We start from the raw sequence: 67,089 nt of genomic DNA, 5'->3' as shown, positions 1-67,089 counted from the left end.
TCACATGTATTGGTTGGTCAACGAAAACAGCTGTTTGGAACTCTTTTAAGGAGAGAGAGCTAAAGATGTCATAGTCTTCTTTAAGGATATGGTCTGTACAATAAAACAACTTATCATTCATTCATCATTCATTCAATGCCCCTTCAAATTGATCCATCTTCTGAAGATCACATTTGAACTCTTCTATGTATACATCCTTTCATGATCTAGAATTGAAATCAATTCCATTTGGATTTCATGCATTGCATTCGCAGCTATTTCGAGTTACTTCCTTGTATTTACCATTCATTATGATTTGCTCTGTTTAGGTTTGTTAGAAATGAGTTTATTAATATATCTATTTTTAACAAAATGGGAAGCAAATTTAATTGTAGCTGATGACATAAAAGTTTATTGCCAAGATTATAATATACTTCCTCAATAAAACACAAATATTTTGGTGTAGCAGACGCCACGTAAATGATTAAACATTACCAGAGTATCGTATCATAAGCATCAAAATAAATAATAGTTAAGTCATCACATCAATGATGAAGTTCTTTTGCTCAAAGCATGAACAAGATTTTAAAATTAAAATTAGATATTTGAAAAACAAGGCCTCACCTCAATGCCTTCAACCGATAACTATTTTTTTCGCTAATCTAGTCTCTTCATTCTTCCGCATCAACAAGAGTAGCATGAACATACTAAAAAAAAAAACGCTGATTCGAAACTATTCAAGCGTATACTTCAATTACATGACCTCGGATTATATTTTTATCACGTGATTCAATCATCCATGAATTCATGCCTATATAAAAAAAAAAAAAAAATGGTTGCAATTAGTATTAAACCAAAAAAAAACAGCTAGCTAGTAAATAAAAAAAGCTAATTATTAATGAAATAAATGTAATTTCCATTCTCTTAAATTTTAGAATCTTTATCTCAAATACACTACATCTATCAAATATATATATATATATATACGAAGAGATAGCTTTTGAATGGAGTTTGGCCTTAGCCAAACCATATCTCCCAAGCAAAGCATCAACAACCCTCTTCACATGGAGTGGTAGGGCATTAGACATTACTATAGATTGTTGGAAAACCCATTCATTCCAACTCAAATCCATTACACATATATATTATTATTATTATTATTATTATTTACTTGTTTTTAATGGCTGTATACTCTAACAAATATGGGTAAAATACTAAAAGCCTTTCTCTCAGTAGAATTTTTTTAAAATATATAATTAAGTCGCTTGTTTATGTGACCTATGCCCCTATTAATCTTTGAACCAACTGATTCCATTTATATTATTATTATTATATAATTTTTATTAATGTTGATGACTTTTTATTTAAGAGATCATTAAAAAGACAAACAGATTATTATATAATTTTATATATTTTATAATTAATTATTTTATATTATTTTTATATAATATAAACCTTAAAAAATTAGTTGCATGTTGAAAGCTAGTATTACAATATATTTAGTTTTGGTAGAGGCAACATCGTATACAAATGCAGAACGTCTTTGATTGTACTAAATATTTAATTTTAAGAGTAACTTTTTTTTATTTCCAAAATTTCAAAATATATTTATGATTATTTTAGTTTTGTCTTTTGTTACGTTTTTCATAGCATTTAACGTTAGATCAAATCGAAACACAAAGCTATATATAGTCATTGTCATCAAACCACTAATTTTCTTTGATCTTTGTCACTGGTTAGATATTAACTTGCATATATCCTTATGATTTTGTAGAGATTAAAAATATCTGTGGCTTAGTCACCATGATCTCTTTTACGAGGAGGAACTAATTTTCTCAAAGTTTTATATACTTAAATAAATAAATAAAAATTATAAGAAAATAATATCTTGAGTGAATATTTATTAAATAGTCATAATATTCGAATTTTTTCTCCTCAATAAATTCACCAATAAAAAAGGTGTTATATAATTAACTCTCACAGTACACATACTATCATATGAGAAAATTTAATATATTTCCTACACATTTACTATTAATTCCCTTGATATTTGTTTGGTTGTCAAAAAGGAGGCCACAAAAGTCAAATTATTTAATGTACAAACATTAGAGCCTAATCACATGATGTCATATGGCACTTTAGAATTTTCATTAATAATCATACATTATTCAATAATCTAGCCAAATGTTTAACCAATATTTATATTAATTTTTCTTCTTTTGACCAGTATAAATCCTTAGGTAGTTGCATTTATCTCCTTTCTCTTCCCAAATTCAGAGTTGTCAGAATAAAAATATAAAAAAAAACATATATATATATATATACACACCCCTGACTAAACATGTAATTCCTGATATACCCTTAAAAAATTAGAGAAATGTAAATATGGCCCTATAAACATTGTACATGTATATCTATAAGCCCTTGAAATTTTTAGATTATTGCAAATCTGCCAGTGGGTCTAGCGTTTACACGGTGTAATATGCAACAAAAATATGAGAAAAAAATTGTGAGAGTTCACGAATATACTTTTATAAAAATATGAACACTTTAATAATATATATATATATATATCAAAAATAGGTATGTTGGTTTTGTAGACATTTGTTTTGAAAATGATAATTTTTTTGTTTTGATTTTTGAGTGAAGATTTAACTAATGTTAATATATATATGACAATACATCAACGGTGGACATCACAGAAATAGATTTTGATGATTATGATTTGTTGAGGTACTGTGCTAAAATTAATTGAATGATTTAGATCAAAATACTGCACACCCCACTTTTCATTGTTCTTCAGTTTATAAGCACAATAATACTCTTTAGTTAAACAGTGGTTACCGTTGAATTTCAATTCAACAATAGAAGATAAATATTCGTAGATATGAAATCTACGCATATTGGTAGAAAACTTGGTTTGTATATATATATATATATATAGCTGTGTAAAAATTATAATTTTATACACAGCTATATATATATATATATGCAATTCCGTACTTTTGTAAGAGTATACACAAATATATATTCTAGTTATTGGTGAACTAGAATATATACCATTTAATCAAAATTTTAGGTTAAACAGGGGTATGAATAAAACAATACTGAAATATAAGGGTATATAAGTAATTCTTCCGCAAGAATAAGAAAATACTAATATTAAAAAAAAACAATTTTGGTCACGTTGACAATAGTTTATTGCCTTTTGAAGGATAACAACGTTTTAGAAACATGATATTTTTAAATATATTTATTTATATATTTATGAACACTTATTTAACCATTTTTTTTTTTGTTACCAAGTTTGACATATTCACAGTAGAATCACAGGACAACGTGGGACATATTCATGCATCCATGCAAAGATGGTCATTTGATTCATCACGTACGAATAATAAATTTTTATCTTGAGATGTGACTTTTGAATTTATTTCTACGATATGTCAATAAATATTTATAAATTTATATATATTTATAAATAGTCATGAAATATTTATAGTATGTATATTTCATTTTAATCACATAATCATTTGACTTTTTAATTTATTTTTCAGTCTTTATTTTTAAATATTTTTTTTGCTGATCCCGTATTATCAATATTTTAAAAGAATGCCAAAAAATAATTTTATTACTAGGGTTTCACCTCTAAATTAATGCAAGTGTAATGGTGCAGGCACAAATGCGCTTAAAAAATAAAATAGGGGGTATTTCATAATTTTATATTGATTTTGATTTAAAAATAAAAATTTTAAAAACAAGGGGATGTTCTAGAGATTTAATAAATATAACACATGTTTTTTAAAGAATTGAAATAGTTGAACGTACATGTTGTTATTTTTTTCTTTTAAAAATAAAACAATTAATGCTTAGAAGTAACAAACAATTTATAAGACTAATTTGGGCACACACGGGATTACTTTTTTAATAGTAATATTATTATTTTTTCAAGGCCATGTTATTTCTCAGCAACTTCCAAAGATGTTATCAGTGAATAAATATTAATTTGAATGTGTGTATTTGGTCAATAAATATTTAATTAGTAGGACATGGCAACCTTATCCCAAACCTCAGGGTGAAAATTTGGAAAATTCCACAAGTCAATCATTTTCATGGTGTCAAAGTTTTTTCCTAAAAAAAAAACTTTTGAAAAAAAAAAATATTTTATAAGTTTTTAGTTTTCTTCCTTCCTATGTCCATGTTAATGTGGTTATTATACTTTGTTACTTATAAAGGCCTCACAAATTTATGGAATAATAGAAAATTTTAAATGTATATATTTTTTTAAATATAGATAAGTTATGTGTCAATGGCGAGCTCACACGTATAATTAATATCTTAATGTGTTTATATCCTTATTTTACATGAGTTCAAGTTTGAACCCATTTCATTGACAGGATACAAATATTATATGTGGGGGATTGTTGCAAATAGACCAATAAGTCAATTGGCATAGAAATTTAAAACTCAAAAATATATATTTGAAATTTGAATGATGTGCACGGGAGGGTAATTTTATATTTAAATAAATATAAATAAAAATATACTAAAATAGAAACAAAGTACATTTTCACTTCTATCAAATTCTCAAACATTTTGTATTTAAATATAAAAAACAATATTTAAAAATATATTTTAAAAAAATGCATTTGTTTCACTTACAAGAAATAAAAAAACACGCTAACATTAAGAAAATAATATACAATATTTAAAAAAATAATTTGGATTTTTTAAAATTATTTTCACATTTTTTTAACCAAATAACTAGATGTATTGATATCATGTTTTTTTATAGTAAATGTTTGTATTTTTACGGAAGAAATGGGTTCAAACATGACAAGATTACGGGTGGATTGAGATAACACTTTGTTTGTATAATTATTCTTAAAAAAATTTATATATATATATATATTAAAAAATTTATTAAAATTTATATATATAAGTTAAGTAATTAATCCATATTTCTTAAACAGGGTGATCCAACAATATATATATATATATATATATTAAAAAATTTATTAAAATTTTAATTTAATTTCATAAATTATTGAACATTTATTAGGGTTGTGCCTAAAAAAATCATCCAAATATTCAGAACGGCGCACGATAGCAGTGACCACAACTGTATTAACTTTTTGTCGCATAGTACACGTGTACGTTAGAGAGTGGAGGCCGGCTGGATTCGAAGCCGGATTCGTGCATCGAGATGAGAACTTTGATCCGAGAAAAACACTAATCTCGAGATAGAATGGACGGTGGATACACGAGGACTGAACAGGGTATAAACGTAAATAGCGACGTAGCCAATCTTATCCGACACGGCTCCTTGGACGGACCGTTGGGGCGTGACACGAAACGTGAATGAGGGGCTAACTTTTTTTTCACTTAAACCCTTAGTTTTATTTATTTTTTCATTAAATTTTTGACAAGTCCTTGAGAAGATGAGAACTATGAAAAAGTCCTACTGAAAGCCTGTATATATTTTATTAGTTAAACAATTGTTGCACTAGTGTTATAATTGAGATGGTTTGGTCAATAAAAAAACAGTGATTAATCCGATTTTAGATTTTATTATTTTATTTTATCAATATAAATTCTGTTTAATAAGTGGTTTTATGATTTGATAAAGTAATAGACCTACAACTATAAATATATTTATTGGAACAAGATAAATATTAAAATTTTTTTAGTAAAAAAATTAAAATTACTGGAATAGTTGTGAACTGAGGGTAAATTTTAGGGTAAATTTACAAGGGCTTAAAGATATTTTTGTCTCTTCCTTCATTGTTCTAAAAAAAAAATATGTAATTTTATACTTATTTTTTAAAATAAATATTTTGTATATCTAGAGGGTTATACAACATTAAATCCTATATTTTCATGCTTATAATAATATATATTTATATTCAAGTATTAAATTATTTATTTTATTTCCCATATGAGTGATTTATCAATTTTTTTAAAAATTATTTCTTCACAATACATATGATTTACAATATCACCTCAATATTTACCTCTTAATAAAAGTAAAATAAATCATGTGAAAATTAATTTCAATTTCTTCATGACTTGCAAAGAAAAAAAATCAATAATTTCTTATTGAAAAAAAATTATAAATCCATGACAATTTCAAAATATTTCAAAACATTTGAATTTCCCATACAGAACCTGATTTTTCAATACACTTTTTTTTTGTCACTATATTTTATCTCCTCAATTTATTTTATTTTATAACATATACTCCTTGTTTAATATTTATAGGTTTCACTTAATATGTTATATTTTCCTATTTAACATTATGAGTTTTCGCTTAAAATTTGATGTTCCCTTATAAAATTATGTGTTTTCGCTTAAAAATTAAAAGTCAATTCTGTCAACATCAGCTACTTTTATATCAACGTCGGTTATTTTTTATGTTCAAAGGTACAAAAAAGAAGGACCCTCTAAGAATATTGAAAATTATGGGTTTTTTGTTTGTGTGAATATCTAAACTTTAGAGAGATTATTTGTTCAATGCAAGTTTCATATTTACCAATGAGTCCTCGATAGAAATCAATTGGGAGTATAGAACATTCCACAGGGGTGAAGATCAAAAACAAAAAAATAACAGGGATCTAAATGAAAAACGGTTGAAAATTCCACTATAAATATAAATATAAATATAAATATATATACACCCTGGATCTCTCTCCTCAATCTCATCTCCCACGGCCGAGTCCCAGATCCTTCCCGATCTACCCCTCCTTCTCCCTCCCAAACTCTTCTCTCCGTTCTCTCTCTTCTCTCTCTCTCTCTCAAGCACGTGCGAGAGGAGGGCGTGGTGGTGGACCCCATCGCTGGCCTCTGCTTGGCTGGCCCTGAGCTCGCGTTGTTTGGTTTTATATAGCTTTTTCTCCCGGGGGCCTTGAACAGAAGAGTATCTCCCAACCAGAGAACCGACGAGGTACCAGAGAGCTTCTTCTCTCCGGTGGCATCACGAATTGATGACATTTGGGCGGTGTTTCTGAGAAATTTCCATCAAATTGGTGTCTTTTTGAGTGCCCTTTGTTGGATTTGATGGATCTCTAGATCTGAGGCCTTTGCTTGCTGATTAACTGGGGTTCTCGTTGATTTCAATCGGTTGGACTCCAATTTGAAGAAAAAGGTTGGTTTTTTATTGTTTCTTGGGTCTTTAATGGTGGAAATAGGGTTTGGTGTTTCTTGTTTGACATTAGAATAGGGGATTGGTCTTTTGGATTTGGTTTTTTGATTTCGGGGTGTTGTCGGCGTGCATAGATTGATTGATTGGGATTTGTTTTTTTTCTCTTTTTTTTGTTTCAAGGGCTTGAGCGAGCTGGGGTTTCGATCTTTGTTGTGGAATCTACTGGATTTCGCCGATTGGAATTGGTTGCTAGGTAAGGAATGGATGCCGATCTTTGGTTTGTGTGTTGAAATCGTACGATTGGCATCATAAGATTTTCTAGGAATCACCTTTGACCGGATAAACAATAAAAGATTCAATCTTTACTAAGGTTTTTATTCTTTTCTATATAGGAAAGGAGGAAAGGAAAGCTAGTTCCTTTTTTTGTCATTTCGGACGCCATTGTAGAGGTTGGGATAGATGTTGAGAACTCGGAGGCGGGTGTGGGTGAGATGAGGGATGTTATCGGGGTTGATGAACTTCCTGCGGGCCTGCTTTTGGCCGTCATCCGAACGCTATGTCCACACAGGCTCCGATGCTTCCGGGCGGCAGGACGGGCTGCTTTGGTACAAGGACTCGGGACAGCACTTGAATGGTGAGTTCTCCATGGCTGTCGTTCAGGCAAACAACTTGCTTGAGGACCAGAGCCAGATCGAATCCGGCCCATTGAGTACCCTTGAGTCTGGACCTTATGGAACTTTTGTTGGGGTCTATGACGGGCATGGTGGACCGGAGACGTCCAGATACATCAATGATCATCTCTTCTATCACCTTAAAAGTAAGTTTGCAATGATTGTTCCTGGTTAGAATTGATGTATCTTTCCATTAGTTTGGCTGTGTTCATTGAATTGTGAACATGCATGAGATATTGGATAGTACACTGCAACTTTTCTGGTGGAGCAATCATTAGTCTTTTCCAGCTATTAGTTCATGGAACTTATACAAGGCTGATGTGGTTCTTTTCCTTATGTTGTTTGGTGCTGTTGAGATTTTAGTTATGTTGTGATTTATGGTTGCCAGTGTCTCTTTGTACTGAAGTTTGTTTTCCTGGTTGCATTTGGTTTTGGCTTCATGTATCACTGACTCGTGAGGTAGTAACCTATTTTAAGTATCCTCCTTTGTGTTTAAACAAGAGGGCCTGTGCTTGGCAGGATTTGCAGCTGAGAACCAGTCGATGTCAGCTGATGTGATACGGAAAGCATATCAAGCAACTGAAGAGGGTTTCCACACACTGGTTACCAAACAATGGCCCATGAAACCGCAGATTGCAGCTGTGGGTTCTTGCTGTCTAGTTGGGGTAATTAGTGGTGGAACGCTGTATGTTGCTAACCTTGGAGATTCCCGAGTTGTTCTGGGAAGGCTTGTCAAGGCAACTGGGGAAGTTCTGGCTGTCCAGTTGTCAGCAGAACATAATGCAAGTATTGAGTCTGTCAGGCAGGAATTACAATCATTGCACCCAGATGATTCACACATTGTTGTCTTGAAGCATAATGTTTGGCGTGTAAAGGGACTCATTCAGGTACTAGCTCTTCGTCTTTTGTTGTTATTTTTGACTTCCCCATGCTTATACTTAGCTATTTATTTCTCTTGCCATGACCATTTCAGAGGGTAAATGCGCATTCACTACATTGCACTTTCAGTCTGGTTTGTTTGTCATTCTTCTTAAATGAGTTGCCACATCTTGTTGGAAATATATTTTACGCCAAAACAAGATAACTTGCTCATTGTTTACTTGGTTATGTGAAGCATTTTATTTATAGATGAACTTTTTATGTAAGGAAATATCATTATTTGAGAATCTAGATTATCACTTGTGAATTTCATGTGCGCTTTTAATATAATGCTATTACATTTACCTTCTTACTTGTTTATCTTTTATTTCATTCAACTTGTTAATCCTTTACTGGAATATGGGCTTTATAGCTATGATAATTTCTCTCTTTCTTTTCACATTGGCATTTATTTTAAGATTGCCTCTAATTGTTAAGTACAAATGTCTGTTGTTTTCATCTTGCACTGTAGCAAGGTTTTATTCAATGTTGGAAAGTGGAACCGGATCTGATTGTTCATGCTCTTTTAATGCTTTGTTTTCTTTTTATATTTAGTTATTTGTCCACTATTAAGGGAATTGTTAAGCCTTATGGGGAAGTAGGCTGGCTGACTACAGCATTCAATGTCGTAACCTATATTTGTGATGATTTTATGGGATGCGATGTATTATAAGTGTTAAGGTGATAATATAATTGTGAAACCATTTCTGGCCGAGCTTAGTGTTGCAAACCTTAATGGAATCACTTTCATACCTTGTAACTCATCATTTATGAGCCGGATTGGCCAAGTTTTTTGGTGGCTGGGAGTGATGTCATCCAATTCATTTGAGTGGCTTATTCCACATTTATAGACTTTAAGACTTTTGCCTGTATAGATCATATTGCATATATTATTGCTTCTAATTGTTTGCCGAGGTTTGTTGTCCAATGGTGACATACAGTTGAAGCACATTTTCTCTAGTTCATGGTTACCATCCTTATTGGGCTGCTCTTATCACTGTCGGGGGCAAGGTGAAGCAAAATTTGTTTCATCAAACTGCAGCAGCACAATGGAGCTGCTGTTAGTCATGTTTTCAGATATACTTGTGACCTCCATTTTAACGCAAGCCTACCAGATACATTTGTGAGTTCCAAGCTTAATGGATTGATTGTATGTTGTGTTTAGCCAGATTTTGACCCTGTCATCAGGTTGTCATGGATGAATTTCTTCTCTTGGTGCTAGAAAGTGAATATTGTGTGATGATGTCCAAGCTCTAAAGCTGCTATAATTTTTGAAAGGTCAAAATAGTTTGAGAAGTTTGGAATTGCTGATACTAGATCATAGAAACAAGGGTCTCTGCTTTTTTTACCTTCTATGGGTACAACTATGGTATCCTCCCTCTCCTTGTTTTCATGGAACTGTAGAAAACACAATTGTCATTCCTACCATTAATCCTCTTTCCTCTTTCTACTTTGCTTCTCTCTTTGCTTTAGAATCTTTTGCGACCATTCCTCCTATTGCATCCATTTATGACTGGGTGTTTTTGGGGTCTAAATGGTCAATTATCTTGTGTCTTCTCAACTTCTAGTTCACCTTTTATTCAGAAGAATGCCTACAAATGGCAATGTGAAGTGCCAACATCTGTTTTGTACATCTTCTGATTATTATTTTCCGCAGGTTGCTGCTATTATCAGCCAACATCTGCTGCTTATTTGCAAAAATAGCAAGATCCAGAGCTCAATTTGGCCAAGTTTCATATGGTTCTTTCTTCTGCATTTATGTTCTTCATTTCTTGATTATGTTCACCCCTTTTTTCCTTTTGTTATTCATATTATATGGTAATCTTTGAAGTGGACGTGATCTTAGAAATGATAATGGCAGTATTGAAAATGGTTAAGAAAATTTGGTGGCTGGTTCAATAAATTGTATGGATTATTCTTGAGAAAGTTGGGCTTTTAATTTGTATCTTCTTTGTGAAGCAGTGAAGCCTTTCATTAAGGGGAATTCCATAAGTGGATAGCATTTGTAATGTGAAATCTCTCACAAAATGCATTGCGTACCTATGGTTCAGACCTACAACAAAATAAATTTAAAATTTAATAATGTATTAAAATATTTCAAATTGACTAATTGGAAGAAATAAGTTCTTAGAATCAGCATGACAAACCATTAGACTATGCCCTTTTAAATTCAGGTTGATATTAAGTGTTTCTGCCTTTCTCAATCATAAACAGCTGATGTAAATTGTCTATTAACACACGACTGGCTTTTCTGTGATTATACTTGTGTTGTTAGTGGTTTTAGGTGTTTCCGCTATGATTATTGGATAATCATGTGCCCTTTTATAGGCCAGGGAGGAAATTAATGGGCTCTGCTTTTGTAAAAGCCATTTTTTTTGGTCTGAAACTAGAGACGAGATTAAGGAGGCACTAATTTTAAAGCTTGACAAATTTGGCTGTTGAGAGAAGGTGGAAAGAGAAGTTTCTTTAAAATTGCCAAATCAACTTACTCGCAGTTTTGGCAAATGAATGACTAAAATGCGTGAGTTGTTTTTCGCTGCCCAGATATTTCTTGGAATATGCACTGCTCCAAACTTTTAAGGTGATATTTGTAGGTTGCCACACTACAAGGGGGTGATCTTCCTTATAATTCTTTTTTACTCTTTGTTACCCAGGCAGTCCATCTTGATCGGTCAGATATTTGGAATAGCCTTTTATGCTGATAGTGGACTCCATTGCTGAGAACATCCAAGCTTCAGAACTTTGTTGACCATCAAAGTCAAAAGTTAATGTCTGCTGTAATTTGTTGCTAAATGGTTGCCAAACCAGAACCATTAAAAAATATTTATTTTGTTTTTCAATTGATCGTTATTCTTCTTGCATATCAAATTTGCTTGAATTACTCATTCATGATATGACTTTATTTTTAGGCTATGCTCTTGAACAAATGTTATGATCATGCAGGTTACAAGATCAATTGGTGATGTATACCTAAAGAAGACTGAATTTAATCGGGAACCGTTGTTCGCAAAATTTCGTCTACGTGAGCCTTTTAAAAAGCCAATACTTAGTGCTGAACCATCAATTTCTGTGCAAGCACTACAACCTCATGATCAATTTCTTATATTTGCATCTGATGGGCTCTGGGAACACCTGAGCAACCAGGAAGCTGTTGACATTGTTCAAAACAATCCCCGCAATGTAAGTTCCTCATCTTTATTATGTTGGTTACACTATTGGTAGCATGAAATTTTTAATTTTTGCAGATTGATTGCCTCTCATATACACCATCACTTTTCTGTTTTTATATATGTTAAACCTTGAAAATTAATTAGTGGTCCATGAAACAGCCGACTTACTGTTATCTTAACTTCTTTAATACTGATTACTGAATGATCTGGTTTATATATATATATATATATATAGATACCGGTGCCCAGAACATGATTTTTGGAGGAAGAGCATTGTAGTAAAACATCTTGTTTCTAAAATATTTAAATTATATTAAAATTTTAAATTAAAGCAAAATGAGATTTGTAGAATCATGAAAATTAAGATATCTTTCAGAAAAAAAAAGAAGAAAGATATGGAAGAATCAAGATAATGAAAAAAGATTATGGAGTCTAAAAACACAAGGTGAATTCTAAAAGTTGAAGATTATGATTGAAATCAAAGAAAAACTAGAATTGAAAGGAGACAAATCATCATGATGTATCTAGTGCATCTACACCCTAGGATATACATCTGAGTATGGGCAAGGATTTTTGTGTACTTATTTCCTTGAAATGGTGATTTATCTTTGCAATTAAACTGATTGTTGCGCAACGTTCTACCAAAACCTTTTTTATTTTAAGTTGAATACGACATTTTTTTAATGTTTTTTGGGTCAAACCCATTAATTATCAGTTCATATTCCGTGAATATCTAATGTATATATTGTGCTTTGTTGTTGCAATTGCGATACTATGAACTACTGACACTGAAAATAGCCATGGGCAAGTGTCACAAATATTAAACCATTGTTAGTGGCTGCTATCGTTCTTCTAGTTTATGAATCAAATCACAAAAATTCATGGCTCATGATGATCAATTCAGTGAAGCATGGTTATACATAAAATTGCTATAATTCTTTGTTGTTTTTATAGTCAAATGATAAAACTCATTGCCTCCCTTTCCTGCATGCATTTGAATAGTTAGAAGTCACTTATAAATATGCCAAGAAATCCTGCAGGGAAGTGCTCGGAGGCTTGTGAAAGCAGCACTGCAAGAAGCGGCAAAAAAGCGTGAGATGAGATACTCTGATCTCAAGAAGATTGACCGTGGTGTCCGTCGGCATTTCCATGATGACATCACGGTCGTAGTCGTGTTTCTTGATTCGAATCTTATAAGCAAGGCCGGTTCATCCAAGGGCCCGCCACTCTCACTGAGGGGCGGCGGGATCACTCTGCCTGCAAACTCTCTTGCACCATGCACTCCACCCGCAGAACTCGGAACATGATGAAGCTAGCTCATCTCGGCTCGGCTCGGCTCGCCTCCTCTTTTCGCTCTGTTGTACTAAATTAAGTAGTTCGTCAGACAGACTTCCATGACTGTGCTCTCGTCGATGTTTTCAGGGAGCAGCTTTGTATTTGCTTCAATCTACCAAAAGTGTAACATTGGTATGCCGAAAATTATTAGTTTTCTTCATGTTTATGCTGCTTGTGGAAATGCTAGACTGGTGTTTTTAACCCTTTTCTGTTTGTCTTAAGTAGCATGCAGCGAAGAAAAGCTTCATTCAAAAGATAATTCCAGTTTTTATTTCTTCTACTGAGCATTGACTCCATTCACTCTGTAAATTCACTGGAACGCTGAACTTTGCCATGAATGTAATTGTTCTTGTGTTTGGTTTCATTTGATTTGATTTTATGTGGGCTAATCTTGTGTATTGGTGAGCTGGTTTGCCCTGATCTTGTTAATGAAGAGCCTGCAGGATGTGGTTGGAGTAGTTTTTAAAGATGTCAACGGGGCGGGAATTCATCGGGATATATTTGGGATATATTTTCTGGTCATGGTTCAGAAATTATATTTCCATCCCCGAACTTGAATACGGAGAATTTTTTTTCTCATTCCTGTAGGGATTTTTTGGATTTGGAGATTCTCAGACTTTAATTAATAAATTAAAATATTATTATTTAAAATAAAATTTATAAAATATTTACTAAAACTACTATAAAAATTTTTAATAATTGAGAAACTCATTTACAAATACTACCTAACACAAAATACCAACACAAAATACCAACAGACACTCACTAATAAATTATTTGCAAAATTTAATTTTTTTTTTAAAAAATATAATATAGTTAATATAAGTTTAGAATTTTATTTAATTTTTATACTAATTCTCATTTAATTATTAATAATTTACTAAATAAATAAATAAATATATAGTTTTTTTTCAATTTTTATTTAGATATTTTTAACATAAAATTATATATATATATATATATATATATATATATATATATATATATATATAATATTTAAATTAAATATTTAATATCTCGGAGCCGGAGCGAGAAGGGTATTCTCCGACCCTGGCCCCAACTCTAAAAAAATTTCATGACCTCAATTCTAACCGGACAGAGAATCGGGTTCTCTATTGGGACCGGGATCCATTGACACCCCTAGAAGTTTTGAGGGGATGACAAGCACGACCCACAAACACACCTGCCCATAACAATTGGTTTTTTTTTTTTTCAACATCTTGGTAAGTCAACAGAAACAATTTGCACGAACTTTCCTTCTCTGTTACTTTGAAAACTGTTTTACCCGTTTCTCTGAGCTCAGTGTGTCATTATCAAAAAACAAAAAAAATGAGAATGATGACAATAAAAAAAGGTCATCTCCAAAATGAGCAAAAAGTAAACTAAGGATTCACCTTCAACAGATGATATTTTACATCCTAACTTATTCTTTGCTAAATAATACAATTTCCTTTTTTTTAACAAAAACAAGGGAGCGATACCACCAAATGATCGAGGCTGAAGTACAATATATATATATATATATATATATATATAAGGAACTCAGACTTTCCATTCTTCCAAAAATGAGGTGACTCTGAGCACCAAACAATCAAGAACAAGAAAAAAAAAAAAGATGATGAATGTATACTACAGTCAGCCAGCAGGGGATGTTCGCGCAACAGGAGGGAGCTGAACATCGTCCAGATCTCCGGGATAGGGCGACCAAAGACCTAACCCTCCCCGACTCTCCTTTAAACCGCTACTATTCTTTTTGAACTCATCAAGGGATTTAACCCACTCGACGACAGAGGAATGCTCTCTTGTGTGTGCATATAGCATGAATAGCGAGTTATATTCACAGTTAGGGAACATGAAGAATTTGAATGCATCTCCTAACCTATACACAACGTAGCCGAAACTGAGCTGGTCCCTTGGTGTGAAGAGGTTGACCTCGTTAAACCAGAGACAACTGAATAGATTGGTCATTGTTGTGTGCTCCCGTATAAGGACAGCTCCCTCTGGCACATCTGTGTTTTAATTATGCATGTGTAGTTAGAATCATTGATCAAGAAGAATTCGGAAGCTATTTGTGTGTATCTAAGGTATATGCTTTTCTTACCACTGATTGTCCTTTTATTTGGACTCCAAGGCTCCATCCCCTCGTACCGGTAAATTTTCATGTGCAAGTCAATTAAAGGTCGTGCGTATCGCTTCCTTCGTTTGATCGAATCGGCCTCCTCATATATACTTCGGTGATGTTTATGACATGCTACTGCAAATGTGTGCTTCCCTCGCCAAAGATATCTATGAAAATTCAGGCAGGTTAGAAAGTCGTGGCATAACTAAATTAACTCAACATAGTAGACAAAAGAGAAGGCACCTTTCAAGAATAAGCAATGGATCAACGATCAGCTCCATTTTGCCATCGATCCAAATGCTATACCAAGCTTGAGGAAATAATCTATGGGTCAATATCTTAGGAACCTTCCCGTTCCTTCTAGGCTCGTCATATGGAGGGTTATGCAATGCTACAAGGCGCCAGATGCCAACCCATTTCCCCCCATCTGGATCCTCATGCACAGTGACATTTTGTTTGATGAAATCAAGGGATACTTCATCCACCACCATTAGAAAGCAAAATAACTTCCGGGAACGATCACTAATGTTTGATGGTTGATGTGGAACATCATACCCATCAAAAATACCGGACGCAACTACAAACCTGCATCTTTTAACATATTTTACATCTATGGGATCCATATCTGCACCTCCATTTTGCATAAACCCACAATGCACCTGGTAGCAGACCAAGAGAGAAGCCAAGGAGAAAATTATCAATCCTTCGACAAAAGAAAGGAATATAATACCAGAAAGATAAAAGGTCTATAAATTTTGCACTAAAGACAGAAACGGAAGGTTTAACATAAACTTCCAACAAGATTTTTGTTTTCCCAAATCCTATGTATGGCTATACAATTGAAGAAAACTGGTTGACGAAAGAACATGAATAATTCCAAACATCCTCCTTTTACAAGCCCCAGCCATCAACATACATGTAAAAGCACTATAATTCAAAACTAAATAAATAAATAAAAATTGCAACTCACCTTCATTGTCGTGTTAAGTTTAAAGCTATTCTCCCTCTCTGTCCAACTTTGATGTCCACCAAATAGTGGAGGATTTGCTTTCTCATCCACTGTGATATATGACAACCTTTTAGGAATGGTATTAGGAGTTCTCCTTGGGATAACTATGGCCTCAGGATCATCAGCGAGAGGAATTGAGCAACCTACATAAAACAAAAAATGTGAGACCTTTGAGAAAGCTGGAAGTTGGAAAGAAAGAAGCTGTCCAATAATAAACTCACGATGTTGTGGTTTTGGTGACAGCCCGATGCTGTCTAACATATTGAGCACCTTGCTATCTTTTTTACACAAAGCTGCAGATAACACAACTCATTACAAACCATTTGAGATTAGAACAAATTATAAAGCAAATCAAATCTTCAAGTGTTTCAACAATTCAGCTTATTTAAGGAAAGGGGATGCTGTAATCATAAGCAAAGTTTCAAATTCATAAAAAGAGTAAACACTGGAAATGAAATATTGAAAGGCCAACATTTTTATAAGCACAAAACAACCACAGAAATGAATTCATCACTACTGCTATCTACTTTATACCTCCATCATGAATAACAATAAAACTAGATTTACTTGGTGCAAGTTGTTACCATTCAAAAAAGCCAAGCATAATTGATTCTGTTCATCTTCTTGTTAGACTAAATACAATGTAACACTCATACAAAGATCATTAACATCTGAAACAGTCATTAAATCCAAATATCAGTTTATGCACCAACACTCTAAAGCACAAGTGATTTAATGTTCTTTGATAAAAAAAAAAATAGTGATTTGGATTGAGGAAATGACAAGAAGGAAACTAGTTTCTAAAATGTTCATTTCATTTCATATTACTCAGTCCAAACAAGCGCTAAAAGAGGCTAAAATCTGAAGAAAAATAAAAATGAGATTATTCCGAATGGAAATGAAAGCACACCTGATAAGAATCTGATATTGGAACTACACGACCAAACATGAAATAACAGCGCGATAAGAATAAGCATCATCCAAACAATGGCCGACACAAAGACAAGCCGGACAAAGCCTCTCCTCCAGATCATCTTGATAGGGTCCTGTGCCGCCCTCCCCGGAGAAAAATCACCATCCTCCTCCTCCTCCTCTGCATTCAAAAAACACACAAACAAACCAAATCACACAATCTCCACCACCAAATCTAGAAATCCATCCAAAAAGAAGCAATCTTTCATTGTTTTCTAACCTTTATACCGCGATGTCTGGCTACTCCGATCCGTCCTGCGTGCCGCTCGCATAGACAGCGAGCGCTGCGCATCCGCCTCCATTGACACCCCTCGAGCTCAATTGGAAATGAATCTTGGAGATCAAGAACACATCTTTGGATCAAAAATTGAGAAAGTTTCCAGAATGGAAGGGATTTGGGTTTTAGGGATTGACGCTTTGGGGGAGATTGGGAAGAGTGAAGGGAGGGAAAGGGTTGCAGATCTGGGTGAGTGACGAAGCGAAGAGCTAAGGTTTGTTTTTGAGTATTATTTATTTTTTTGAAAGGATTATTAAAGCAATTAATTGTTTGTTTTGGACCTTTGATATGATGGATATTATTTATTTTTGAATTTTTTGGGCTTTTGTGTGAAAGATACAGGTATAATCACCAAAATAGTCCGTGTACTTTTCTCTCTCCCTTTTCCCTCTACTCAGAAATGCTCCCGATCAGTCCCTCTATTTTTAAAAATATACCCACTTAGTTAAAAATGCTCCCAACGAATCTTTCTACTTTTAAAAATATGCCCACTTAGTTAAAAATGCTCCCAACGAATCTTTCTACTTTTAAAAATGTGTACGGGACCAAAAGAGAAGAGAGAGAAAAGTAGAGGGACCAACTAAGATATTATACCAAAGATATATATATATATATATATTGTGACAAGTCCGCAGCCAGTCAAGCACAGAGATGCATCTAGAAATAAATCTTATTTGCTATGTAACTTTGGGAAAAAATATTGTTACTACTATAGGTCAAATAGTTGTTATGAACAATATTGCAGGAGTATAATTTTGAATTTTTACCATTTTACATATTTTATTGTCCTTTTACACGCTTTGTGATAAGTTATCACTGAGGTTGTCGGGACCGACCCGGCGATCGAGCCGCAGCCCTAGGGGTCGAGGGTCGATGGGTTCGACCGGGTTGAGCCAGGGGTTGAACCGGGAGTCAATAATAAAAATATTTAAAAAAATATTTTAATAATTAATAATGATAAAAAAATAATATAACATATATTTTAATAATTAAAAAAACACAATTAATTAAATATGTTTAAAAAGTTTAATTATATAGATTTTGTTTTTTTAAAAATATCTAAAAATACAAATAAATTTAATATTTAGAATTTAATTTAATATAATATCATTATTTTTTAAAAATATAAAATATTTTAAAAAACTAAATGATTCTCTCGGGACTCTCACCCGTTCTTTTCTCATGACTCAAAATTCAAAAAAATAATAAATAAATGAAAATATGGCCACTATCCCTTCTCTCTCTCTCTCTCTCTCTCTCTCTCTCATCCTCTCTGGCCGCACCTCTCTCTCTAACTCCCTCACCTTCTCCGGCAGCACACCATCTCCTCTCACGGTCTCACCATCGTTAGTATTTTTAACCCGTTTGATCCGGCGGGTCACCAGTTTCCGGGTTAACCGGCCGGGTCGTCGAGTTTTTGGCCGAGTTATTATATGGCCGAGTCAATGCATGTAACCGGACCGGCCTCATGGCCGGTTCCCGGTTTTTCCGGTCGAACCGGCCGGGCCGGTCCGGTTTTGACAACCATGGTTATCACTGGAATACCAGTGGTTTGTTAGGGTTTGTATGCATTTTATCAATTTAATTACACAGCATGAATTATTTATTTATTTTTGATAGCTTATGTTAAATCTGATAAAAGAAAAATTATAACAAATGTAAATCTAGCTTATGTATTTTATTATTTTAAAAATATATTTTAAAACTGACTAGTGACAATTGGAAGAAGGGATCTTTTATATTTTATAAAAATAAGGGTTTTTTTCCACTATAACCATTCTTTGTTTTTAAATTATCAAAATAATCTTACCCAAAATATATTCACCAAACTAACCATAAAACCATCACATCAACCCCATTTCATCACCTATGTGTTTTTAAAATATAAAATATTAGGTATTTTTTCAAAAACACACTTTATTTTTGTAAAAAAATACAAAACAAAAATATTTTTTATTTTTTAAACCATTTTCTTAAGTTATTATTAATAAATATTTATTATTTTTTTATAAAAAAACTGAAAAATAAAATTATTTTTTAACAAATGCAAATATCAACCTATATGTGTTGTGCCCTCCTTGGTATACTCTAAGCTCCTACAGGCAGAACCATACTCCATGTTTTCATCCAGTACTGAGTTCACAGTTTTGGTAATATGTTCCTGGACCAAAAATGATTCCATCTGTGGGATGACGGACCGCTGGCCGACCAGAGATCAGACGTAGAAGCATGCACATGTATTTTCTATTTGTACTTGAATGCAATTATTGTTTTTTAAATTATAAATAAGTTATTCGATCAAAATAATAATAATAATAATAATAATAATAATAAAGTTGTAAAAATAAGTTTTTAATAATAATAATTATTACTTAAAAATAAAAAGATATATAAACCAATAATAATAATAATAATGATATATTTTTTAAAATAAATGCCGTTAAAAAAGTTTTGGTGTTTTTAAAAAATAATAATATATATTTTAAAATAATATATCTTTTTAAAATAAATCCAGTTAAAAATTATTTTATTTTATTTTTTGGTTTTTTATAAAAATAATAATAAACATTTAAAATAAAAATATTTTTGTTTTGTATTTTTTTTAAAAAATAAAATGTGTTTTTAAAAAAATACCTAATATTTTATATTTTAAAAACACATGGGTGATGAGATAGGGTTGATATGATGGTTTCATGGTTAGTTTGGTGAATATATTTTAGATAGGATTATTTTCACAATTTTTTTAAAAAAAATGATGGCTATAATGAAAAAAAAAAGCCCTAAAAATAATGTTTGCATATACATAACTCACAGCACCAATATTTGCGCAGGGATATATTTTACGATAAAAATAAAAATAAAATTCATGTTTAAAATATTATTTTACCATGGATTTCTTTTTATTATGGTACATTAAGACAGATATTAGAACAATAGGGTGACAGTGATTACATTTTTTTATTAAAAATAAAAGAAAAGAATCAGCTCAATTCAGAGCTGATGGTTTTACAACTTTACACACAAACATGAGGGGTGTGTCTGCATATGCATTGCATATATATATATATATATATATATATGCCAAGTTCCCTTAATAAAATCAAACCCAGTTACCAACAATGCCCAAATTAAGCAAGAGTTAATCATGATTAAAAGACAATAAATAACAAAACCTAAAAGATAATCCAAACAAATATATATTACAGGTTAAGAGATCAAGCTTTCTCATCACCAGTTTCTAAACACTTGACTTGTCTCAAGCTGAGAGCATTCAGCAACATGAAATTCTAAGCCAAAAAGCCACAATTTAAAGCCTGCAAAAACTCAGCATTCATGATATTAAGAAATCTTCGGACGCATGAAGAAGAACCATCGGCAGCATGATCCACATCAAAGCTACCTTCAATCTATCATTTCTCATCGGTTAGAAATGTTTATTGTCATGTATTCCATCTGTATGTAATTAAGTCAAAATTGTTCAAAAATGTGCGGCCCATTTTCGCAATGGAGCCTTCTCCGTTTAATTGAGTTCTTCCTCTGTTAATGCTACACTTTGCGCGCTTGACTTTCTTGCACAAAATCTGAGAGTAGTCACAAGAAGTTTGCACTAAACATGTATGGGATCACATCATATAAGAAAAGAATGATAAAAAAGGCATTCATGTCAAAGGACTTGAGTAATGTAAAAATAGATAAAACTACTGTAACTCTGATAATTTGCATAAGATGATGGAATGACACCTAAATAGAATTTTGTGTAAGATCTGAAAGTATCACAAGACCATAAAAAAAGTACTGAATTATATTACAACAAGAGTTTGTGGAAGAAGATGTTTTTGTTATGAACATGAGATGTCATGCCAAAGGACTGGATAATAACATGATTTCACACATCACACCTGTATCTAAGCATGAAATTATGAACTTTATTCCTTAGATTGCTGTCTCAAAATACATACAAAGCAAACTTTCAAATTAAATTTGAATACACAAGGAGAAAGTATGTTAAGTATGTTGTTAATAAAATAACTTTGTTCATAACTATATAGGATTTCTAAGGTAAACATCATTATTTATGCATCTATGATACCAATTTCTCCATGAAACAACATTAGATAAATCAAGTTGAAAAAGAAAAAACAATGCAACAATGCAGAGTGAACATTGGTAACATCTAGAGACATACACTGTAACATGACCATCCCTCAAGTTGCCACTGATCTTGCACATAATTGTTCTTTACTATTCTACATTTTGAATTGTGTTGAAAAACACCAAAAACCAAACCAAAAGCGATCTCAGTCCTTTGTTTGACTGAAAACCTAAAGCATTCAAGGCATACAATTTGGATCTTACAAAAGAAAAACTAGTATTTAGAAATCAAAAGAGGGATCAACAAAAGAAACCTCCATTCCTCAGAGAACAGTATTTCTGCAACCAGATTTCAAAAGATAAAAAAACTACTTCCCATAAAGCACAGTTATGAGCAAATCTTTTTGGTAGAAAACAAACTAAGTGAGATTGTTTAACTTTGGCAATGAAATGCATGTAGCGTTTAAAGACTTCATGAACCAATTTTGAAATCTGTACTATCATGGCAATTAATCTTTCAGGCAAATTCATTCAGAGGGATAATTATCTCAGCAAGAAAAATGACAATGACTACATATTATTTGTTATCCCTCACTAATTCTAAATAGAAAGATTTCTGCACAATATCCTTAACTAGTAAAGCTAATCATTAAGCTCATAAGGAATAGTAAATACCAAAATTGTTCCTATAAATAGCGGGAGATGAACCCTCTCTCCACCATCTTCTCCACAAGTTCCTCATGCTTTGTCAGCTGCCCTGCATTCCTCAATAACCCAAACACCATCTCACGCGTCGGCCCGGATGGCTTCAAGCACTTCTGCTCCACCATCTCCTTCATCAACCCATAAGCCCTTTTCCAATGCCCCCTCTCGCAGAAAGCCGAGATCAACACTCCATATGTATTCACATTGGCCTCCACCCCTTCTTCCTCCATCTCTTTCTTCATCCTCAACACCATATCCATAGATTTCGCCTTACTGAACAACCCCATGAGCAAATTATACGTCACCGTATTCGGCTCACACTTGACCTCCCTCATCTTAGTATACAACTTATGCGCCGCATTCACATCGCCGAGCTCCAAAACACACTTGAAGACATGGTTGAAGGTATGTGCATCGGGAGCACAGCCCTTGGCAATCATCTGGTTCAAAACCTTTATAGCGGCATCGAGATTCCTCTGCCTTTTCCGGCAATGAGTCTCAATGAGGAAATTGTAAGTAATGACATCAGGCTCACAGCCAAGCTGCTTCATTTGGTTATGCACCTGCAAGACCTGCTCAGTCCGGCCAGCCTTGACATGAGCACGCATGAAACTATTGAAAGTTGCGGTATTGGGGCTACAACCATCATCAATCATCTGGCAAAGAAGCTCCTGAGCACGAGGAATCTGGCCGGCACGGCACATAGCATCAATAATAGAAGTGAAAGTATAAACATTGGGATTGATACCATTGTCTTTCATCTCACGGAAGACGCGTTCGGCTTCGTCGATGCGGCCGGCGCGGCACCAGGCGTGGACGAGATTGGAGTAGAGGACGACGTCGGGAGGGAACTTGTGCTTGAGGGAATCGAAAAGGGATTGAGCGTGGGAGGCGAAGCGTCCCTTGGAGAGGAAGGAGATGAGGAGGGAGAAGGTGGAAGGGGTAGGCTGGAGGTTGTAGCTGGGGATGCGGAGGAAGGCGGAGATGGCAGCGTCGGGGAGGGAGGCGCGGATGTAACGGCGGATGAGGGAGGAGAAGGCGGAGAGGGGAATGGGGATGGAGTGGGAGTGGAGGAGGTCGAGGAAGTGCCAGGAGATGTGGAAATGGCGGAGCTTGGCGGCGAAATCGAGCATGGGGAGGAAGGGGAGAGGGGAAGGATGGGAAGAAGGGGGGTGAATGGAAAGGTACCAGTTGAAGAAGGAGAGGGTGGGGAGGAAGGGAGGGGAGTGGTTGGGGAGGGAGAGGAGGTGGATGAGGGAGTGGACGAGAGAAGGGGAAGGAGGGGAAGGGAGGAGGGAGGAGAAGGAGGAGGAGAGGGAGGGGGAGAGGAAGGAAGGGGATGGTGGGAGGGAGGAAGAGGATGGTGGGTTGGATTGGTGGTAGGTGATGATGAGGGAGTGGAGATGAGAGAGGAGCTGGGTATCAGATGGAGAGAGGGGTTTGGAGAGAAGGAGCTTGGTGGATTTGGTGGTGAGAGCGGCCATGGATGTGGAGGTGGAGGTCGAGAAGGAGGCGGAGGGGTTGGAGAAGGGTTTGTGATGTGAATAATTAATTTTATGAATGGTTTTTGGAATTAGAGAGAGAATAAAAAAAAATAAAAAATAAAAAGATGAAGGAGTTTTATTTTATTATTTATAAATAGTGGAGTTTGTATTTTATTTTTGGCTTGATTTAAATAACAGAAAAATTGCCAAAAACACCCATTAAGTTTGTAATATGCACAAATTATCTTTCTAAATTTCATTAACTATAAAATCCCCTCCTTTTGAATACAATGAATTTAAAATCCCCAAGCATGTACGGGAGTTAGTTTTGAATTTTTTTTTTTGGACGAAATTGTCTTTTGCATAGGAAGTTGTGACAAGTGAGACATGGTTTGACCATAACGCCTTGGCTGTAATGATTTTTCCGCTTTGAGAGGAAGCGGTTTCTATTTTTTTGGTTAATCAAGAGAGAACACCATTACTGGCGTCGGTTTCTTTATTCTCTCTTTGCATCTTCAGTTTTTTCCTTTTCAAAGTTGTCATTCCCTGGACATCTTCTGTAGGACCGGACCATTATCTCGAAGGAGAACTCCCGCTCAACTCTCCGGCATTTCATTAGTTTGTGCTTCAAAGTATTGAGGCGACACGGATGCCATTGAATATGTTGTGCAATTTCCTTTTGTTTTGACATTCTATGGGTTTTTTCTGGTTTGATTTGTAAAGTATTCTGTTAGAAAGAAAGATTTTTCAATTTTACGGTGTGATTATTGGATGATTTTGTAGTTTGTAGGGGGATTTTTCGGTTAAGGTTTTGTTTTGTTTTTCATTTTCGTTTGTGTACACGATCGAAAACGATAATGCTGTGCTGAAGGAGATTTTTCGATTGTTTTGCAATCGCATTGTGTTGTGTAATGTTTATGGTGTATGTTTCCCCTTTAATTTGATATGGTTACAATATGTACTCTTTAATAGCATCAGTGTAAAAAAAAAACGAGGTTTCCTTTTAAGAATTGAGCTTTCCGTTTAAAAACATAGCTTTATGTTTAATAAATGAGTTTTGCGGTTTAAGTTGTCAGTTTTCTGTTTAAAACATAGCTTTCCGTTTAAGAGTTTTGAATACTGATTAAAGTATTACTATTGTCATAGGCTTGTGATTAAGCTTGTCAACCTAGTTAATGGTCGATGCTACATGACACTGGTAGTGGAGACTATGACTAAATTGAAAGTTCACATGAGTGGACGACACTGGGAGATCATCAAAAGGATACCGTTTGCATCACTCATTGAACTGAAACCTGTATTTCAAGAGAAGGCCCTTCTCACTACAACAAAATTGATGATTAGTGACAATTTTAATTTTGACATATTGGTTTTTTGTCACAAAAAAAATATATAATGTGACGAAATCATTATTTAGTCACTCATTTTACTTGTTTGATAATTTTATGTGACAATACTTTAAATTGTCACATGATATTGTCACAAAAGGATTAGCTCCAAATGTACTCGTACTTTTAGAGACGGTTTAAATATTAAGTGACAAATATAGTACGTCATTAATATAATATTTTTTCGCGACAAATTTTAAAATTTGTTGTTTTTAAACTAAATTTAAATAATGTTACTAATATTAACATATATTATCACTGACAATTTGAATTTTTTTTTATGTACCTTAATTTATTTTTGTGACACATAGGTTTGTCACCAAAATATAAGTAATAATGATATTATAATATTGTTACAAATAAATATCGCATTACTTGATGATATTGAATAATGTCACTATTTGTTACTAAATTTAATGACACTAATTATCTCTCACTAATATTTTTTTTCGTAGTCAAATGCTAAATACTATTGAAAGATAAAATGCTAAATGACGTAAACATTCTTATATGCTTTACAATTAATTTAGGAGAAAAATATAACAAAATTATTTATATAAATTGACATAGATATGAGTAAGATAACAATAATTTTTTTAGGTGGGTCACGCAAAACGTTAATAAACCAAACAACAATTTTTTTTTATAAATATTTTTATAAAATATAATTTTCAATATCATGCTTACCAATTTTTCGAATATAAAAGCAAATAAAAGACTTTTCCAAATATTTTTCTAAAATCATATATTTTTATACAATATAAATAGCTTTTGCAAGTAAAAAAACTTGAGAAAGCAAAACAATATATTTTTTGCAAAAGAATATAAATTTTTTCATGTTATATAAACCAATTTAATATCTAGGGGCAAGGGGATAAAAAAAAAATTTTTTTTGCAAATATTTTTCCTAAAAATATAATTTTTTAAAACTATATTTATCAATTTCTACATTGTTTATTTTCAAAAAAAATTGTGAAGATAGCGTTGTAGCATCCCCATATTCGTTTAATTTCATATTGATTTAGTTTAAATTATTTTTTTATTCAAATAACTCTATTTATCTCTTTTTGAATTTTTTTATATTTAAAGATTTTATTAGAGATATTTTATATTAACACCTTCATATATATTATAATTTATTTTATTAATGAGGACTAAATTATAAAAGACCTTTATATTATTGAAGTAATTTTATATAGATATTAAAGAAGTTTTTATAACTACAGTATTAATTTAAAATTCAAATTTCATTGATTTAAATTTGTTATAAGCTTTTTTTAAAAATTATTGCGAAATATATTTAAACAATAATTTAAAATTCAAGTTTCATTGGTTTAAATTTGTTAATAATTTTTTAAAAAAATTATTGCGAATTTAATTAAAAACATATAAAAATATTTTAGTTTTTATATAGAATTTGAAAAGATTTTCATTCAATAAAAAGATATATCCTATAAAAAGTTTTAAATAATTTTAATTTATCTAAATTTAGTTTAAATTTGTTAATAATTTTTTAAAAAAAATTATTGCGAATTTAATTAAAAAAATATAAAAATATGTTAGTTTTAATATAGACTTTGAATAGATTTTCATTCAATAAAAAGATATATCCTATAAAAATTTCTGAATAATTTTAATTTATCTAAATTTAGTTTAAAGTTTATAAAAATTTTAAAAAAAAATTCTATATTTAAAAACAAAATTCTATATAAATCTCTATCTCAATTTCTATTCTTTCTCAAACTTTCTTTCTCTCTCATCATTACTAAGGTAAATTATATTTCTCTTTCTCAATGTCTATACTACCGTCTATTTTTTATTTTATTGTTGCCTCCATCTTAAGGCACACTTCCACTTTTTTTTAAGTTCTTGATTTTTTTTTATAATGCTTGTGTAAGTTCCTACTTTATCAAAGATATCATGAATCTTTTTAGTATTTGCATTAGTGTTCCAATGCAATTAGTTCATAAATTTTTTATAATTGCTTGATTCGCTTCTAATTTTATGGGTTTTGTAGTGATAATGGTTCCGTTGGAGAAGGGAATATTTGAATGGGAAAGAGATTGACATCGGCTACAATCATTAGATTAAAGTTTTCTTTCCAAAGGGTTGCTAACAATATTGATTCTTGTGTTTTTTTATTAATTTATGTATTTTTTAATTATCATTATTTTATAATGGAATTATTGTTATAATTTCTATAGTTGTTTGATTAGCACTTTGAATTGTTAAAGTTTGTCATTAATCAATTAATTTTTGTTATGACTATCTATTGTGCTTTTTATTAATTTTTTGGATGCATATTAGTATATATGTATATGTATATATGATTATATTTTGAACTTTACTTTTGTTAATTTACTCTTTTTATAAATTAATATTTATTATTTTAAAAATATTTATTTCAGGTTTTAATGAGGCAAGCTCTACATCAACAAAACACCATAAATACGAACGCCACAAGAGTTGCATGAAGAATAGTTATCTATTTTGATATGATTTACTTAAGATTATAAGTTTTTAATGTTATTGAAATTTTACAAAATTGAAATTTGTTAATCCATAAGGTTAACTATAAATTATGATAATTGTGTTATTTTTCTTTTTGCAATAATAATATTGATTTAATTTTATTTATGATATATTATCAAAAATTAAATTTTTGATAATTTATATAACTTATTAAAAATATTCACTAAAATATATCACAAATTACAAATACATCATAAAAACATGATTAATTGTGACAATATAAAAATATTACAAACTATATAATATTTAATTAATTGTGATATTACAAAAAAATTAATTTATGGCAAATTTTTATTAGTGACGCATTTTCATCATCACGAAAATAGACTTTTGTCACTAAATATTATAATTTTTTAACAATATATAGTGATGTTAACCACTTTTTATGACGCTATTCTATTTGAAATGGTGACAAATATTTTTATTATTTATTATTTGAAAATCAATGGAATGTCACAAATGATAAAACTTTACCTTATATTTAGTGACAATTCATAACATTTTATGACAGTTTGACACAACATTTAGTGATAAAAATGCATGTCATTAATGATTATAAAATAGGTAAAATATGATAATTTTGTCACATAAAAGGTATCATTATGTGACGAACATGTAATCGTCACATTAACCCTTTAGCGACGGAGCAAATGCGACAAAATGTGGTGACGGCAACAAAGCGTCACAAAAAAATTTTAGTGACAAAAATATATTATTTTATGACATTATTACATATGTCAATAATTGAAAAATTTGTTGTAGTGTCTTGATTCTCTTTTGCAAAGGTACGATGACCGCACCAATAAATTCAGGATCGGGGCAAGCCTGCTGAGTTTCAGGCCTGAAGATATGGCTTTCATTCTTGGTCTATGATGTGATGGAGACACGGTCGTATTTCAGAAGAAGAAAACACACTCATCTTTTGAAAACATATATTTATCGAAAACCTATGAAAGACATAGAGACTCCATCAAGAGAACACTTGACCAAATTGTTTGGCCTAGAGGAAAAGAAGAAAATTTTATAAAACTCTTTATGGTGTACCTCATGTATACTATCCTCTTCCCAAACATCTCATACTTGGTTCCAAATTGAATCGTTGATTACGTAGATGACCTACCTGGTATGGGATGATACACATGGGCTCAGGTGACGCACAAGTGGCTTATAGATGACGTTCCATAAACGACTCTCGAGTGCAAGCAAGATATGCTGGGAAGAAGACTAATATAGGGTACCTTAAAGTTTGCGCGGTCGAACTGAACATATGGTTTTATGAGCTCACCGGCAACGGCAAGAAGCTACATTTTTGCAAGACCCCAAGGATTATGTGTTATGGTGAAAATAGTTATCAGAAGTAAGTGTCGATAGGAACCATGTTGTCATCTCTCAAAGGAAAGGAGGTAATAAATCATTAACATTATGTGTTACAATTTCACATTTTACGTTTACGATTGTCTGGAATGACATTTTTGTGTAGCAAAATTTGTTTCTTTATAAGTCTACTTGTTATCGTTTAACAGTAGTATATTCTGTTTAAAAATTTGTTTTAGTGTTTAACATTGTTGGTTATTGTTTAAGTTTACTGTTACCGTTTAAAAATATTCTTTTAGTGTTTAACAACATTGGTTATTGTTAAAATTGAGGGATTTCACTGAGATTGTGTTGTTTACTGATAAGTGCTTGTGTATAAGTAGTATATAGTATTCTTTTTATACATCGAGCATCACTTTTATCAGATTTTATCGCTTAGTCGTGTGTATTTGTGTTCTTTTGTGCATGTAGGGTTGTGGAGACAAAGTTGAATGAAAGAAAGCAAAAGTAGATTGTGGATGCAATTGTTGATGAAGTTCTTGGGTTGAACAAAGATGAAGACACAAGTTGTGCTCAAAACATATGGGTGTGTACCAACCTCCATTATGCTCAAGAGAATATACAAAGTGGAGGGGCACAAAGGTAGTCACACTCATTTGTTCCGACTTGTGCAATACTAGCAAAAGCTTCGTCAATGTGGTTTCATTGAAGATGCGATGCGATCTACCGTATGAATGTGTGCCCATTCATGTGGTCTCGATGAATAAAAATGAAATTGGGAGCATTTTAGCGAAGTATTGTAGCAGTTTACGGTAGCAAATCACTGTAGCAATTGTTGTTCACAACTCGCAGGAAACAAGTTTTGGAAATCCACACGGCCGTGTGCAAATTCCACAAGCCCATGTAGATGCCCGATTCCTATCCTATAAATAGCACGTTTTGAGAGTTATTGAAGGATCATTTTCCCATCTTTTATCCATCTTTGAAGGCGCTCGTGGCTAGGGTTTGGAGAGGCTTTGCCTAGGTTTTTGTAGTGGTTCTACGGCCTTCGACATCGCGTTCCTTTAGAGGAGATTTATTGGGGGAGCTTTCGTCGGCACCGATTTGGCGAGGTGTGCCCTAGGCTTGACAAGGGGATCTTTGGAGAAGACGAGGGGCTCCACAAGACTATTATTACGGACTACAAGGGGTTTAATCTATACATTGCATGTTTTCACTATTGAATCCATAGTTAATTATGTATTGCTCCATGGAGAGCTAAACCCTTAGTGGGTGCTTAAACTTGTAAACCCTAGGATGATTTTGTTTCATTGACCTTTATTATGCTTCTATAATTGATGTTTTAATTGAGTTTCATCCTTGAATGCTTGTTGTATTGATTTTCCTTTAAAGTGACACTAGGGTTGAGAATCCATCTTGGTAATCTTTGTGGATGAGTGACATTCCATTAGGATTAGACAAAGCAAGGTTGGAAAGGGTCGAGAGGGTGAGTCAATAGGTAGCGGAACGTCCCCTTTCTTTTCCGATGTAGTTTATCCTACCTACACGTTCCAAGAGTTTTTTTGTGGTCATGATATAGTGAAGTGCTAAGAGACAAACTCCAGTGGGGCTTAGTTGTGCAAACAACAGAGTGAAATGTTGAAGTAATCCTTAGTGCTAGGGCTTAATCGTGACTAGGGTTTTTCACATGGACCAAAGGGTTAGATCTATTTTACGGAATAAGGTTTACCACTTTGAGTCTCTAGAGATTCATGCAACCCCACACAGTGTGTCTCTTTGAGAGTATCCCTTTCCACCGGGGCATAGTGTAGGCTAAGGTTAGTCACGGTTGACCTTAGGTTTGGCATTGTGTGTCTTTGGATGTCTACAACTCATTAAGCATTAGTTAGGAGGCATAATGATTAGTCTTACACTTGAAATAATAGTCCTAGGGTGAGTAATGTCCGGGTGCCCCATCTCTCTATCGATTTCCGCTCCTTATCCCTATTGCGCTTCTTTTCTTTCCTTTACTTTTATTTGCATTGATATTATCCACACAACTCTTCAATCAATTTTCACTATAGTTAAATAGCAATTCTTATGTTTCCGAGCACTATTCCCTGTGGATACGACTACCCACTCACTGGGTACTTTATTAATTTGATAACATGAGCACTTGCGGTACACACACCCAAGGGGTGTATCATTTACAAATGTTAGTTTCTTGAACTGGTCGCCGCGAATACGTATGAAGAATTCATTGTTTGGGCCACCCGTAATGGAGTTGATATTGCTCCCACACCACTACCTCGAAAGAAAGATGAGAGGCCAACTTCTTCTAGACGCGTTCGATGACGGACCGTTTCTCCTAGCCCAACCCGCGCACTTCTAGTTGTCGGACAAGCCCCCCTACCCACCTCCTCGAGGGAGATTGCCGATGACGTCGCTGTATGGTTGTTGCAGGCATGCGAAATACTGACAAAAGAGTTCCCCCAGCTTGTTGCTTGTGTCAAGGCGTTGGAAGTACGTTCACAGTCAAATAGTAAGTCTCTACTAATAAATAAATTACCCAGCATCGACACTACTAGGTATATTCCTGATGCAATTGACATAGCCCCGGCATTTACGGCGATGACGTAATTGGGATGGCCATCTGAAGATGCCCGTGTTGGAAGAGGCTTGCGATGAGAAGAAAATCAACAATATCTCTCTCTCCACCTGCCAACATTGAAACAACAGTAGTTCGGAGGAAATTGCCGCAACACTAACTATACCTACAATGGACCAACCCGCGGTTGATCGGCTGAATACAATTATATTTCTTGCAAGGGCAACGTCTGATGAAATTGCCCATCAGTAGGTCTACTTGCAATGGACCAACCTCAAGCGGATGTGTCTCTAGTTGATGATGACGGCACGGCCGTTGTTAACAAGATCATTGCATTTCTTGCCAATGAAATCCCTGTCTCAGTGGAACTAGCAAACGACAGTGCCGCATCGAATGAAGACACAATCCCATAACAACACGAAGCATTAACTACTGGCGGGGAACCGTTGTTGGCCCAACAGGAAACAAGTTGTGCACCAAGCATAAAACACCAACAACTGTCAACAACATCACCCAAAGGACCATTATCGAGAGTCAAAGATGCTACTAACGAAGGGCTAGGAAACATCAACGAAGAAATAACGATTACTAACGTGGACAGTACAGTCCTTGTCAACCAACAGTACGACGATGTGCGGAAGAATTTTCTTTCCAAGAAGAAAAGATATGCGGATACACGCGCCTTGATAAATTCCAGCAGGAGGTAATAAGGATCTTTCTGAATTGCTGGATAGACTCGTAATTAGTTTCCGTTTAAATATGTATTTTATTATTTAAAATATATGTGTTACCATTTAACAAATATCAGTTTCTATTTAAATATGTATGCTTTTATTTAAATATTTGTAGTTTCCAATTAAGTATTTATGTTGTTATTTAAATATATGTGTTACCATTTCACATCAAGACTGTAGTCTAGAAGAATGATTGTGTTAACACCACACGAACCAGCTTATTTACCTGGATGGGAAGGAAATGGTCACAGACGATGTCATGGACGCATTTGTGTGCATAATTCAGAAGTCGCTGAAGAGAGTGCCATATCCATATAAAAAGCGCGCTTACATGACGCGGCCAATGGTGCTATTTATGTCGAAACAGGAAGATGCATCTGATACGACCCTTACTATGATCGGAGATGCCGCGTGTAACTTCCATGTGTTGATATCGTCGTTATGCCAACAATCCTTAATGGTCACTTCTATGTTCTTGTTCTGGACAATAACAAACAAAAATACAGGCATTATTCTTCATGCAAGAGTGAGAACTACGACAGAGACACCATCGACATGGTAAATTACATGTTAAATAGAGTACACACATTATAGTTTCTTTAATTGGAATTCTAACTTCAAATTGTATTTGTTTACAGTGGAAACTATTTGACAATTGTGTCGAGATGGAGTTTGGTGAGATGGTGACGACCTCATACCCCCTAATTCACGATAGAGACTCTCCAAGCCAAAAACAAGAAAGTGTCGACTGCTCTGTATATGTCATGCAGTTTATTGAACAGATACTTGGAGATATAAAGCTACGGCTACCTCACACTGACGTCCCTTCTTTAAAACTAAAGTATGTCACATGCATACTTATGGAAGGGAGCGTAGGCGGCATTAGTGACAAAGGCGATACATCAACTTGTGTACGTGTGTGTGTGGGTGGGTGGTGGTTGTTGGTGGGGGTAAACATTAAGCCATTAAGCCTATTTGTAATGTACTACTCTCTTGCTAACTTATTCTTTCCACTAACTTATTTCATTTATATTGTAAATACTGTAGTCTCCGTATAATATATAAATGTTTCTGTTTAAAGATCTACGATTGACATGCAAATATCGTTATTTATATTTAAATTTATGTTTAAATATCACGGACCTCGGACGCTTGCGACTCGATAGACAATTGTTTAGGATGGGCATGTTTAATTTTGAATGTAAATGTCATTGTTTCTTTTTAACTATCGATTGTTTTGTTTAAGTTTCAATTTTTCTGTTTAAGTTTTAGTGTTTATATTTAAATATCAATGTTTCTATTTAAATACCTATGTTTCTATTTAAATATCACCATTTTTTTTAAATTTGTGCTTATTTATTGAAATAATTTTCATAAATAACGAGCAAAATGTACAATAATATGCGATAGTTTGTGGCGAATATATGTAACAAATATAAGTTGTCCTCCATGCTTAGTTAGTGACAGTTTCGTTGCAAGATCTATGATTATGTCCAAACTCATGGTAGCGACTGCAACGTAACTCGCAGACATCGGTCGCTTGCGACTCGATCCTCTTCCGTCTAGGACGTTAAGGTTGCCTTCTCGTGACAGGTGGACGCAAACGCAGTTCACGGTTGTCGTCCGTAGGCTTGTCATGGTCGGGTATGGGAAAAATAGCTTCCTTGTATGCCAACTTATAATTGTCAACGGTAAAGTATTCGCTAATATATCGATGAATGTTTGTGTCTGTCTGCATTATTACAGGGCCAGCGGGTTTGCATAGGATATTATAAATTTAGCACCTGCGACATGAACAAGTTTTACCCGATAGATCCACGGAGTTGTTGCACTAGCCAATCACTTCATAACAGTCATCGACACAACGACCAACACGAAGATTTCGGCTTTCTGCAACAAGTACCTCTACCTTCTCATGTATGTCAGGGCATAAGTATGTTTCCCATTTGTTTGCTTGCTCACGGTGGTTGCATAACATGCGCATAAGCTTGAACCTGTATGACGTAGAACACGTATTGAATATTATAAACCATTGTTAAACTAAAAAAGTTAAAATTAAACAGAAAGAAATTTTCTTGAATGATATTAAATTAAAGTTAAGCGAAGACCCTAAAATTTAAACAAAAACAAAAAATTGTTAAATGATAAGAAGAAAAAATTAAACGAAAATCCTAAAATTTAAACAAAAACAAACAGGTTTAAAAGATAACAAGCAATATTCGGCGTTAAATAAAATCAACATTCAGATACCGTATGGAGTTGACCATTTTCGTTACCGGTAAATGCCGAGCATCTTTGATCCACGCATTGAATAACTCAGCGACATTTGAATATATCTAGGCCCAATGTTCACCTTTGAATAAATAATTCGACCAATGTGACATAACTGATTTATGAAGCAACTAGTAATAGGTATCGGGTGATGTAGCCTGCAGTTCATTCACCGTATTATCAAATTCTTTAGCCGTGGTTGCATGTGCAATACGAAAGTATATGAATACATCTCGGCCCAACGTTCACTTTTGAATAAATAATTCGACCAATGTGACATCTGATTTATGAAGCAATTAGTGATAGGCATCGGGTGATGTAGCATGCAGTTCATTCACCGTATTATCAAATTCTTTAGCCGTGGTTGCATGTGCAATATGAAAGTATATGGATCAACACTCCTCCTTCAATGCCTTCCCAAGTCTAATATTGGCTTTCATAAAATCGGCCTGCAAGTGTCGAAGGCAGTATGCATGTGGGGAAGAAAGAAAGACCCTTGCAATGGCGTTTACAAGGCCCTTAGACCTGTTCGACACAAATGTAATAATCTTCTGCATCATATAAAGCATCACCTAATTTGGAAATGAACCACGTCCAATTGGCATTGGTCTCGTTATCGACAATACCGAAGGCCACATGAAAAAAACCATTGTTTCTATCTTTATCTGTGGCACCCAATAGAGTACCCTGATATTTTCCAAGAAGGTGGGTACCGTCTAGGGATGACAATAATACCCAAACCCGACCCGACCCGACCCGACCCAACCCGACACAAGTTTGACGGGTAAAACCCGACTTGTAGGAAACATGTGCGAGTGCGGGTGCGAGTATGGGAATTCTAATACCCGGGCCATACCCGAACCTGTACCCGACCCGAAATTAAAATTACTAAAATATTTATATAATATATATACATATATATATATATACTAATATGTTCTACAACTTAACAATTTAGGGTTTTTTATTTTTTCTCTTTCTTTAGTCTTGTAATTTTATAATTATTTTATTTTATTTTATAAAAAAAATATAAATACTTTTAAGTTATTTTTTTATAAAAATTAATATATTTTTTATTAATTTTTTTAATATGAGTGTGGGGGTTGGTATACCCGCGAGTACCCAATTACTCGTTAGGTGCGGGTGTGGGTTGGGGTTTTTAAAACCTGTTGGGTTCGGGTTCAGGTTCGGGTATACTAGCAGGGTAGCGGTTATGGGTCTGGTAAAACCCGCACCCGACCCGACTCGTTACCATCCTTAGTATTGTCAACAAACAACAGCGGTCTGCAACCCCTCTTAAAACCCATGATACATGCACCTAAGAAAAAAACGCACATTTAAAACGCTCGCTGTCTGTTTCCACAATCGCAATGCTGACAAGGTTTGTCTCAACCACCTTGTCCACGTACCAAAGCAACAAATCATAGCTGGAGACCTCCCCGCCGTCGAGGCTCACCCGGGCATACTCTTTATCCAACCAAGCTTGCTTATATGGAATGTGGATACCATGTTCCCGTAACATGTCCTTTTGAATGTCGATGACCCTATACAATGGCTAGTCCTTAAGTTTCTGAATCACGCATGCGCTTACCCATTTTTTGGATGCTTTCGGATATGACAACGAGCCAATTCCACCACCACAACTGTGTGACGGGTGCATTGTCTTGATTCTGAAAGTATTTTTATTGTATTCCTTTAATGCATGAAGGCTCCATTCACAACCAATGGCAGCACATTCTATAATGACATGGTGTTTTTCATTCTTTATAAATTTGAAGTCAAAATTGCGTTTGATTGCAAAATTTCGAAGTGTGTCGTCTCTGAAATGGCCAGTGCCAGGAACACATTGTCCGATATTCAATGACAAAACTTCAGATTGATCTGACAAGAAAGGAAGGCCTGCCACACCGTCAGGTTCACCCTAAGGTGGAACGGATACGTTCAAAGAATCCGAATACCTGGTAAAATCAAGAACTTTACAACGAGAAAAAATTTTAAGTGGAAAGTCAATACTTTTAAACGGAAACATAATATTTTAAAAGGAAACTAGATAATTTTAAGCGAAAACAAGGACAGGGATAACTAAGCAAACATAAGGTATTCTGTTAGAAAGAGAGATTTTTAAACATAACATTTTAAACAAAAGCAGGATAATTTTAAGCGGAAACAAGGACATGGATAACTAAGCAAACATAAGTTTTAAGTGGAAACTGGAATAATTAAGCGAAATCATATACTTTTAAACGAAAAATGGGATAATTAATCAATAATTAATTTATACAACTATGTAAACATAAAGGAGAACTTTATAATGAGAAGAAATCATTGTTAGTAAAAGAAGTCTCAACCACGATATCGAGTGCAGCGCATTTGAAGAGGGCGCATACGTGACACATGCACTTTAAGTCAACCTTGTTTTCTATTGAAGAAACCGTTTTATGTGCATCGGGTGTGATGAACTTCACCCTGATAAGGGAAACATCGAGATCCCATCGCTCACATATCTCCGTTAATACAGATTCCGAAGAAATCAGCGGTGTGAACACTAACACTCGTCCCTCCCCTTTGTATCTAGCACAAAAACTCTACAAAGTGAACCTATATTACAATAAATTTGTTACTCTCTCTCACAGGGTGATCAATGTCAAGGCAAGGAAGATATAGTCACTTTATTGGCCAATCGGAAGAACTCCAATACAACAAATGGGGATGAATTGAAAAACTCCAAGCCACTAATGTGATAGAAATCTTCCAAAGTTTGTTTTTAAAAAAAAAAAAAGAAATAAGGAATGCAAAAGGTTGGACGTGATGTGATTGGGCGATTTTCTTCCCACCATTTTCAAGGGCAATAATGGAATTTCACAACATGGACCCAGTCGGAGTGACCTACAGGGGGTAAAAAGGAAGTGAAACAATAACGGAAGGGTTGTCTGGGGTATTTAGAACTTACATGGATGTTTGAAAAGTTTTCAAATTTCTAGAAGGTAAACAGTAATTTTCCCTTTAAATAATGACGATTTTAATTGTAGTCAACCATTGGATAATCCAATCGTATGACACAAAAAAGTGTAAAGGGGAGAGTAAATGTTCAAATCCTTTCACGCCAGCACTGTTCATGCAGCGTACACTTGGAGGTCAAATACTGTTCATCAATATTATTCACAGACATGGGTGTGAGTCCGCGCGTGGGAAAAACAATAGTTTCACCCCTCCAGGATTGTAGGACAGGAAGATTTTTCCAGTAGGTCTGTAAGCCATTGTAATTGGTGCACCTATTTGTTTGTCCCTTTGACAATCTCTTAAATGGAGTGTTTGTCGTCTATCAATAAAAAAAAATTAATTATGTAGCTTTGTCTTTGTTTATTAGAGAAATGTTTATTTTTATAAGTATTTTTATAATGAATATGATAAAATTATTAAAAAAAAAAATGGTTTTAGCTGAAATTAAATTTTGTTTTCTTCAGTATCATTTTTATGTTCGTATTTTTGTTTTATATATTTGCCCTTAACATTTTGTTATGGCAAATTTGGTTATTATTTATTTGATAAAATAAAACATTTCTATTTTTATAAAATAATATATATACATATGTTATACGTTTATGTAGATGTTTTTAGTTTTTGAAATTTGGAGATGTTTAATGGCGATCATGATCGAGTTGCTATATGTAAAATGATGTATTGTTGCCGAGCATTAGTATTGTTAGCTAGGGGGTGTTAGGCACTATTTGATGCTATACACAAATGGACATTAATAGTTACATGCAAATCTAGATACGTCCCTGGATGAAGCCGCCATATATATATATATATATATAAACAAACTCATTGTCTCCTTGAAATTTCAGAAATGAGTAGGAATAGTACTAAACTTAGTTGGCTTTAGTCAGTATTTTATTGGTTGCCTTTGGCCAATCAAATGATTCACCTACCACTGAAAATTCATTTATTAAAACCTCCACCTTCTTCCTCCCTTGTGAAAACCATCATCAAATAAAACTTGCAAAAGAAAAAAAATTATTAAATGAATCAATAGGAAACACAACAATAACCCCAAATTAATAAACACAAACATTACAATCCCCTCCTCTTCTAAAGAAATAACAAAGAGGAAGAGAAACAAAAAAAAAAGTACTAATAAATAAATATAAAACTTAAAACTCTTCTCATATTTCCTCAGGAATACTTTGAAGCTGAGGTTTCCACTTCCTCATATCAATCACATTCTCACTTTCAAGCTTGAATTTAACATGTTTTTTTCTTGAAACCACATGCTGTATTTTCTCTACCAACTCCGGAGTTATCTTAGCACCATTGCTCCGGCCACCTCGTCCTAACACCGAAACAAGTTGCCTTACTTGTCTTCTGCTAAGAACTAGCTTCACTCTAAGCACCATACTTTCATCATCACCATTCTCATTATCTTGACAAGAAGTACTCTTTATGTCTTCTTTGTCTTCGTTGGCCTGCGAACTTATGATCCTTGGACATCTTGTGAGCTTTCTGCATTTCCTTGTGCTTGAGTTCAAGATCTCCATCTTCATGTGTTCTTTGTGTTTTCTTTTTCATGCATGAAATGAATGAGGTTGTAGGTCTGTTGAATATATAAGGATGGAGGAATTAGCTGGTTGGTGCATCTTAGATGGGGAAATGAATTATATATGTATATTAATCATATGTTTAAAGAATTAATGCATTGTTAGTTAAACAAATGGAAACTTAAATTAAGGAAGAGGTGGCACTACTCAATGAAAAGACCATATATATATAAATCTAAGTTGATAAGTAAATATCACACAAACTGTTATTATATATATATATATATATATATATATGTTATTATCATATATCTAAGTTATACGTTGGGACATGCATAACTTGATTAACGATAAGATGCATATGAAGTTAATAATAATTAATGTTATAAAATATATACCTTGATTAACGGTATGGTTAGTCAATTTAGAAAGATAATCCAGCCATTAATCATCTCATGTAGTCACATGGGATGAGTACTAATTTCAAGCAAAGAAATTAACGCGTTGCGTGTTTGATTAACTAATTATTTGGATGTGTATATATATATATATATATATATAATATGAATGAATGGATGGATGGTGCCATTTGTTTAATAAATTTGTTAACCTAATATTTAGTGAAACTTTATTATTTTATGTCCACGTATATATGTATGAGAATGCAAGTTGGCATATAATGGAGGTTGTTGAGATGCATGTTCAAGTGTTTAGAGGATTTTCTTTGGGTTCAAACTAAACTAAAACACCGACATTTGATGGGAATTAATTTTTTATATTATGAAGAAGAGAAGAGAAGAGAAAAGAGGATTTTTATCTTGTGATTGTTTGTTTTTAAGAAATTATTATTTTGACTGATTATGAATGCATGCATGCATGAGTTGGGAGGCGGTCACATGTACAGATAAATGTCAATATGTGTGTATGGACTTTGTTCACCAAATTTTCAGTAAATTGATTGTTTGTTTGTACTTATGCTTACACTATGCAAAGACTTCAATTTACTCTGATTAAATTGTCGGTAAAATGATTCTCTGCTCTTCATTTTGTAGGTTAAGATTGTTTATTTTATTTTATTTTATTTCTTATCATTATTTAAAAAATATATAAATCATAATTTATTTGTAAAAAAAAAATAAGGACAAAAACAAAATAGAAGAAAGAAAGAATAGATTAGAAGCCCACTGGTAATAGGTTGAAATATTGACTAATAATAAATAAAGAAAAATAATTCAGTGAATTCGGTTCCATGGTAACTACCTAGGAACCAAGACGTAACTTATTCTTAGTGATGGGTTTACAAATTTTATTTTTATTTATTATATAATATTTGGTAATTATATTTAAAAATCATTATCTTTTGTTTTAAAAATTACTAAATTGAGCAATCTAACCGGTGAGAATGAGCCACATGTTGGTTCTGTTATACCTACTACAGAACCATATTTATAAGATCATTTCTCAATAATAAATATAAAACAAAATTAATAGAGTTACATCTACTGCAGAAATCATCAAAAAGATGGGTTAGTGAAATGTGTTGACATTTGCAATAGGATCCTGGCCAATTTGTGCCACCAGATCATTTGAAATAGAAGCTGAGTAACCAAGAAAAATTTGGCTCTGTTTGATTGTAAGGATTGACTCTTCTAATTTAGCTTTTATTTCTTGGAGAGCTTCATTAATTTAATCAAGAAGTGTGTGATTGATTTTTGGCAATAACTGATTAACAGGGAAAGTAGAGTACATAATGCAATTATTAATTTCTAGATTGTTTATTTATTTCCACTATTTCATGGGAGAAAATAGAATAAGTTTTGAGCAAATAGGGTCATCCTAATTTATTATCAAGCGGGTGTTTGGTTTGATTGGTTCCAAAATCCAAACTTTTACAAATTTTATTAATTTTATTATTACGTTAGTTAACTTAAATCATTTTAGGGCCGGTTTAGTAGGGATATGGACGGATATGATATGAGGACTGCATAAGAGTAGAAAGAAAAAGATATGTGCCTGTCTTACGTTTGATGCGTACATAATAAGTCATTAGATAGTGTTAAGTCTGATGACGTAGATTGGCATTATATGACAAGCCAAATAGTGACATGGCATGAGGATGATGACGTAGCTAGAAATGACTCATCAAAAGAAATGGTGACTAGGATGATGATGTGACAAATGATGAGGTCATGACATGTGATGAAGATCTAGGTGGAGATTTTCTGAAGATGAAGGTTGAAGATTTTATTTGGTAGATATTCCTCTCAATACAATCATGTGATGATAAACTATTTTTAAGTGCATCAAGACTATAGGATCTCTTCAAAAAGGGTAAGTTTTATTTTAGGTATGATTATCTATCCTTGGTAAGATCCTGGATGATTATTCATATCTTTGATAGAGCTCCTTTTTAGAAAGATCTATCTGAAGAGAGGAATATTCTATTATTGACAAGAGTTCAAGATCATGAAGATTATATGAAGCTATTAAAAAACACAAGATTTAGTTTGGTGTGAAGCTATTTGAAGACACAAACTAAATAAGGTAAAGACATGCCAAAGAGATTATCAAGACCATATTTAGTATCACTAATTGAAGAAAGATCCAAGAGTTATCTATGGGCGGAACTATTCATGGAGACTGATCATGTGTGAGATTGATTGAAGATTGCATAAAGATTTGGAGATCCAAGCATGGATGATTGAAGATCATGCTTGAAGATATTGAAGACTAAACTTGGATGAAGATGAGATCAAGTTTAGTAACAATATTTCATGTGCCAAAAGAAGATCATTTGGAAGACCAAACTTGGGCCAAGTTTGGAAAGAAGATCAGGAGATCTTCAGTGGCTATCTTTGGTGAGATGATCGTGTGGGCCTTGGTGGGCACGTTCCTCCGGAGAGGGAGACCTTCTGAAATGACGTGAGGAAGGAAGCAGCTGCAGGCAGGAGGAGCTCGGGTCGAGTCAACTGCTACGAGGCGGACTGAAGGAACCAGGAGGTTGAAGGTCATAGATTCGGGTGCATCTGGCTAGAACTCACTCATGTCCAGTAAGATGGGTCATGTTGCAACTGGGTGTTGCAACATCTAACTTTGGAAAGTGTCCAAGTTAGGAAGCCGCGGAGAATTCTAAAAGAGTTAACTTTGTGGACGTCGGTGTGTCTATATAAGAGATCCTGCTTGAAGATTTAGGATGAGCCAAACAGTGAGAGACTCTTCGGTGAGAGTTGAGAGTGTGGTCGTCGGGCAATCTTAAGAGAATATTCTTTGTATTGAAAGAATGAGTGAGTGTTGTACTCCTTGTTCCTATACCTCTTTTAGTGAATTATTTCTCCGGGCCTTGCCCCCCAGATGTAGGGGGGTTGTGCCGAATTAGGTTACCAATTTGCTTGTCTCCTTTATCTTGTTTTAATTGTGTGTGAGTGTTTGATCTTTGAGTAAGTTTTTGAGTAAACTTAGCACATCACACCCCCACCGGAACCATCAGATAGTATCTTATTATCCTATTTTACGTTTGAAGTGGATGACAGGATATGATATAAATGGTATGTAAATATACAAAACTACCCTTTATAGTTATATACTTTTTTTTAAATAAACTTTGCTTTTGGATTTTTTGTTCCTTAAAGATTTATTTATCGATAGATTTATTAGTTTCAATTAAATTTTTAAAAAATAAATAACTTATAAATAATGTTTACAAATATATTGATTACAATATCATCAACTTTCAAAAATTATAGTTCATACTTTTTTTTAGAAAATCATACACCAAATCATCAATATAAAAAAATAAATATCAAAATCAATTTGAAAAAAAAATCATCCAGAGAAACTAAAAATAAGACATGATAAAAAAAATTAGAATAAAAATAACTTTAACCAATTCGATACCAAAAACCCTATATAAATAGTGAAATTAGTGTCGTATCTCGTTGTTGTCAAGCTTCTTGTCCCATGCATCAGATTTAAAAGATCAAAATAAAGAATACAATAAAATCCTAGATGAGAGAGAAACCAAATAATATGGCAAAATTGTAAATTTAATTTTTATCATATCCTACCTGTTTCCATCTTGATTCCCCCATATGATTCATTATCATGTGGCCGGCAGGATAAAATGGACCAATAGGATTAGCCTATGATATCCTATTGGCACATCAAACAAAGGATAGTAGTAGGATATAATAGCTTATCATATCTTATCGTTCTTATGATGTCCACCAGACCCTTAATGTTAATCAAAAAAGAAAAAAATAATAATAATAAAGGATGTGAGTGAGGGAGAGTGAGAATAAAAAAATTCCCAAATTTTGAAAATTAAAATTCATCCTTATCCTAGCACTTAAAATAAGATTTTAGAATGGTTTAAATTTTTATTTTATTTTAGTATAATTTTAAGTGATAATTGCCAAAAACACCCTGGAAGTTTTCAATATGCACAGTTTGCCCTCTTAATTTTGAGTATCCCTTAAAGCCCCTTACTTTTGAATCCACTTATTTTCAAACCTCTCAAACATGCAACGGTGTGAAATGGAGTTAGTTTTGGATTGATTGGACGATAATGTCCCTTTCCTAGGAAGTTGTGGCAACCATCACATGGTTGGAAATGACCATAATGCCCTTTGACTGTAACCACTTTGGTCTGGTGAGATATAAGTAGAGAGGAACCTGAGATAACTTCATTACTAGCACAACCTTTGTCCTCTCTTTACCTCTTCATCTTTCACCTCTTCGCCAAGCTTTTCATTTCTGGATATCTTCTCTTGGGCCCGATTTTCATTCGACTGATCGACCGTAGGAGAACTTCCGGTTTTCATTCCATACAAGTCATTAGTTTGCGCTCGAAGATAGGGAGGCAAGTTGGAACAAATGAAGAAGATTTGTGAATGTATTTTTTTTAGTTTTTTTTGCCGTTTGATTTGTAATGTAATCGGTTACGAAGAAAGATTTTTCGGTTTTTATGGTGTGATTATGGGTTGATATGGTAGTTAGGCATGCCTAGGGTTTTGTTTATCATTTTTCTCTGTGTATGCAACCCAAAGCGATAATATTGTATTTAAGGAGATTTTTTTATTTGGACATGTCGTTTGTTATGCAATCTCATATGTGTGTTTTCTCCATGGTGATGTTTAATTTGTATAATATATGTTTCCCCCTTTAATTTGACATGGTTACATTACGTGTGTTAGGTAAGTCATTTCCGTTTAACAATTTTTGTTTCCGTTTAAGTTTACGAGTTTTCATGTAACTTTGGTTTTTTTAGTTTAAAAATACTTGTTCCTATTTAACAATATTAGTTATTGTTAAGTTTTCTGGTTCCCATTTAACAATTATTATATTTAGTCATGCATGTGCTCTCATGCTAAATTAGAATTATTTTGTGTTTCATAGTTACAATGTCACTTAACTATCGTTGTTTTTGCTTGTCATCGATAGAATGCAAGATCTTTGGTTGTGACCAGCCACGTGGTAGCAACTACAGCGAACGCTTGCGAAGAACCTAAAATTTAAGCGTCAACAAATTAGTGTAAACTGTAACAAGTGTTCTTAAACGAAAATGATGTACATTAAGCGTTATTAGATGTAATTAAAAGAAAAACTAATCAAATACATAAGAACAAATCCATGTCTATACAAATCGTTGTTCAATATCCAACAACAAAACTCCAGATTGATCAAACGAGGGTTCATTGTAAAATCTTCTCAGAAACAAGCGTCGTTAGGATCCATGTTGTCATCGCTCGAAGGCATGTAATAAGTCATTGAGAATGTGTGCTATAATTTCACATTGTATGTTAACATGTGTCTGGTAAGTTGTTTTTGTTTAGAAAACTTTGTTTCTCTTTAAGACTTTAAGTTTATTTGTTTTCGTGTAACTTTGGTGTTTTTCGTTTAAAATAATTTGCTCTTGTTTAACAATAATGGTTATTGTTTAATTTTAGGGGTTACCTTTTAACATTATTACGTTTTCTTTAATTTAACGCAAAAGTTGAATCTGAATCCCTGGTAAAATAGAAGATTAAATACAAACATAAAATATTAAGTGAAAACTGCATTAATTGAGCAAAAACAGAAAATCCTTAAAGGAGAGTCATACAAGGAAGAGATAGTCGGCAAGGAAAATATTGTATGATTCAATCAATCACATCTTCTTTGGTATGATTGAGAATCATGATTGATTCTCAATCATACCAAAGAAGGTGTGATTGATTGATCCTCAAATTATACCATATAACATTTTGTGATTACATGCTTAATATATTATGTTTTCATTTATTTATACGTATTTTTATTTACATAATGTTGTTATCATTTAATATAAGCCTTTTGTGTTTATCATTAGTTATTTCTGTTTAAAAAGATTTCATACGTAACGACAAAACTATACTTAACCAACATGCATTAACTACTTTGAATATACTTAATGAAATACATTCAATAGTTACAAAATGCGCGACAAAAGCATTTGTAACCAACATAACTAATCATTCATGCTTAGTCAGAGATAGGTCATTGAGAATGTATGTTATAATTTCACATTATATGTTAACATGTGTCTAGTAAGTCTTCTTTTTTAGAAAACTTTGTTTCTATTTAAGTTTACACATTTTCGTATAACTTTGGTCTTTTCTGTTTAATATAATTTGTTCTTGTTTAACTATATTAGTTATTGTTTAAGTAAACACTTTAACATATTTTGGTAAAAGTAAACATGTTAACTTAAACTGGAAATAATAATTTTAAACGGGACCCTGTAACTTAAATAAGAACCAATATTGTTAAACGAAAACAAGTTTTCTTAAACAAAAAAGACCAAAGTTACACGGAAACGCGTAAACTTAAACATAAACAGGAAAACTCTCATCGCACACTGGCTACAAATTTGAAGACCCGTTTCAATCCATGCAAGTCAAAGGTCATGCTCTAAGGTAGGGAGATAAGTTGGAAATGGAGGAAGAAGATCAACAATGAGAATGTGCATGATCTGTACGCAACCCAAAATGAGAATGTTGTGTTCAATGAGATCCTTTCTTTGGTTGTCTTTTGTTATGCAAACTTACATGTGTGATTCTATGGTGTCAACTTGGCAAGGAAAAGATAGTCGCCAAGGACACACAAATGGCCAAAAAGAATGAAAATGAAAAAAATGCCAAGACACCTTATAGGGGAACTAGAAAAACTCCAAGACACCAAATGGGATAAAAATTCCAAAACACAAAGTGGGAAATAATAAAACTCCTTGAGTCCAAGATGAAAGATGATTCAAAGTACAATTTTTAAAAAGATGATGTAATTGGACAATTCTTTTCCCACTACTGCCAAGGATAAAGATGGAATTCATTCAAACAAAGCTAGGCGGAGTGAGATGCAAGGGGCAAAAATGAAGTGAAACCAAAAGAAGGGTTGTCCGGGATGTTTATAACTTAGAGGGGTTGTTTGGGAAGATTTGAAATTTCTGAGGGGTAAACAGTAATTTTCCAAAAAAAAACTTGTTATAAAAAACCCAAAAGCTTCAAAAGATTTTTTTTTTTAATATATTTTTATTTTTTTCATTGTTTGATTTGACATAAATTATAAAATAACTAGGCTTGAAACGGAGAATTTGTTCGTTTATGGCTTTGTGTCTTGGGGCCGGGCTATAGTTTTGGACTGGATCAATTCAATGTAATTTGTGCTTAATAATTATTACTTGCATTATTTTTATTGTATTAAAATTTAAAGAAAATAAAATTTGGTTATAATATTAAGAAAAGTACATATAAATATAAGAAATTTTTTAATCATAAATAGGAAAAAAAATATTGTTTATTGTTGTGACTCTTAACGTACTAATGAGGTTTTTTACATTTCTTCATGATTTATCAATTTTATTTTAATAAATATTATCGTATAATTATTTGAAAATAGATCTAAATTAATAAACAATAATATAATATATTAAAAATGTAAATTATTATGAGAAAGGTTTTTTTTCCAATACATTATACTATGAACAGTAGTTGGATAACAAATTATAAAAATATTTTCTTAAAAATTAAAATATTAGCCAGCAATTTTTTTATATATATGAACCTTAATATCATGTGAAAAATATGAGAAGAAAATTCATGAGAAAAATAATAGGGTTGCAAAACTATTTTTTTTTAGTATCAGTTTTGCATGAAGTTTGAAAGATTTTATTCCGCTGTTTTTTTTATTTATATTAATTTTATTTTTATGTGAAAATTATTGTTTACCCCTCAAGAATTTCAAAAGCTTTCAAAACGTACACTCTGTGAGTTTTGCAATCGCCAGATTAACCCTTCACTATATGTGACTTCGCTTTTTGCCCCCTGCGTATGTAAATTCATCATTGCTGCTAAACCTTTTTGCATGCATTCTTTCATTCTTTTTGCATTTCTTTTTTACATGTATCCATTTCTTAAACAGAGAACTCATTTCTTAAACAGAGAGCTCATTTTTTTAAACAGTAAACTCATTTCTTAAACAGAAACTTCATTTTGTTAAACAAAAAACTCATTTTTTAAACAGAAACATTGATATTTAAAGCAGAAAAACCAATATTTACGTGACAGATTAATCACGGGTATAAAAACCAATTAATCTTGGCGATCGTACATATTTAAATAGAAACAACGATATTTAAAGCACTTTTTAAGCGTAAGCGCAATATATTAAGCAGAAATATCGATGAGTTAAACAAAGACAACGAGCGTAAAGGCGATCGTTCTTTATTATATGGAGATAACAATATTTACATTAAAAATTTAATAAGTTTGTGGAAAAAGAATTTAGGGTTAGCATGATTACATTATAACTACAAACAAAAAGAATTTAGGGTTAGCATGAAGGTAATACATGTACTTTCGTTTCTTAAATAGAGAACTCATTTTCTTAAACATGAGAGCTCGTTTCTTTAAAGCAGAGCTCATTTCTTAAGCAGAGAAAACTCATTTCTTAAATGAAACCTAACAAAAAATCTCATTTTTAAGCAGAAAAACTCATTTCTTAAACGAAACCTCATTTTTAAATGCGAAAACATTGATATTTAGCGAAAAAACCAATATTTACATGACAAATTAATCACGGGTATAAAAGCCAATTAATCTTGGCCACTCGTACATATTTAAATAGAAACAATAATATTTAAGCACTTTTTAAAGCGTGAAGCGCAATATATTAAAAGCGAAAGCATCGATGGTTAAAGCAAAGACAAACAAGCGTAAAGATGGTGGTTTTTATTATATGGAGATAACGATATTTCACATTAAAATTTTAATAAGTTTGTGGAAAAAATTTAGGTTAGCATGATTACATTATAACTTCTGAAAGAAAAAGATTTAGAGTTAGCATGAATAGTAGTGCATGTCTACGTTTCTTAAATAGAGAATTCATTTCTTAAGCAGGAGAACCCATTTCTTAAGCAGAGCTCGTTCTTAAGCGAATCTCAGCAATCTCATTTCTTAACGGGAAAACTCATTTCTTAAAGCGAAACCTCATTGTTTTAAGCAGAAAACTTCGTTTTAAGCGAAACATTGATGTTTAAATAGAAAAACCAATATTTGCGTGACAAATTAATCCTAGGTATAAAAACCAATTAGTCTTGACCACTCATACATATTTAAATAGAAACAACGATATTTAAGCACTTTTTAAGCGTAAGCGCAATATATTAAGCGAAACATCGATAGTTAAAGCAAAGACAAACAAGCATAAAGATGATCATTCTTTATTATATGGAATAGCGATATTTACATTAAAAAAATTTAATAAGTTTGTGGGAAAAAAATTTAGGTTAGCATGATTACATTATAACTACAAACAAACTTATAACTACAAACAAAAGAATTTAGATTAGCATGAAGAGTAATGCATGTACTCATTTCTTAAACAGAAAACTTATTTTTTAAACAGAACCTCATATTTTAAATAGAAACCTCATATTTTTAAGCAGAAGCCTCAGTGTTTTTAAATAGAAACTCATTATCGACGGGGCAGTTATAGTTAAACCCTGTTACACTTGCCACAACTTCCCACATAAGAGACAATTTCGTCAAAAAAAATTTCAAATTAACTATATCAACCACTATTAGATGCTTGGGGGGTTTAAAAAGTCATTGTATTTAAAAGGAATTCATTATTACCATATAAATAAATAAGATGTGCTTTTTAATATTTTTTAAATTCACAATTTCCATCTACAGTAGTTTAGTGACTGTACCACCAACAAAAATTAATCTACATATTATATCTCAATATAAATGAAAAAAAAAATCTAAATTTGGACATGGAAGTACAATTTTACAATCATTTTAAAATATATGAAATTTCACACTCAAATTAAGTTTGTTAGGTGAACATAAAAGCTGGTAATTTCAAATTGCCAACATTATTTTATATTAAAAATGTGAATTATTTGGGGAATATATATATATATATATATATAGAAATAATTCATATCTTTATGTATTTATTTGTTTATTGCTATTTAAAAAAAAAAAAAAATTGACCACTTATCATTCTTGTCAATCTTTTTGTAATACCTTTTTTTTTAAAATTTTGAATTGCATTAACATGATATCAGACCTCTATTGAGTTAGTTTATTAATTACACTACATTAAAAATATTTGAGAATAATTCTCAATTACTCTCTCTTTAAAATAAGCTTCTCCAATCATATCATTTGTAATATATTAAATATTTGAAATCTATATAAATTATGATTTTTTTTTTTAACTTTACATCTTTGTACAACTATATAAAATAAGACTTCTATATATATTTTTATTTAATCATTGAAAACTCAAGCATTTTACATACAACTCTATTCAATTTTTATCTGTTTACAATATTGCTAATTAAAATAAACTAGCGCACATATAAAATATCGGTTAAAGTAACAAATAATTTCATCTCTTAATCTAAAAAATACATATCAAAACATGTAAGCTTGAATTTGTATTTTATCATGTTAAGTTTTTGTGTTAAATTTGGTCAGGATACCATATTAGTTTTCATTTAATGTTAGTATTATTATTATTATTATCTAAAAATTAAGGGGAAGTGCCAAGTTGCAGAGGAGAGAAAAGTAATAAAAGGTGGAGATTGAGAGAGGGAGAGAAAGAATAATAATAAGGTGGAGGTGGAGAGAGAAAAATAATAAGGACCAAATGTTAATTTGCCTATTGGTATTAGGTTTTTTGTGTAAGATTTTTGTTTTAGAGAGGTCTTTAGATAGAAACCTGAAACCTACGCAAAACGAGGGTAAGATGTTATTGAGTTTGTGAGTGTGCTTCACATCCGTACTCATTTTTAACTTAAATTTTAAATCGAGTTTTTTGTTGTCTAATGTTAAAAAAAATAAATAATAATAATAATAATCTATACACACTATTAAAGTAGATGTATAATCTATTCCAGGAGCATTTTATGCAACAATTTTAAATTTTTTATAACATTTAAGTTTTTATTTATATTACTTATAATATTAATAATTAAGAAATATTAATTACACCTAATTATTTATGTAATAAATATTCATAATATCTTTGAAATCCAAGATATACAATAGTTTGCATAGTAAGAGTTGTTTAATTATATTATTTTATATATGATATTGTCTCAAAATTTCTCACAAAAATTTAAAAACTCCGATGTGAAACCGGAGAAAATGAATAATAATAATAATAATAATAATAATAATAATAATAATAATAATAATAATATCGAGAGAGAGGAAGAGAAAGAAAAGGGGTAAACGTGAAGATGGGCGGGCTTTACGGAGACCATGGCCTTTTCTTTATGTCTGTATTGCACGGCAAAAGCAATCACATTCTTACTCAAACACACACACACACACACTTGACAACTTTTATTTTATCTTCACACAGAATCCCACAGATACAAAAGTTGCCCAGACTAAAAAGCCTGCTCTCTCTTTTGTCTTTGTCTCTGTAGTGTCTTACATTTTCTTTTCCATCGCATTAATTAAATAATTCAAGTAATTAACAGGTCTAAAGCCATTCTAATTTTTATAAAAAATTTGAGCAAATTATTTACCTCTCAAATCTTTTGGAGTTACTTGGACTTTTTCAAATGTGGTGGTTTAGTTTTACTACCAAGGGTCAATCCAAATAATAAAAAGATTGGGTGGTTTTCCAATACTTTTTTGTTGGGTTTGTAGTACTTTGTCCTGTTGCCATGGATCATTGTCGTGATAGACTAGTAGTAAGGTATTTGAGTTTGTTACAATATGTTGAGGATTTAATTCTTTTTCAATATACAATTGAGGTATGGTAAAAATGTTGGGGTGACTTATTTATATTATAAAATTATTATTATTATTTTTATTAAAAAATTAAAAGCCATTGTATAGTTTTATTATCCATTATTTCTTGTTTAGATATATATATATTTATAAAGTTAATTTTTTTTATGAAAAATAGTGATAAGTAGCGCTATAAACGGGGTTGTTAAATGAGCATATAAGTGCAGTGGTATAGTAGTTACAGTAGTTTAACTGTCCTTTATAAATTTACTATGTGAGATGTCGACCTAACACATGACAATGAAAGTCTACCATATACACTTAAGATGATATATCATGAATCACAATTTTACAATGAAAAATTCCTCGTTTTGTAATATTAGAAAGATGGAAAGATATGATTTTTTAAAAAAAGTGTGAATAATTTTGCTACATAATTTCTACCTATTTGTGTATTAGTACCCAATACAGGAATTCAACTCCAACCATTCACCATGTTCAAAATGACTTGCTTCAAAGCTAGCTAGCTATCTAGTGAGTATTAAAATTAATTATTATTTTTTGGAGAAATCGATGCTGACAAAATAAAGAGCAATGAATGAAAGTCGATCAATTACTGATAAAACGAATTACTATCAGTAGGGGTTAACCCTTGCTATACAACTATGGAAGGGAGGACTTTGAACATGAATTGTAATTTGAAATGTTTGAATTCGAGACTTCTCAATCACAACCATATATAGTTACTATTGAACTAGTCACAGTAACATAAAATTAATTAATTCATTCACCTCCATTTAAATTAATATAAAAATTTAGCCATTAAAAATGATAGAGAACTTACCAAGGTTACAAAATGAGGTTCATATTATTCACGCAACAAACTCTAAAACCTACCTACTTAAAGAATTCATTGTTGTCCCCTCATTATTTTCATGCTAATCATGGCATTTAACTTCACTAAAAGCGCTTTATCTACTTTTTATTTGCATCTCTCCCGTTAAAATTTAATAAAAATCCACTGACGAGTAGTTAGAAATTTATATTGACAAAACTAATTTTAATTAAAAATATTTAAATTATAAGTATAATGTATAAATTTTATAGTAAAACTGGGATTTTGGATTTTTTAAAACTTAACCCTAACTTAAAAAAATTAAATTAAAATATATATTAAGAAATAAAAAATATTTTTAAAATTGCAAAAATGTTTGCCTATTAATAAAAATAATAATAAGAATATTTTTAAAACAAATAGGGTTTTGTAACAAATTAAAATATAATAGATTTATTAAAATTTTTAATAATATTAAAAAAAGCTTGTTATAAAAAACCCAAAAGCTTCAAAAGTTTTTTTTTTTTTAATAAATATTTGATAAGATGGCAGCAACACGATCATAGTAAATGGGTGAAAAAGAAAATCCTTCACATCATAAAACTCATTTGTCTCAAGGTAACATGTTCTTAATTAATTAATTAATTAATTAATTATTTTATAAAAAAATTAAAAATAAAAACAAAGATAAATATATATATATATATATATATATAACAAAAACAAGGGACAAGAAGGATGGTGGTTTTGGAGACAATATTGTGGGCAAAACCACTGGTTTGAGACAGCCTCAGGTTTTGTCCAACTTTGTTTGTTTCTTTATTTCTTTATTTATTTTTTATTTTCCCATTTTCCCATTTCATATATAAATATATAAAAATACCAAAAATGATTGATTGGATTGATATGTATGTATGTATGTTAGTCTCGTGGTCGTGTCTCAATTGTTAGCATGCACCCATTCCAAGATGGGACGTCACACATGTTTCAGTATCCATTGCTACTATTGCTAAAGATTTTTACTTAAACAACTGGTGCTGAACTGGACTAACGTGATCATCAAAACAAAAACAAAGCTCACGAGATGTTGAAATCAACCCACTTTTGCTTTCGCTTGTTTTACTACTATTTATATTTATTGTTGTTGTGAGTTGTAGTAATAGACATGTACGTGCACATGCATGTGCATGCAGAGTTGGTGTTTGTTATCATATCTTTTTTACGTATCTTCTTTTGGCTTCTTGTTTTCATTGCTACGTAGACTTCTATCCATCTACTTTTTCTTGATGTAATGTAATATAAATATTATATGTTTTTTTTTTGTATATTGACAAAAGCTAACAACAAAATGGCTATTAAAAGACTTTTTAAGGGTTATTGTTTTAAGTTTTCTTTGAAGTTTATTATTAGAAATGATTGTTTTTGTTTAAGATATTAAATAATATATATATATATATACCACGACATAGAATGATGATATATTGATTGATTTTCATGAGGAGTATAGGTTTTGGTGATCTTTTGGGTCTTTGTAATTGAAGTTTAGCCATTTGTTCAAACTCTAACTTTTAGATGATCTATTAGAGTGTTGGAGATATGGTTCACAGTTCACTAAAGTTTAATGTATTTTATGACTTTACAAACCCTAAACATACATTGTGTTTCTCTCTTGTCCTCTTCTTATTGGACTCTTGCTTCTCTAGGGTATCATATAGAGATATGTAATATATATAGATATAGATATATATCAATCAAAGAGACACATAATGAAGGGCCCAAACTCCATAGTTTTATCATTCCATGTTTCCCAAAACCAATGTGCTTTTTTTTTTATAGAAAGAATGGAACCTAGCATTTGAACATGGATTAAATAGAATCAGGATTATTGCACCTCTCATTTCTAATTACTGTTCTTCACAATCCAGAATATTCTCAATATTTTCTTATATATATTTTGTGTGTTACAACATTTATATAATGCATGCATGAACTGTCTGGTTTTAAACAGTAAATGAGTCAAATCATGTCTCTTGGTGTTTGATTTCTTACGTTCACTACCCCTTCAATGTTTTAAACAAATTTAATGTGATCTCGTGCTCACAATTCCTTAATAATAAAAATACTAAAAAATGATTTATTTTATAACTTTTTAATTTTTTTATGCCATTCAATCAATATATGTGTAAAATTGCTAAAAAATAATGTATCCAGAACATTATCAAAGAATAGTCTCTCATTATCAGAGAATAGACTCTTGAGTCTTGAACGTGTTTTTTATACATATAAAAATTTAAACTATCTAAATTTTTAAATATTTTATAAAATAAACCAGCCATATTTTTGAAATTATTTTATATAATTTTTTAAAAATATTTAACATGTTCTCACTGTAAAAAAAAACAAAACAGTACTGGTTCATACAAGGCAACACAAGCCCAAAAATAATTTCTCTTATTCAATAAATAAATAAAAAAATACAAATTAATAACGCAAGAAGAAACCAAGACAAACTATATAATTGATTGAAAGTGATAAGTGATACCATGCATAGAAAAAAGAGCTTAATCAGCTTGAAAAGTTTCCTCAATCCCTTTTCCATATTTTTTTTAATAAATAATAATAATAATAATAATAACATTATTATTATTTAATAATAATAATTATTAATAATAATAAACATATGGTGCAGGCAAAGGACATCCCCCATCATTCCCAAACATGATCGTATGAAAAAAGTTAACCAAAGTGTGGTCCCAAACCACCATAGAAAATCAAATAAAATGGATTGATGATGAGACCCCCAAGACTCGTAGGGCACCGTGACAAAGCCCCGTCCCTTTCACCCTCTCCCCTTCTGACACTCTTTTGTAGGGTACCCTACACTCCCATTAATACCCTACCCCTCTTTCATTTCCCCACTCACCCAAACCCCTCAGCTCTCATCCCCCACCTCTCCAAAGGAATATTTGTCCCCCCCAACCCACATCTCAATCTCATATCTCAATGGATCTTGATGATCATCCATTCATGGATTCATCTTGGGTTGATGCATTCCCTTTCTTCTCTGGTGAGGTGGCTTGCTTGGATTGCTTTCAAGAAACCACCACTGTTCCTGCTACCACTTCGACCTCTACCTCTTTTAACCCTACCTTTTTCGCCGCTGATCATCTTGACAGCGTCGTCAATGTTGGTGTAGCAAATGATAATCAGATGAGTACCGGGTTCGATTGCTGTTTCGGTGAAGTTTACGGTCAGATCTCACCATCGTTGCCGGAGTTTCATCATCAGGTCGGTGGGTTTCTAGATCGAAGTGTGGTTGAGAGAAGTGAGACCACCGCCGCCGCCGCCGCTGCGTCTGCGGCGGCGCCGGTGCGTGCCGAGAGGAAGAAGAGGAAAGTTGAAGGTATGCCTTCTAAGAATCTCATGGCTGAACGTCGCCGGCGAAAGAGGCTCAATGATCGACTCTCTATGCTTCGCTCTGTTGTTCCTAAGATTAGTAAGGTCATCTAATTATCTCTTATTATTTATTTGTCTTGATTTATTTATTATTTATTATTTATTATTAATTAAATTGGTGTTTTTTTTTAATAAATAAATGTAGATGGATAGAACATCAATATTGGGAGATACTATTGATTATATGAAAGATTTGTTGGAGAGGATAAAGATGCTGAGGGAAGAGATTGAAGGAGGTGCAGGATTGCAGTCTGAAAATTTGCTTAACATCTTTAAAGAGTTGGACACTAATGAGGTGTTGGTTAGGAACTCCCCAAAGGTAGGGATGGGTGGCATGTTTTATGTCACTACTTTTTATTCTTAAAAAAGGGATTTTTTTTTTGGGGATAAATTTAGAAAGGTGTTTTTTTTTAAAATTAAAATGAAAAGTGGGAAAAGTTAAAAACATAATGCTTTTTCTTTTTTGGTTTTGGATTTTAAAATAAAATAAATTAGAAATAACAATGACATTTTTGGATGTGTTAGGGAAAAAGCTCTCCTAAAAACTACCAACTATTTTTTTTTTGTTCTTTTTTTAGTTTTTGAAAATCTACTTAAATGTTTTCTATTTATTTTTAAAAAAATTATAGTTAGTTTTTGTTTAGTAAAAAAAAGAGAGTTTTGGTTGCCTTCTTTTCACTTGGTAACTTTTTAATTTTAGTTTATTTAATAAAAAAGTTTATAATGGACATCATAAGCTAATATTTTGATTTCAGACTGCATGTAAAATAATAATAATAGTTATTATTATTATTATTATTATGAAGAAGATGATGATGATTTTGTTTGTAGTTTGATGTGGAGAGGAGGGACAGAGATACAAGGATTGAGATTTGTTGTGCTGCAAAGTCTGGTTTGTTGCTTTCAACAGTTAGCACTTTGGAATCTCTGGGCCTGGAAATTCAACAGTGTGTTGTGAGCTGCTTCAATGATTTTGGCATGCAAGCTTCTTGTTCTGAGGTTTCACCTTATTATTATTTTTTCTTTTTCTTTTTTTTTTTTAAAAAGAAAATATTATATTTATATAAATCTATATAAGCTTTGGTCCCTCATTCTCTCACCTTAATTTTCTTATTTGCATTTAATGTTTGATTTATTTTTGAAGTTTGTGGTTTTTTTTTTGTAGGAGGTGGAGAGAAGGAAGGAGATGAGCAGTGAGGAAATTAAGCAAGCATTGTTTAGGAATGCAGGATATGGAGGCAGATGTGTTTAAAGAGAATAAAACTCTTTTTTAGTGGGTCTTTTTTTATTTTTATTTTTATTTTTGGGCAAAGCTTGATGGAGAGATTTGTGGGGGGATGTCAGATGTGCTTCAATAATTGCTCTTTCTTTGATCATTAATGTTATATTTTGCATGTTTTCTTAAGTCTTGTGCAGTAATAATATAGCAAATCACTTCTTGATTTTACAAGTTGTGTTGCTTGAATAATATTTGGGTGTGCCAAAAAAATAAATAAATTATATGGTGTTTGGTAAAAGAAAAAATAATAAATAAAATATGAAAGAGAATACTTTGCATTATTTCAGGCATTATTCCCGTTTATCGTACCAGAAGACTTAAATATTAAAAAAAAGTATATAAAATAAAATTTTTACAAATAGTACTTTCTAATTTTTGAATATTATATACTTCATCTTTCCTGTGGTTGACCTGCAGTTGGGGTACGGAATTTTTTAACTAAAAAATTACACTTTTTCTAATAACTGGTTTTTGTAGGTAAAAGTTTTATTAGGTAATGGAGGCAGTTAACTCTCAAATATTTTCAATCGAGAGATTGAGAAGCTCATAACAGTTAATTTTCATAGGCGAGATCAAGGTTTGATTCGCTCTTTATGCATTATTAAGGTGTAATATAAAAAATTAAGATGCAATGATAAAATGTGTTTGTTAAATGATTTATAATTTAACAGCATTGTCCTCGTAAGTATTTATCCTAGTGAAAAGAATTTAGTGTGGAAATTCAAGTTTGGTTGGATATAATAATAATAACGGTTCTCTTATATATATATATATATATATATATGCAGATTTGTAGTTCAAATTTAGTATTATCAAGTGAGGCCGTAATGGTAGGATTATTAGCTGTAATAATTGGATTATTAAATTACTCATTTGTATTTTTATGAAATGTGACAATAATGTGTTTGTCATATTTGTAAAAAAAATTGTTTAAAAGTAATTTATCTCAATAATAGAAAATTTTAAAACTATTTTATTAATAATAATTACTAAATTTTACACAAATATTATTGTATAATAATTTTTTAGTCAATTTAAATAAAATCAGCTCACAACACATGCTAATACAGAAACTCCTTTCGTATACAAATCCGTGGTGTGATTTAAAAATAAAAAATTTAATATATTTTTTTTCAATTAGAAGGGTTGATCTACATCTCTATATAAAATATATTAATAAAATACTAATTAAAAAAAAATTTTATTAAAAAAAAAAAGTAAAGAATGTTAATATTTTCAAAACAAATTGTACATTTGATATTTGGTGGATGCATGACAAAGGACATCACAAGTTGCACATAGTCCAAGACAAGAACATGAATTTAGGGAAGAGCTCGTGAGGCTTCTCTCAAAACCAGTAGTAAAGTACATCAAAACACAATCAAATTGTTTAGAAGAGAGAATCAAAGTGTTGCTTCTTTAATTATTATAATAATTATAATAATAATAATTATTATTTTAATTAATGATCAGTACAAAAAATAATTAAATTTATACCTGACATGGAGTTGGAGTACTCTGGCATGTCATGAGTCATGACAAGAGTATTAATTAATTTGTACATGGAAAACAGAATGAATGGAGTGTGTCAAAGAATTATCTACATATTATTGTTTAAATTAATGGACTAAATTAAACAATAATAGTCATATGTTGATTGTATATTCCCATTTTACCCTTGTGTGTGTGTCTTTGTTTTTTAAATCATCTTAATATCTCTTCATTTGGTTGTGCATGTTTTTAGCCCATTGGGCTGTGTGGGTAAACTCGAACTAAAACCTTTTTTTTTTTAGGAATTTTTATTTTTTATTTCTTAAATTTTGTGATTTACTTATAAAACTTGAAATTCATTTTTGTGTGGATTATGATTGATCTTTTAATTTTTATTAAATAAAATTAAGATCAAACTTTCCGTATTAGTTTTGAGTTGAATTAAATCGGGTAAAAAACAAATAATTTTTTTAAGCTAATTTTCAACTCGAACTATTCAATTTCCGAGTTAACTTGAGTTCGTGGTGCACATAATGCAATGATTTTTTTCTCATTTCGTAGACAAACATTATAAATGCAATTCTATACAAATGAAGAAAATGCCAATATCTTAGTACTATTTCATGTTTTCTTCCCTTCATTTCACTTCTAGACAAATTAAGAAAATGCCAATATCTTAGTACTATTTATTGTTACTTTTCTTCATTTCATTTATTATCATCTATGTTACATTCCTTTCATTACAATTTTTTGGAATTTTTATTTTTTTAATTTTTTTTGCTTTATATTTGCCTATTTACAAATAAAACTTGAAATTCATTTTTGTCTGAATTATAAATGATCTTTTAATTTTGATTAAATAAAATGAAGTTCAAATTTTCCATATTACTTTTGGTTTGATTTAAATCAGGCAAAAGTCAAACAATTTTTTTTATATAATTTTCAAGCTAAGCTATTCAATTTTTAAGTTAACTCAAGTTCGCAGTGTACATGATCTAATGAATTCTGTCATATGGTAGATAATCATCATAAATGCAATTCCATATAAATGAAGAAGATGTCAATATGTAAATACTATTTCATGTTTTCTTTTCTTCATTTCATATATTATTGTCTATGTTCCATTGCTTGCATTACATTTTTTTTTAATATATATATATATATCTTATGTCTTATATTTATTGTTTTCGATAATGGACTATATGATCTGTTTTTTTTTTAACTCATTTTAACCGATGGAGTTGATCTCTATACCTTTCACCTTGGAAAAAAGGGAATCACTATTCTTTTATTGGGAAAATGGTTAATGGATTGTATGTTTTCCTTCTTTTATATTCATGATTTTTTTCCTTCTTTGTTTCGTTTATTTTTGAAAATTAACAATATATATATATATATATATTGCTTGGTAATTCTTTTATGGTGTCGAGTGGGAGGTTTATTTAGATATTGATTTCTTATAAAAATATTGGTTGAGGTGATTAACTTGTCCACCTTATCAAAAATAAAAATAAAAATATAAAAAAAATTTAGATTTTGTTTATTTCTTTTTATTCATATTATATTATATTAACTATGATATTAAATTATTTGGCACTTATCTTTTTTATATTTTTTTATATAGCATGTTCTAAGTATTATTTATTTATTTATTTTCTTTCAGATGTCTTGTAAATTTAAAAAATTTGAATGACATAATTGTTTTTTATTCCATTTATTTTATCTTATAAAATTAAAAAAAATCAAACACATATAATTTTTTTGGAAATATTATTTTATATAATAAACAATTATAAACACTTCTTGTTAAGACTAAAAATTTGACATTTATTTATATACAATAACGTTAAACATTCATATTTCAAACACTTATGACCAAAAATTTATTAAAACTTTCCAAAATTGGTCTTTAATTAACTATTTATTAAAAACCAGGCTTATGACTTATCTTGAAGATCACATTCTAAAACAATGCAATTAATCAGCATTGACCTTTTATTAAGTCAACGAAGGCCAAGTTCTTCGGATTCGGATAACCTTTAATTATCAACTAAAGATTAAGATTAAGATTAATCTTATAATTTGGTGTTTATTTGCTTAAGATATTCTTACCCCTGATTTTTCGGGTCATATCCTACCGAATCTTCCTCGACGCGGCGACTCTACAGCGTCTCTCACTGGTCCATTAAGAACGGGTATGAATCTCACGTGTGGTTTTATCAAAGTGTTTTTTTCGCATTTATACCCCTGAAAAATTTTATTTGTGTTTATCCATTTTAAAATTTTTTAAAAAAATTGTGATAAGGTTCATTGGTGCGAAGGTGCATGAACCTTGATTTAAAAAATGTTATTTTCATAAAACCCCTTTACTTTTCCCAAATTATTACCACCAAACATTTTTAAACCAAATCTACACTTTAATTAAATTTAAATAATTTAAATGGTTGCAAACGTAAAACAAAAGTCATAAACTGTGGATTACCATGAACAGAATACGTGCAATCCTGATTTTTTTCATAAAAACCCTGCCCCCCAACCCCCCAAACAACCAAACCCCCAAGTGAATATCTCCGTTAATAATTTAATTAAATTAACATAATATAATATAAAGGATGTAAGCGCAAAAAAGTCATCTTCAACCCTTATCTTTAACTGTACCTTCTCTTATAATTTAGTTTATATAATATAATGCTATGTTTGGATTGAGGGTTGGCGAGAGAAAGTAAAATAAAATGAAGGTTTTAGAAGGCCAACCCTTCTCTCGTTTAGATTGATATTTTTAATTTAAAAAAAATGAAAAGATTAAGTCTGATCCTCCGAAACCCTTCGAAGCCTGGCAAGGTGCCCGGAGGAAGAATCTCGTAAAGATTTTAAATTTTTTAAAAACCTTATTACCTTAATTTTTTTAAATTAATTATTTTCTTTCACTTTTTACAATCTAATTTTATTTTATGAATAATTTATATTAATAGAATTCTATTCTTAATATAATTATATTGCTATTCAAATTTTATTCAAAGTACAAATAAAATTAAATTTTGGTACAAATAGAAATTGTAGGAGGAATTGATATTTAAATCCTAATTAAGTAATTTGGTATCTCATAATTGAGAGGAGAACTATTCTAAAAATAGTTAGAAGCTACTTTGCATCCGCACGCCTAATTTTCTTGTGTGGTGTTATATAGGATAACGTGTTATTCAAAAGGTAGGTTGTTCTTTACTAATGACTAATAATTTGTTTGTATTTTTAAAAAATTGATGTTTGGGAAATATATATTTTGGTCTCACTTTTATCTTCGACTTTGTTTTTGTCTTGTTTATGCAAATATTATATGGTTATATGATAGACAATAGTTTATTTATGCTTTAAATCTCCAAATAATTTTTTTTTATAAATTATGCGATTAGACATTAATGCATATGTTTAAATAGAAATAAATAATTTTTTATTTAATAATAAATGTATAATTAGTAAATCATATTATTATATATCTTTTTCTTTCATTTCCTTTTTGTATTATTAGAGAATTTATTTTTTTTTCTCTATAAAATTTGTCTATTTAAATAAATCCGTTTTTTCTTTTTCCTCTCATTCCCTCTTATTTTCCCTTGGCTTTTGAATCAAAACAACAAATGAAAAGAAAATGTTATTTTAAAAAATCTAGTTTTCGAAAAACCCCCTTGTTTTTTCCCAAATTATAATCACGTAAACATCAAAACAGAAGTCATATATATTATATATATGCTGTTAATTTAATATATATAATATAAAGGGTGTAAACGAAAAAAAGTCTCATACAATGGCTCACAAAACGACGACGCGGCGCAGGCGAAATGGCACTTCGTCCTCGAATGGCGGTGGAGGAGATGGATTGCGGCGTGAGTCGGCCGGAAGTGTCGACGCCGATGAACCCTCGGCAGCAGTGGCACAAGCTGGACGTGTACAACGAGGTGCTTCGTCGCCTCAAGGACTCTGATTGCCCTGAGGCTCGCGCTGTTTCATTCGATGATGAGCTTTGGGCTCATTTCAATCGTCTCCCAGCTAGGTACAATTTTGTGTCTTGATCTTTTCGCTAAATTTTCAATCTTTCGCGATTTCGTATTGAGTTTTGCTGCAATCTGTTGATCTTTGATGGTGTGTTGTTCCTTTTATTGTTTTCTCGGAATCAGTATCATCTTTTGTAGGATTCATCGCATTCTCTTTGGTTGATTATTGGTTTTTCTTGAGTCTAGGTATGCGATGGATGTGAATGTTGAGAGAGCTGAGGATGTTCTGACCCACAAGAGATTGCTGCAATTGGCGCGTGATCCTGCCAACAGGCTTGCATTTGATGTCCGGATTGTTCAGGTAAAGAGAAGCAGTGATTGATCTGGGATCATTTTTATTTTGCAGGGTAAAAGTTTTTTTTTTTTTATTTTTTAATTCATTTTTATGTTTTATTATCAAAGTTTGATTTTTTTTTTTTTACTCCGAGTCCTGGATGGGTAGTTGTTCTGATGCCATTGCCTGCAATAGATTAATACTTGAATCTAGTATTCTTTCGTATAGGTCCCTGTTAATCTTGAGTCAAATAGAGGTGATTCTTCTTTTTCCAATGCGCAAGGGAAAGAAGATGCACAATGCTCTTCAAGGTAGTGAGTGGACAGAGGTTTTGTGCTCTGTATTATAGATTCTTTTGCTTAGAGTATTTCTTTCATTCGATCTTTTGTTTTTATAGTTTTTATATCAATATAATTCATTTATTCATATTTTCAGTTTGCACCCTCCTCTTGCCTTTGGTTCATCTGCAAACATTGAGGCTCTCGTCCTTGAATCCAGCAACGCTCAATCTCAGGATGAAAATAAGGATGCCTCATACTTTCCCAGGTAATTTTTTCCAATATAAACCGCCAATTCATAATTTTTTTTTTACATTCTCCTTCATCTCCTTTCTAATATTCATGAAATTTATACTCAAAAGAGCATCTATATCGTCTCAGAACAAATGTGTAGTGGGCTTGTAATTTCTTTGTAGAGAGAGAGCTATCTAATTTGGCTGTTAATTTCTTTTGTTGGAGACTACGTATATGTATGTGTAGAAACATTGATCATTTTCAAGCATGCTTAATCACATTTAGATTTCTCTTCAAAAAGCTGTACTTTTTCACGTCTTATGTGGTTTCCAAGATCATTCCACTGCCTGAAAAGTTGCTTTCTTCTTGAAAGGTTTATGCAAATTTCTTTCATTAGATGGGCTTTAACTCGTTTTCATTGTTACTCTGATCTCAAATGCTCACAGAATTGCAGCAGATAAGCTTTAATGTGTAATTTCTCAATAAAGCGGATGATAATCTAATATTCTTTTTGTGATATTATGCCCAATTGTATTGCGGAAATACTGATTTTTCTTTACTTGTTATGACATTGCAGTCCCATTCATGAAATAACCTTTTCAACAGGTGACAAGCCCAAGATTCTAAGCCAGGTGGTGCTATAAATCCCTTTTGGATGTACACTTTTTCTGCTTTTTGTTGCTCATATACTTAGTGTTAAGTTTTAGATGCTAACCGAACACATACTATTTGGACTGGATTTGACCTATCTTTTGGTTGAATGGGGTTTAGATGATATGTTTACCTTGCAACTAATTTGGTTTCAGATTTTGGTCACTTTGGCTGTTCATTTTGTTTGCAATATAGATAACTAAAATTGACTAACAAGTATCAAAGAGGTGTATTAGAGTAACTAATAGTTTCATATTGATTAATGTGGTAAAACATGGATATGAATATATAAGTCTAGGTTGCTCATAATGCTACCTTACTCTATTGGTTTGAATCGGGCCAGGTAATATATTTGATTTATATCTAACATCCGGAGGGGAATGTTGACAAGCCATAGGTAGGATTCGAGGGGGGATGAAATACCAATTGCTCTATTGTAGTGGTGGCATTAAGGAGAGAGTCTTTATATATATATATATATATATATTACTTGATTCTGCTATTTCAATTATAATCTTTTTATGTAGAGATTCTGTATACATATATTAATTGATTATGAAATTCCTCTTATAACCTTTGTATGCATGTCTTGCATGGTAATTCTATTGCAGGACATCATTTTTTTTTTTTGTTTTTGCTGCTAGTGCCTATAACTCGTTGATTCTTTTTTATCAAATAAAGTGCTATCTGCCCTTTGAGAAGATTACTTAACTTTCTAGATTAATTTCAACTAGATGATGATTGTTGGAAATTATGCAAATCCAAGTGTTGTGAATAGACACGTACAAGGTTTTATTTGTGGATGAGAGCTTATAGGAACCTCGTAGCTTTCACCAATGTCGTATATTTAGCATCTATAGGTGATGTCAATGTTGAGTAGCTTCATTATAGGAATTCCAATATTTTGTCAAATCAATTACAAGGCATGATATAATGGCCATATGTTGCTTACATTCTTGTTTCCTTTCTGTGAAATATGTCGTCAAGGTTATAAATAATCCTTCTGTTCTGTAGCCATTTGTTGATTGTTTTGTGGCTTATTATTTCAAGCTTCTCGTTACAGAGTTGACATGTGACTATCATGTGTGCTTTTGGTGGTTGCAGTTAACATCTTTGCTTTCTGACGTTGGCCTTAACATTGAAGAGGCGCATGCATTTTCCACTAATGATGGTTACTCATTAGATGTTTTTGTTGTTACTGGTTGGCCTTATGAGGTATATTCACATATTCTATCTTGTGACAAACTAATAGTATGTTGCCACCAAAATCAGCTATTCATACCTTGAGTTGCACTTGTAAAAGTAATAAAAAATATGCGTTATACCAATACAGTAATACAGAATCATAATTGGAAGACAATACTTTAAAGAGCATAGGTAATGAAAATCCTTAGGTATCAATTCTTACCTTTTCCTTAAGCCAAATATCCTTGGGTATTGACAATGTATAGTTATGCTTTGCATGTATGACCAAGTGGGTAAGTTACCAGATCATATTGAATATCTGGTATGGTGATAATTATTTTAATATTATGTATTCCATGACAATATATGCTTCATTTTTCCAGTACCCGAACTTCATATTTTCTCATGCTATGGACGAATGGTTCTTGCTCTTATTTTTGTTCAGCAGGATGTTTTTTCCTTTTCAAAGACCTTTGTGAAGCTCTATGAATTTTGCTTCCATTTTAACATCCTTACATATGGGGTTTTGACTACTTCCTTATCATTTTGAAGCTTTAAGTCATCTTCTCTTTGAAGTTTGCTCATGTTCAACACAGCTGTTCTCACAACTGTAACCTTTAATTCTTTTCCTTCAACTAAAATTTTCTTTTATTCTTACTTGGCCCCTATGGATATTTACTAGGAACTGTTTTTTGTGAAGTTTGTGCCTATGCCTCCTTACATTCCTATATGATCAACAAGTTCTCATTGTTTTTGTATTATTTCATGGACATCTACCTTTGGAATAAATTTTTTTATTGTTAATTTATAGGAGATTGATCAACTTAGGAATGCATTGGAGAAGGAACTCCGCAAAATCGAGGTACTTTAATTTTATGATATGTCATTTATGTTCTGATCTGATCTTCTGATGAAAGCAACTAGGTAAAACAAGCAAGTAAACCATGAAGCTATTAGTTCTGTCATCATTTTGAAAATATTGTATAATTCTTGAAAGATAAGAGAATTCAAATTGCGTTCCTTTTTAATTAATTGAAGTGGTTTTATGTGTATGCTTTTGGTTATACATTTGATTATCGAGTCAATTTCAAATTATATTGGTTTTGTAGCTGTGATTATGTTGCTCAAACTTGTGACCAAGAACAGTTATTTTTCCCATTTGTATTGTTATTTAATCTTTAAAATGATAAAGCAATCATCACCAGTGAGGAACCACCAATTGTATTCTTGACATAAAATGCCTACTTGTGAGAGTTAACACATTGTTATGCTTCTTAACTGTTATTGCTGCCAGTAGCTAGTATAATTTTATCTTGGTTTAAAGTAAGATAAGAGGTTAAGTGTAACCTTAACAGGGCCTCAACCATTCCATATAGTTTAAGTATTTTAATACTTATTATTATTTATCTGATGTGAGTCTTAAATTCTATTTGAAAAGTTGATCTGAAAAGTTAAATACTGTCATCATGTATGTTTTCTTTTACAAATGTTGGAAATCTAAATCTTCTCATTGTCAGCGTTTGGTAATTTCAGCCTAACTTATTCTTGATACTTTACAAGAATTTATTTGTTCCATGAAATTTTGATTTGTTTATTCTGAAACTCAGTTTTCCTGACTTTTGTGTTCATTGCAGAAGCACACGGGTAAAACTAATTCATTGTCTTCTGTGATTGATGATGGACAAGCTGGGGAGCAATCGCTTTATGCCTACATCCAAATACCTTCAGATGGCACTGATGTATGGGAAATTGATTTCTCACTCCTGAAATTTGGGAAAAAAGTTGCATCTGGGTCATACGGTGACCTGTATGTATCCTATGGATTGTTTTATATATTCCTCATAAAATT

The 67,089-nt window shown here is 31.9% G+C and overlaps 5 protein-coding genes across 7 annotated transcripts in view; 3 read left to right on the top strand and 2 right to left on the bottom strand.

Annotated features, from left to right (window-relative positions):
• The first annotated feature begins 6,662 nt into the window (after nt 1-6,662).
• On the top strand, nt 6,663-13,578 carry LOC120261444 (probable protein phosphatase 2C 60). Of its 3 annotated transcripts, XR_005536604.1 has the most exons (7): nt 6,663-7,123; nt 7,301-7,373; nt 7,513-7,937; nt 8,311-8,678; nt 11,653-11,889; nt 12,920-13,346; nt 13,440-13,578. XR_005536604.1 is itself a non-coding variant. In XM_039269338.1 (6 exons), the coding sequence occupies exons 3-6, from the start codon at nt 7,619-7,621 to the stop codon at nt 13,184-13,186; spliced, it is 1,191 nt and encodes a 396-aa protein (XP_039125272.1). In that variant the 5' UTR covers nt 6,663-7,123; nt 7,301-7,373; nt 7,513-7,618; the 3' UTR covers nt 13,187-13,578. The 3 variants fall into 3 exon arrangements, 2 of the variants coding, with proteins under 2 accessions (XP_039125272.1, XP_039125283.1); XM_039269338.1 differs by having other exon boundaries at nt 12,920-13,578; XM_039269349.1 differs by lacking the exon at nt 7,301-7,373 and having other exon boundaries at nt 12,920-13,578.
• Nucleotides 13,579-14,544: 966 nt separating this feature from the next.
• Nucleotides 14,545-17,806, bottom strand: LOC120261435. Its single transcript, XM_039269326.1, has 7 exons — nt 17,535-17,806; nt 17,253-17,435; nt 16,564-16,635; nt 16,304-16,485; nt 15,577-15,992; nt 15,316-15,500; nt 14,545-15,223 (listed from the first exon to the last, which is right to left on the bottom strand). The coding sequence occupies exons 1-7, from the start codon at nt 17,614-17,616 to the stop codon at nt 14,850-14,852; spliced, it is 1,494 nt and encodes a 497-aa protein (XP_039125260.1). The 5' UTR covers nt 17,617-17,806; the 3' UTR covers nt 14,545-14,849.
• A 2,913-nt stretch (nt 17,807-20,719) lies between these two features.
• LOC120264244 (pentatricopeptide repeat-containing protein At1g20300, mitochondrial) lies at nt 20,720-23,917 on the bottom strand. The gene is made up of 2 exons (XM_039272046.1): nt 22,359-23,917; nt 20,720-21,172 (listed from the first exon to the last, which is right to left on the bottom strand). The coding sequence occupies exon 1, from the start codon at nt 23,870-23,872 to the stop codon at nt 22,370-22,372; it is 1,503 nt and encodes a 500-aa protein (XP_039127980.1). The 5' UTR covers nt 23,873-23,917; the 3' UTR covers nt 20,720-21,172; nt 22,359-22,369.
• Nucleotides 23,918-55,270: 31,353 nt separating this feature from the next.
• Nucleotides 55,271-57,204, top strand: LOC120278292 (transcription factor bHLH93-like). The gene is made up of 4 exons (XM_039285184.1): nt 55,271-55,844; nt 55,945-56,118; nt 56,631-56,798; nt 56,965-57,204. Exons 1-4 carry the CDS (start codon nt 55,347-55,349, stop codon nt 57,049-57,051), a joined length of 927 nt encoding a protein of 308 aa, XP_039141118.1. The 5' UTR covers nt 55,271-55,346; the 3' UTR covers nt 57,052-57,204.
• A 5,219-nt stretch (nt 57,205-62,423) lies between these two features.
• Nucleotides 62,424-67,089, top strand: part of LOC120277376 (serine/threonine-protein kinase STY46-like) — a 7,558-nt gene continuing 2,892 nt past the window's right edge. Inside the window, exons 1-8 of the mRNA XM_039284234.1 lie at nt 62,424-62,617; nt 62,805-62,919; nt 63,121-63,203; nt 63,328-63,438; nt 63,982-64,036; nt 65,160-65,270; nt 66,052-66,102; nt 66,875-67,047. Coding sequence (XP_039140168.1) covers nt 62,424-62,617; nt 62,805-62,919; nt 63,121-63,203; nt 63,328-63,438; nt 63,982-64,036; nt 65,160-65,270; nt 66,052-66,102; nt 66,875-67,047 — 893 coding nt within the window. The remainder of the gene's footprint in view (nt 62,618-62,804; nt 62,920-63,120; nt 63,204-63,327; nt 63,439-63,981; nt 64,037-65,159; nt 65,271-66,051; nt 66,103-66,874; nt 67,048-67,089) is intronic.

This window comes from Dioscorea cayenensis, chromosome 1 (assembly GCF_009730915.1).
Source record: "Dioscorea cayenensis subsp. rotundata cultivar TDr96_F1 chromosome 1, TDr96_F1_v2_PseudoChromosome.rev07_lg8_w22 25.fasta, whole genome shotgun sequence".
Taxonomy (NCBI): Eukaryota; Viridiplantae; Streptophyta; class Magnoliopsida; order Dioscoreales; family Dioscoreaceae; genus Dioscorea; species Dioscorea cayenensis.
Note: the sequence above shows the minus strand (reverse complement) of the source record. Positions and strands in the feature narration are given on the sequence as shown.

What these genes read in the sequence shown, in the direction of transcription:
- LOC120261444 (XM_039269349.1), top strand. Translation starts at nt 7,619, where the DNA reads ATGTTATCGGGGTTGATGAACTTCCTGCGGGCCTGCTTTTGGCCGTCA. An exon ending in TCTCTTCTATCACCTTAAAA is followed by an intron (nt 7,938 to 8,310) that starts GTAAGTTTGCAA and finishes TGTGCTTGGCAG; the next exon opens with GATTTGCAGCTGAGAACCAG. An exon ending in GTGTAAAGGGACTCATTCAG is followed by an intron (nt 8,679 to 11,652) that starts GTACTAGCTCTT and finishes ATGATCATGCAG; the next exon opens with GTTACAAGATCAATTGGTGA.
- LOC120264244 (XM_039272046.1), bottom strand. Translation starts at nt 23,872, where the DNA reads ATGGCCGCTCTCACCACCAAATCCACCAAGCTCCTTCTCTCCAAACCC.
- LOC120261435 (XM_039269326.1), bottom strand. Translation starts at nt 17,616, where the DNA reads ATGGAGGCGGATGCGCAGCGCTCGCTGTCTATGCGAGCGGCACGCAGG. An exon ending in CAATATCAGATTCTTATCAG is followed by an intron (nt 16,636 to 17,252) that starts GTGTGCTTTCAT and finishes TGTTATCTGCAG; the next exon opens with CTTTGTGTAAAAAAGATAGC. An exon ending in AAATAAAAGGACAATCAGTG is followed by an intron (nt 15,224 to 15,315) that starts GTAAGAAAAGCA and finishes ATTAAAACACAG; the next exon opens with ATGTGCCAGAGGGAGCTGTC.
- LOC120278292 (XM_039285184.1), top strand. Translation starts at nt 55,347, where the DNA reads ATGGATCTTGATGATCATCCATTCATGGATTCATCTTGGGTTGATGCA. An exon ending in TTGTTCCTAAGATTAGTAAG is followed by an intron (nt 55,845 to 55,944) that starts GTCATCTAATTA and finishes AAATAAATGTAG; the next exon opens with ATGGATAGAACATCAATATT. An exon ending in TGCAAGCTTCTTGTTCTGAG is followed by an intron (nt 56,799 to 56,964) that starts GTTTCACCTTAT and finishes TTTTTTTTGTAG; the next exon opens with GAGGTGGAGAGAAGGAAGGA.